Raw genomic sequence first — 72089 nt, 5'->3', positions numbered from 1 at the left:
GCTTCTTCTTTGAACTATAGAGTTTTAGCTGGCAACGGCGGATGGCACGGTGAATTGTGTTCACAGATAATGTTCTCTGGAAATATTCCTGAGCCCATTTTGTGATTTCCAATACAGAAGCATGCCTGTATGTGATGCAGTGCCGTCTAAGGGCCCGAAGATCACGGGCACCCAGTATGGTTTTCCGGCCTTGACCCTTACGCACAGAGATTCTTCCAGATTCTCTGAATCTTTTGATGATATTATGCACTGTAGATGATGATATGTTCAAACTCTTTGCAATTTTATACTGTCGAACTCCTTTCTGATATTGCTCCACTATTTGTTGGCGCAGAATTAGGGGGATTGGTGATCCTCTTCCCATCTTTACTTCTGAGAGCCGCTGCCACTCCAAGATGCTCTTTTTATACCCAGTCATGTTAATGGCCTATTGCCAATTGACCTAATGAGTTGCAATTTGGTCCTCCAGCTGTTTCTTTTTTATGCCTTTAACTTTTCCAGCCTCTTATTGCCCTGTCCCAACTTTTTTGAGATGTGTTGCTGTCATGAAATTTCAAATGAGCCAATATTTGGCATGAAATTTCAAAATGTCTCACTTTCGACATTTGATATATTGTCTATGTTCTATCGTGAATACAATATCAGTTTTTGAGATTTGTAAATTATTGCATTCCGTTTTTATTTACAATTTGTACTTTGTCCCAACTTTTTGGGAATCGGGGTTATATTATTGGCTTTCAAGTTATTGAGTGCCTTGTACTTGACAGCTTGCAAGACCAGACAAAACATGGGGACAAAAAGAAATTTGTGAAGGCAGTAAAAATGGCTTTTCCTCACCTCAGAAAAACAAAGCAAAAACCTTCATTAACACACTGAGGGTAGGGCAGATGTGTGACCATAATGTGAGGACAGTAAATGAGAGGATCAGAGTGCCCAAAAGTAGCTCCATTCAAGTTGAGTGTCAAGTACAGGCCCCACCTTTCAGAGGGGACAAGACCCTGATTTTCCAGCCTCATGAGAACCCACAATGGCTTGAAAGACTGGAGTTTTGTGATATTCTCGTGTCAGTGAAAGCAGGCATGACCCCAAAATTAAGTGTTAGTGTGCACAACCCTACAAGTCATGACATCACAATGGCAGGAAGGACATTTATTGAAACCGTCAGTCAGGTCTGTGTATCCTGCAAACATATTTAAGATAGATCACACACCAACTGCATCGATCCACCATATCCAGGCCCAGAGCTCCAGTGAAAGCACCCCTGCTCAAAAACAGTGAGATCTGGCTGTTGATTTGATTCACCTTGATGAACACCAGAGACAAATAGCCAGTCAGATGCTAAGAGAAGAGTCAGAATCATTCTCCAGGTTTGATGATGACATAGGCTATGTCAGAAATCTGCAGATGAACATTTCACTGAAAGATCCTGAGCCAGTGTCAAAAACATATCTTTCTGACCCAAAGCCTTTATACAAGGAGATGAAAGACTACTGGCACGATTTGATAGCACAAGGCTGGGTTGAAAAGTCTTCTTCTTCTTACTCCTCCCCAGTCATCTGTGTAAGAAAAAGAGGATGGGACTCTACACTTATGCATTGACTACAGGGAGTTAAACAAGAAAACTCACCCAGATCGCTACCCCATCCCAAGAGTACAGGACATTCTGGACAACCTGGGAGGAAACACCCTCTTTTCACTGCTGGACCAGGGCAAGGCATACCATCAGTATTTCAACACTGCATGGAACAGTGCTTAGAGGGCTTAAGGGATGAAATATATGTGCCATATCTTGACGACATGCTTGTGTTTAGCAGGACGTTTGAGGATCATGTTAATGATGTCAGAAGGGTGCTGCAATGGCTGAGGGAGCATGGGGTAAAACTAAAACCCAGGAAGCGTGACCTGTTTAAAACAGAAGTACGGTACCTTGGGAGGATCGTGTGTGCTGATGGAAGCAGGATGGACCCGGCCGATACTGCTGCAGTAAGGGCCCTGAAAAGCAAAAATCCAAGTATTGTTGGTGAGGTAAGATCAATCTTGGGACTATTGAGTTATCAGCAGTACATCAAGGATTTTTTTTGTGCAGTGCTAGCCCTTTATATGACCTACATAAAGCACCTGTAGAGACTGAGACCCTGCAAAACAAAAAGAGAAAGTGGCAAACAAAACGAAGCGGCAGAGGAATGACATCCAGCACATCCATTGAGTGGACTGCTGTGCATCAGTCAAACAGCTGATAGACTGTCTTGTTCAGCCTTCTGTTCTAGGCTTCCCAGAGTTTTCACAGCCATTTATCCTCCACACAGATGCTTCCAACCAGGGACTAGGTGCAGTATTATACCAAAGGCAAAATGGAAAGCTCTGCGTGATTGCTTATGGCTCCTGTACTTTAACTGCTGCAGAGAAGATTTATCATTTGCAGTCAGGCAAATTAGAGTTTCTGGCCCTCCAGTAGGTACAAAATATGAATATGAAGCGCAAAATACAACAAAGGAGACCCCAAACTGTTGAGCAACTGAAATTGTATATCAGGCAAGAATGGGACGACATTTCTCTTTCAAAACTACAGCAATTGGTCTCCTCAGTTCCCAAATGTTTACAGAGCGTTGTTAAAAGTAGAGGTGATGTGACACAGTGGTAAACACGCCCCTGTCCCAACTTCTTTTGAAACTTGTTGCTGACATCAAATTCAGAATGAGCATGTTTTTTTCAAAAAAATAAAATAAAATTTCTCAGTTTCAACATTTGATATGTTGTCTTTGTCCTAGTCTATTTTCAATGAAATATCGGGTTTCTAAGATTTGCAAATCATCGCATTGTTTTTACTTAGTTTACACAGCGTCCCAATTTTTTTGGAATTGCATAATAAGTACGTATGCAATTTACATGTCATTTGTAAATATTAATGTATTAAACAAATATTTATTACAGCTTATCAGAATGTTTATATTTATTGTTCTTGTATAATGTAGGTATGGATGTCTCATATAAAAACTGTATTTTTATCAGAATAACTTCAGTTTATTCCTTCTGTCTTCCACACTCAGTAGCTTGCCATGCCTTCTTCTTCTTCTTCTTTTATATAGTTTCATGGCAGTTGGCAAATAGCTTTTAGGTGCATTACCGCCACCTTCTGGACTGGAGAGTGAACCACACTGTTTACTTCCCTATTGTGCTAAATTCTCCTAATAATTACTGTATCATTTAAAACTTAAAAATAGCCCTATATCCCACATTATCTGATCTCAACTGCAACATCTTTCTGATACCTAGTGTCATATGATTCCTTTGAAGTGTCTCTTTAAGTGTCTGTCTCTCTTGTTGACATCGTGGACAATCCAACATCACATGCTCCACCACCGTTTCCTGAAGTCCACAATGTTCACATCTACCAGTAGCATGCTTATCCATTATGTTTAATGTACTGTTCAGACCAGTGTGACCAAACCTCATCCTTGATATAATGTCTTCCTCCTTTCTATTTCTTCCTCTCATTTCTCCTACTTTCTTTTGAATGCTGTAGTAATATCGACCCTTATTTCCTCTATCCCACTCTTCCTGCCATTTCTTTCTTATTTCTGTTTTGATTATACTTTTAACCTCAGCCTTGCTATATTTTACATCCGTACTTATTTCTCTTTTTCTTGTTGCTCCTTTTGTATATCTGTGTGCCAGCTCATTTCCCTCCACACCACTATGTGCAGGAATCCACATGAATTTTACTTCCACCCCTACTCTTTTAATTCTGAATATTGTTAGAGTTATATCTAGTACTATGTTTTGTCTTGTATTTGACTGCCTGTATTTAATACTTTAGTGCACTACTGGAATCAGAACCTATCAAAACTTTGACTGGTTTTACTTCCGCTACCCAGCTTAGAGCCAGAAGAATAGCGAACACTTCCCCTGTATATACTGCTAAATTATCACTAACCCTTTTATTCAACATGACATTAACTTCTGGAACGATAAACACTATTCCTACTCTATTCTCCAGTGTTTTAGATGCATCTGTAAATATTTTAACATATTCTGGATAACTTTCTTTGATGTATTTACCCACTTCATTTTTGCTTATATTTTCCCCTTTCTCCTTCTTTAGCAGATTTAAATCGACCCTTGTTTCTTCTAGAGTCCATGGTGGGACAACACAGAGTGGCACAGTGGGACTTACCATTTTATCAGCTATTCCAAACTCATTGATCTTATTCTCTATCGTCCAGCCAAAACTCTTTGTATGTTCTTTTTCCTTTCCCTGGCATGGTTTTAATACACTCTGAGCCGGATGACTTTCGTTATGACCCCTTAAATGTGCCCAGTACATTAGTGCTATCTGAGTTCTTTGCTTTTCCAAAGGCATTTCACCCATTTCTACCTGTAGAGCTGGTATCGGAGTCGTCTTTATGGCCCCACAGCACAGTCTCAAAACTTGACTCTGGATTGTGCCCAATTTAAGTAAAGTCTTTGGTGCCGTTTCATATATTATACATCCATAACCAAGAACTGACCTGATTAGACCTCTATAGATAGCCTTCAAGGCCAATCTATTTGCTCCCCACGCTCTACCCCTCAAACGTCTAATAACATTCACTCTTTACATTTTCCTACTATTCTTTCAATATGTGTTTTCCAAGTGAGCTTCTTGTCAAACCAAATACCTAAATATTTAAAACAATCTTTCTAGGTTTTCTCCATACAGTTTAAGACTAATTTGATTATCTACTTTCTTTTTAGTAAAAAAAAAAAAAAGTACCTTTGTCTTTACAACAAATCTAAACCCCCATTCTTGTGCCCATGCCTCTACTTTCTCTACTGCTTGTTGTAGTTTCTTCACTATAAACTATATTTCATCCCCTTTTCCACATTACCCCATCATCAGCATATATAGTGAGACCCCAGTAGACCCATCTACATTACTAAATACTTCATTTATCATAATTGAAAACAATATTAGACTGTTACAGGCTGGTCTAGGTCAGCCAGCAACAATGGTGGTGAACAACCCTGAAAATACACAAGGCGATTTAAAGTGAAAAAGTGATGGATTTATTATTTTACAAATGCTAACAAAATAAAAATGATAAAATAGTAATTTTTACAAAGTCCAAAGGTCCGAATATTAAGGTTGGCAGTCCCAGAAGTCAACCCTCACGAGAAGCACTGATGGCTGCAAGTGGCAAGGCAGCACCGGTGTACAGGCATGTAAAACCCCAAGCCCTCTCCTCTCTCTGGCAGGTAGAACTCCAGGTTTTATATAGGCACTCTTCAATTAGCAGCAGGTGGAGGAGGAGGAGCCAATTAGCCCAGGCTGCAATACTCCTGGGAAAGAGAGAGACACACGCAGGAGGAGAAAAACGCACACACATACAAACAGACGTAACACCCCCACCACCAAAAGTTCAACCTAGGTTGAACAAAAACACTACCATTATATGGTACTAGAAAAAAACTTCACTCCATATTAAGCAAAACACACTAGACACGGGACAGAGCACCGGCCATAACATTTTCTTTTCCTTTCTTATATTGGATGTCCAGATTAAAACCTTGCAGGTACAGGGACCAATGCATCAGATGCTGGTTTGCATTCCGCATCCTGGACAGAAAAACAAGAGGATTGTGGTCAGTATAAATAATCAAAGGAACTGTGGTTGAGCCAACATAAACCTCAAAATGCTGTAACGAAAGTAACAGCGCTAGAGCTTTTTTTTTTGATGGTACTCTAATTAAGTTGATGTTTAGAAAACCTCTTAGAAAAATAAGAAATGGGGCGATCAATTCCATTCACATCTTCCTGTAGAAGTACAGCTCCAGCACTGGTGGCACTGGTGTCAACCTCCAGTTTAAAAGGCAGCTGGAAATTTGGAGCAGCCAATACTGGTGCACTACACAACAAAGCCTTTGCATTTTTAAATGCCATCTCACAATCCTCAGACCAATAAAAGTCACAACCATGTTTCAACAGATTGGTTAAAGGCAGAGCGACATCAGAAAAATTCAGACAGAAGCCACGATAGTAGCCTGCCATACCCAAAAACCTGCGCAGCTCCCGTCTCATAGTTGGTGTGGGAAACTGCAAGATGGCTAACACTTTCGCCTCTAGAGGGCGAACTTGACCCTGGCCAACCTGTTTCCCCAAGTATATGACGGTAGCTTTGCCGAACTCTCACTTTGCGAGATTCAAGGTTAAAGACGCATCCCTCAACCACCCAAAGACGGTACGAACGTCTTCTAAATGTTCAGCCCACGAAGATGAGTGAATTATGACATCATCTAAATACGCTTCACAGTTAGAAACACCAGCAAGCACTTTATTCATCAGACGCTGGAAAGTAGAGGGAGCATTCTTTAACCCAAACGCCATTACAGAATATTGCATAAAACTGTCTGGTGTAACGAAGGCAGAAATTTCAGCAGCTCTGGGTGTCAACGGAACTTGCCAATATCCCTTCAAAAGGTCTAACTTTGTCACAAAAGAGGCCGAACCCACCCTATCGACACAGTCTTCCATACGTGGTAATGGAATGTGACTTAGTAACGGCATTGACCTTCCTATAGTCAGTGCAAAAACAAGATGTGTCATCCGACTTTGGGACTAAAAGACAGGGTGAACTCCAGGCACTAAAACTTGGCTGAGCTAGACCATGCTCAACTAAATAGGCAACCTCAGATTTCATGACATCACGTTTAGTGGGATTTACACGATAAGGGTGTTGCTTAATTGGCAGATCGCCTTGTGTATCAATGTCATGACAGTACATTTGTTAAGGAGGGCACATCAGAAAACAGCTCAGGAAACTGCAAAATAAGGTGTTGCATGTCAGTCGCATAAGACACAGGCAAATAAGACAAAAAGGAAGGCAAAATCAGTCAATATCTCTGAATTTTTAAACTGAGCACAACACACTGGCACATCGCCCAGGTTGAGGCCATCCTCTTCAGATGGAGGAAGAGAGGCCACTGCTGACACTGTTGCGACGGTTACAGGAGAATCACTGCTTTCACCTTCTTGTGTCACATAAGGTTTCAACATGTTGACATGACATACACGGGTTTTACGTCCCCTGTCAGGCATTTTCACGACATAGTTTCGCTGAGTTTTTTCTCAATCTTGTAAGGGCCAGAAAATTTTGCGGACAGTGACGAACCAAACATGGGCAATAAAACTAACACTTTATCCCCTTTAACAAAAGAGCGCTGCACAGTCTTGCGGTCAAAGCGTTTCTTCATCTTACTCTGCGCAGAGGACAAAGCCTCCCGAGCGCACTCAAGCTCTGTGCAATTGTTCTCGAAACAAACTCACATAATCAAGGATGTTACTCTTCTTTGTAGATACATCCGACTCCCAGTTTTCTTTAAGCAGCTTCAGAGGACTGCGAACTGTGTGACCGAACACAAGGTCTGCTGGACTAAAACCAAGAGACTCTTGCGTTGTTTCGCAAACAGCAAACAAAAGCAAGGGCACTCCCTCATCCCATTCTTTCTCAGAACCAAAACAATAGGTGCGCAACATTGACTTCAGAGTTTGGTGGAATCTTTCTAGTGCGCCCTGGGACTCTGGGTGATACGCACTAGATACTGCGTGCTGGATGGACAGCTCGGTCAGCACCTGTTTGAATAAACGAGATAGAAAGTTAGAACCTTGGTCAGTTTGAATTACTTTTGGGAGACCAAACGTAGAGAAAAAGTGCAGAAGTGCCTTCACAATGGGTTTTGCCTTCAACGAGCGCAAGGGGAAAGCCTCGGGATACCGAGTGGCAGCACACATTACGGTTAACAAAAAACGGTTCCCAGACTTTGTCTTAGGCAAGGGCCCGACACAATCTAAAATTACCCTTTCAAACAGCTCACCAATAATTGGAATTGGACAAAGTGGTGCCGGGGGAATACACTGATTGGGCTTTCCAACCACCTGACACTTGTGACAAGAGCGACAATGTTTTACAACATCAGCTTTCATACCAGGCCAAAAGAAATAACGCAAAACACGATGGTAGGTCTTCGTTACTCTTAAATGACCTGCAAAATCATGATCATGTCCCAGTGTCAACACATGTAAACGATATTTTGTAAGAACAACTAACTGATGGACAGCATTGAATTCTCCGTCTGCACGATGTGATGGACTCCATTTTCGTTTTAGCAGACCATCTTCCCAATGGAAGCCAACAGACATGCTATCCACCTCATCCTTACTAACAGCAGCATCATGGCACTTGGCCAAATTAGGGTCTTTCACCTGCTCCTGCTTAATCAACTCGTTGTCAACAGAGAGTGACAAATCACCCTCCACAGGCTTACCACAGTGAGTTGGGAGCGGCTCAGACACAACAGTCGCTAATTGGCTGCTGGGAGATGACTCAAGCAAACCATTTGACATGAAGGTATCAGATAAATCAACAGCCTCACTGTATTTCCGTGCTTGAGCTCGGGTAACCACACACGCTGGAAACACCTGAGCAAGGCTTTGATCGTTATCACAGTCAGACTGAAAGGATGGGCTAGCAGTCACTTCAGGAAGCAGTACTTTCCCACCAGCTAAATCATTCCCCAAAATAAAATCAACATCCTTCACGGGAACTTTAGAGCGAATGCCAACTTTAACAGGACCCGACACCAAGTCATTAACAATAACTCCATTGTGCAGTGGAACACGAGTGATCCACAACTAAATTCCCTGAACCAAAACATCAGAGCCACAATAAGTGAGGTCAGAAAAAGGGAGCACAGACTCACAAATAAATGACTGGGCGGCACCAGTATCTCAGAGTATTCTAATTGGGATATAATCCCCCTCCCGGCCAGTGAGTGAAACTATTCCCTTCGAAATAAACGAATCGTACAGATTGTCATCTGCACTCTTAACACGTACAAAGCCGCAGCCTTTTGGTTGTCTCTTTGGAGAACATTTTCTTTTCTGCAACACTGGACACACTGCAATAAGATGACCAGACTCATGGCAATAGAAACATTCACATGTTTCAGATTGAGATGGTATCTTGCTGGCAGTATTACTATTGCCATTAGTACCATTATTGTCAGACCTTCTAAAGACTCACTTCGGACTAAAAAGCTGAGAGCCACGGGAGGAGCTAAAGACCGACTTGTGAGTCAACGTATATTCCTCAGCACAGACAGCTGCCTGCGCCAAAGTTGTAACCTTCCGGTCATTGTACGTAGCAATTAAATCCAACACAATTCTTAAACTCCTCCAACAGAATCATTTCACGAAGCTGATTTTTAGTCTGAATTTGCAAGGAGGCACACCAACAATTGAAAGAATTCTCCTTTTCTCTTGCAAACTCCACAAATGTCAAATTATCTGACTTTTTTAAACCTTGAAATTTTTGCCTATATGCCTCTGGGACCAGCTCATAGGCACGCAAAATTGCAAATTTAACAGTGTCGTAATTAGAACTTTGATCAACAGTCAATGCAGAATAAACATCTTTGGCCTTTCCAGTCAATGCACATTGCAGCAACAGTGTCCACATAGCAGAGGGCCATCTTAACGTTGTTGCAACGCGTTCAAAATGTGCAAAATACTTTTCAACCTCAACTTCGCTAAATATTGGCACCATACGAATATTTTTCGTGACATCGAATGCAGTGTCATGCTGAGGAGTAGGGGGAGGAACAACGGCATCCTCAGAACCATCAGCAGGGAGAGTCACCTGCGCAGACCGAACAGGAGATGACAGAACAGAGCGTGGAGGAGAGGCAGGAGGAGGAGCCAGAGGAATGCCAGGCTGCCTTGCAGCCAACTCCAATCTAAGTTTTTCCAATTGGAACTCACGGTCTGCTTGTTCTCTCTGACGTTGGAACTCCCTTTGCCTTTCATTCTCCACGGCTTCTTGTTCCAACTTCTTAAGGCCAATCTCACGATCAACCTCTAACTGTCTAAGTTGGACTTCTTTATCAAGCTCCAGTTTAAGAGCACGCGCCTCACAGTCGGCACGAAACTTTTCCAAGCTACCCCCCTCCCCATGCAGTTTCGAACCAGGTGTACCAAACGAGCGAGATTGAGAGGTTGGAGCACTAAAAACCTTAACAAAAACATCCTGCTCAACTAATGCCTTTTCCACAGCTAAAAATAAAGTGTCTTTTAATCTTTTATCGTCACTAGTGAGATGCACTGAATAATGTTCCACAATCTCCAACAGCTGATCTTTTGTACACTTTAACAAAAAGATCCCTTGAAGGATTTTCACAAAATTCATCTACTAAAGCCATGGTCCCAACGAAACGCAATCAAAAAGGGAACCACAGAATTACAAAAACCTACGCTGCAGCTGACTAACACTTTGCAATTACCACAACTTAAACAAATTACAAAACAGGGCAGTCACCACCAAAAAAATATAAATAAATAAACAAGCGAAAAAAAAGTGAATGAACGAAATCCAAACACTAGGGAGAAATTAACCAACCACTCTTAAACAGTCAAGGCACGACTGCGGAAACTCTAGTCCTACTTGCCTACCCAAGAAAATACTAACTAACCTCATCTAGTCTTCAGAGGTGTACCAATTAAAGGCGACTTTAAACGCTTAACGCATAGAAGCTGAATCAACTTGATCCAACTCCTTGCAGCGTACCTCCCCCCGGAATAACCTCCAAAACAGAAAACAAAGAAAATAAAAATAGTACTCCGATGGAAGGATTTCAAAGCCCAGCTGGAGCACACTACCTTACCAGAGTTCCTGAAATACGAGCAGTTGGTTCCTCCACACAAAAAAAAAAAAAAATGGACAAACGCCCAATTGGTAAATTGGGTGTATAAAACGAATCCCCAATTGAAAAATTGGGTTTAGGACGAGCCCCCAATTGTTACAGGCTGGTCTAGGTCAACCAGCAACAATGGTGGTGAACAACCCTGAAAATACACAAGGTGATTTAAAGTGAAAAAGTGAGGGATTTATTATTTTACAAATGCTAACGAAATAAAAATGATAAAATAGTCATTTTTACAAAGTCCAAAGGTCCGAATATTAAGGTTGGCAGTCCCAGAAGTCAACCCTCATGAGAAGCACTGACAGCCGCAAGTGGCAAGGCAGCACCGGTGTACAAGCATGTAAAACCCCAAGCTCTCTCCTCTCTCTGGCAGGTAGAACTCCAGGTTTTATATAGGCACTCCTCAATTAGCAGCAAGTGGAGGAGGAGGAGCCAATTAGCCCAGACTGCAATACTCCTGGGAAAGGGAGAGACACACGACAGGAGGAGAAAAACGCACACGTACAAACACAGACATAACATGGACTTACTATACTACCTTGCGGGGTTCCATTTTCTACTAAATAATTCCCACGAAACTCTTTTCCTATTCTTACTGAGATCTTCCTATCAGTTAAAAAACTTTTAACCCATTTATGCATTCTCCCTCTTATCCCCAATTAATGTAGCCTAATTATTAATCCCTCTTTCCACATCATATCATATGCTTTTTCAACATCAAAAAATACAGCCACTACACTCTTTTTATTAACCTGAGTTCATGTTCTAGATACAGAGCGGGATCTATAGTGCTTCTTCCTTTCCTAAATCCACTTTGATAACATTTTATTACACCTTTGATTTCTAAATAATAAACTCACCTTTCTTTAATCATTTTTTCCATAATTTTTCCTACATGCGATGTTAGGGCTATTGGTCTATAACTCGATGCCAAGCTCGGATCTTTACCTGGTTTACAAACTGGAACAATTATAGATTCCTTCCATTTATTGGGCAATGTTCCTTCTTCCCATATCTCATTATACATTTTTTGTAGTATTACCTTACTTCTAATCACTAAGATTTTTTAACATTAAGTAGCTTATTTGGTCTCTCCTTGGAGTTGTCTTTCTGGATATCTTCAGTGCTTTATTCAATTCTGTCACTGAGAACATCATATTAAATGTATTTCCATATTCCTTCTCATCTTGAAGTGCTTCTACCGTATGTTTTTAGCTACTGTCCCTTTCTTCCCTCTTTTTTCCGCACCTCTCAAATTACCTGTCTGTTACAATGGACTGTTACCTTGCCATGGTGTAGCAGCTTGAGTGTCTCTAGGACCCTAAGGGTGCATGCCGGCGGGGGCCTCAACCCCTGGCAGGTTCAACCATGTCGGATTCGGTCTTAGGTGAGAGTCCAGACAAAAAACAGTCCACAGCATGCCAATACCTGGCATGCATGGAGGTACCATAATGCTTGAGGGGAAGAGCCACCATGCAGGAGGCCAACCGTCAGTTATGGAACAAGGTACTGGGCAACAATCTTAGGGGCGTAGAGACCACAGTCTATAACACCTGGATACCAGTCGAAATGGCCAAGGGCGTAGAGACTACGGCCCACTTGGGCAACAGTCGGAACAGCCAGTTTGCCTGGGTCAGCTCAAGCCGAGGTCAGCCCACTGACCCAACTACTTGACCGCTTCTCCAGCTATACACATGGTGATTTGCGTCTCTTACGAGTCCACTCTATGTGTCCACTGGCAGAAGGACGCAGGCACAGAATTGGGCAGCCTGCTTGCTAGCCGCAGCGAGGCCAGCACCCCCGCTGCAGCGAAACCACATACCCGCTACAGACCCTTCACTAAGAACCTTACACAACCAGCGTCGGTTCAACGGGCAGTGTTTTCGCAAGGATGACGGATCAAGGGTAAAGCCCTTGGGACCCCCTGACCCTGAACAGCCCAGACGCCGCCGCAGCAAATATATCTCCAAGATCAAGGTCGCATCGTGGAACGTTCAAACCATGTCAGATACAACATCACTGAAGCGCCAAGCACCTGAGCGCCGCTCTGCCCTAGTAGCCTCCGAGCTGGGGAGACTTAACATCGACATTGCCTGCCTCAGTGAGTGCCGGATCCCCGGTGAAGGAGAATTCTCTGATGGAAATTACATCTTCCTACACTCTGGGAGGGATAGTGATAAGCCAAGACAGGAAGGTGTTGGAATTGCCATGAAATCACACCTCCGGCCTCTCGTGGAAAAGTGGAAGGGCATAAATTCCCGCATCATGACCATGCGCTTACAGCTCAACAAGAATTGCCATGCCACCTTCATCAGCATCTATGCTCCCACGTTTAAAAGACCCATGGAAGAAAAGGTGTTCTTCTATAACCAACTCACAGCAGTCCTCGCAGAGGTTCCACCTAGTGACAGGCTCTTTCTCCTTGGTGACTTTAATGCCAGAGTTGGAACCAACACAGAAGCCTGGCCCAATATCATCGGACCAAATGGCTTGGGAGACGAAAACGCACAAGGGGTGACTCACCTAGAACTTTGCACAAGGTTCGGCCTCCTCATATCTAACACCGTATTCACACACCGTGATATACACAAGGGGACCTGGAAACACCCACGCTCCCAGAAATGGCACATGAATGATTACATCATTATCAAACAACACTACAGGAGTGACCTTGCAGATTCTAGAGTACGCCATTGCGCGGATTGCTGGACCGATCACAAGTTGGTCTGCGCAAGGCTTAACCTGCGTTTTCACATTTCCACCCAGCGCAGATGCAGAGCACAGGCGATTGCTGTAAGACAACGAGGGAGGCTCAGCCTCCTCTAAAAATGAAGAACATCGTGTAGGATGAATTGTGCTGGGCTTATGTTATAGCTGACCTTATAACATTGCTATTTCAGATCCAGAATCATAGAAATGTATGTGCTCAACCCAACTACAGTGCAAAATCATTCCCTTATAACTTTCCCCAGTTCGCCTAATGTGTGCGTGAGTTTTTCCCCTTCGTGACAGCGCGATGCAGCCCAGCCTCAGTGGATTGGGAGCTATGTGCTTGTCAATCTCAAAATGCAAGACGATTATTGGACAAATACTGCGAAAATGCCCACCCACGGAGTCTCACGGACTCCCAGCCTCAATGGACTTCAACGGCATTTGGGAGCTATGCGCTTTTCAATCTCAAAATGCAAGACGGTTATTGGACAAATACTGCGAAAATGCCCGCCAACGGACTCCGAGCCTCACATGGGAGGGACATGGCAGTTTCCGTGAGGAGACTGGTGATTGGTGAAAGCGGCCGGATATTTTCTTTGATTGACAGCTCGTTTCAACTATAGACAGGCAGCGGTACAGTGTTGCCAGATTGGGGGTTTCCCAAGCCAATTGGGCGGTTTTAAGTGCATTTTGGCGGGTTTTGAACATATTTTGGGCTGGATAATGTCAGCAGTATCTGGCAATATCAGTTCAGTCCCATGCGGATTCGCAAGTGCTGTGGTGTATTGTAAGAGATCAGCTTACATTTCGATTTCATTCATTACATACAGTTTCTACCAGCTTTTTTAGTTTGTATATATTTTCATTGTAAATAAAGTGTAAATATAGTGTTGTCAAGTTTGCTATCTTAGTTCCAGAAATTTCGTTTATTTGAGTGACTGAACTTGAACTTGAGGGGGCTAGTCAGCTAGCAAGAAAGCTGCACACGGATGCCAAGCATTGCTGATTTAATTTTGTCGAAGCCATTTGCCAGTCTTCCTTTCAAGGAAAAAAATTTAAATTAAAGAGCAGGGTAGACCAACGCCTCAAACTGACTTGGTGAAAAAGGTAGGGAATAATACTCGTTCCTTTCAGCCCTCCTGGTACGAGAAAGTGAATTGGCTAACAGCAAGTGACCCACATCAACAACGGTAAATAGGCTACTTTAGTAATATGTCATGGATGGACCAAAAATATAGACTCTATTTAAAATGTTTATGCTGAGTATATTATATTGGAATATATATTTTTCTGGATATGAATTAAACACAGCTACAATTTGGAAAACATTTTTAAACAAAAACACAGCCGAGAACATTTCACACTACAGACCTGGATTAAAAGTGAAGGGTTATCAAAATTGTCAATAAAACATTTCTCAGTCAAAATAAGTAAAAGATAGGGAAAGTGTCAGTGAATGAAATGTGTGGCCCCCAGCTCTACTGCTGAGGTTCCTGACAAAGAGCTGCTTTCAATAATGATCAATTTTTAAACAACATGCCACAATTTTAAAATATAAAATGTTAAAATATACCCCCCCAACACCACCATCATGTATATTGTACAGTAGGCTAATGGGCCAAAAGAACCTGTTATTTCACAGTTTGTGACCCTGCCAACAATCAGCCAGATCAGAGGCAAGAGTATGGGCAAAATTGATGTTTTTTCTTTTAAAATCTGGAAATATCGTAACCGACCAGCCTCCCCTGTTTGAAAGACTACCAGCTGCCACTGATGCAGAGATATACCTCCCCGCCTTAATACCACGCGCCTCGATGTACCTGAGATCAAACAACAACTGCAAGAAGCCATTGCCTCACGCCTCCCAAATATTAACTCAGTGGGCCTAGAACAACGCTGGCAAGATCTGAAATCCACTCTGTATGACACCTCGAAGGAGATTCTTGGATTGCAGAAACGTAACCACCGCGACTGGTTTAACGAAAATGATCCCACCATCAAGGATTTGCTTGAGAAGAAACAACACTGTTTTGAAGCCCTCCTTCAAAATGAAACACCTGAGAACCGCAGATGGTACCGCTCAGCCCGTAACCTCTGCCAGCGTGAGCTCCGAAGGATGAAGAATCAGTGGTGGCTTGATAGAGCCGCAGAGATCGAGTCACACGCACAACGCCACAACTCCAGAAGCTTCTTTGAAGCACTTCGACTTGTCTCCCAGCGAAAGCCAGGTGGCATCAACCCAGTCGACAGTTCCAAAGGAACACGCCTCACTGAGAGAGAGGACATCTTAGCAAGATGGAGAGAGCATTTCTGTACACTTCTCAACCAACCAGGCACACCAGACATGTCTGTCCTGGATGATATCCCCCAGGAAGCTGTTATACACGAGCTTGAACAAGACCCGACTATCGAGGAGGTAAACAAAGCTCTTAAACAACTTAAACAAGGCAAAGCACCCGGCCCTGATGGCATACCCGGAGAAGTCCTAAAGGCAGGTGGCCCTGCACTAGCTGCAGAACTCCACAAACTACTAATGAACATCTGGATAGAGGAAAGAGTACCTAAGGACTTCAAGAATGGCACAATCATCAAACTTTTCGAAAAGAACTGCCGTTACACCTGTGGAAACTACTGCGGCATTACTCTGTTGGCTATAGTTGGGAAACTATATGCCCGTGTCATCCTCAACAGAGTATGGCCTTCCATTGCACCATTCATCCCAGAAGCCAAGTGTAGTTTTCAGCCAGGCTGCTCCACTACAGACATGATGTTTGCCCTAAGACAACTATTGGAGAAGTGCCGCGAACAGCACCAAGAAGTCCACCTTGTCTTCGTGGACCTAGTCAAAGCCTTTGACACTGTAAACAGTGAGGTTTTGTGGGAGCTGTTGCTGCGCATTGGAATACCACCTAAAGTTGTAAACATAATTTGTAGCTTCCATCAGGACATGCAAGCCCAGGTCCTCGTGGACGGTGAGATGACTAAACCTTTCGAGGTCTCATCGGGCCTGAGGCAGGGCTGTATTCTGGCACCAATGCTCTTCATACTGTTCTTCTCTTTCATGTTGCGCCACGCACACAAATCCATGGGAAACTTTGGAATTGACATCAGGTACAAGTTGGATGGCAAACTTTTCAACCTTAGATGCCTGAAGACTAAGGCTGCCAAGGAATCAAGACTAGATGACTTCCTGTATGTGGATGACGCGGCACACTGCGCAGCAATGGCACAGTCACTGCAAAGCACAGTTAACACCCTCAACGGAGCGTGCAACGACTGGGGACTTACAATCAGCAAGCCCAAGACTGAAGTCATGCACTTCGGATGCGAAGATCCTCCACCAATTACTATTGAGAACCACCAACTCATCAATTCCAACCACTTCATCTATTTGGGCGGTGAACTATCCGTTGACGCCTCACTTGACGCTGAGATTAAGAGGAGAATTGCTAGAGGAGCAGCCGCATTCCACTCACTCTCGAGCAGGTGCTGGGACCGTAAAGGCCTCACCATAACCACCAAGGTTACAGTCTACAAAGCCATCGTCCTCCCATGCCTGCTATACGGCAGCGAGACCTGGAGCACTCTTGCTTCCCACATCCACCTTCTCGAGATGTTTCATCAAAGATCATTGAGACAGATTTTGAACGTAAAATGGTGGCACCATGTAACTAACACTGAGGTCCTCAGGCGAGCTAAATCAACAACAATAGAGACCATGATTCGGAGCAACCGCCTCCGTTGGCTAGGCCATGTGTGCCGGATGCCAGATCATAGGATACCAAAACAACTGCTCTTTAGTGAGCTCACCAAAGGCAAAAGATCCCGCAGCCGCCCAAAGAAAAGGTGGAAAGATTGTATCAAAGAGGACCTATCCATATTTGGTTTTGATGATAAATGGTATGAAGCCACAGCGGAACATCCTAAATGGAGAAACCTCATTTCCGATGGCAAAATACTGTCGGAGTTGAGACTGCAAAAACGAGCTGAAGAGCGTAGAGAACGACGACATAGAAGGGTCCCCCATTCTCACATGTGTGAGGGACCATAAGTAAGTAAGACTACAAATTACCTGTACTATGTACTTTAACAAAGGTCTTTGCTAATAATTCTGCTTTGTTCTTATTGCCTATTATTATATCTCTACCATCTTTCATTATCGGATACCCATGCTCTTTCCTATTCCCAGACATTCTTTTAATCATACCCCATACTCTATCTAATGGTGTATTTATACCAAGTGAGTCACAATATTTCCTCCAATGCTTTCTTTTAGTCCGCTTTATTATACTCCTCACGGCTGCCTGCTTTCTCTTGTAATCAATCACATTTTGAAAACTCAGTGTTTTGTTTCAAAACTTTGAAAGCCTTATTTCGACTTTGTATTGCTTTAGTGCATTCTTGTGTCCACCATGGAACTAACTTTTCCTTTCTATTACCACTTCTTTTTGGGATAGACTCTTTTGCTGCTCCTATTATAAATCCACTGTTTTCAGAATTCAAGTCATTAACTGGTTGAGTTTATATTTACAGCTTTCAATTTCTCCCCACATAACACTTTACTTACTCCAATCTGCTTCCTCGAATTTCCATCTTCCTTCTCTTTCATCCTGTTTTATATCATATTCTATTCCTATACTAACTAATATTTAGTAGTGATCACTTCCTAGAGTACTTCCTTTCAGTGCCTTCCATCTACTTTTTCCAGCCAGTGATTGTGAAACCAGTGTGATATCGATTGCTGATTCTGTTCCTTTCACCACATTCACCCTTGTGCCCGAACCATCATTTAAACACACCAATTCCTTTTCATCCATTATTTCTTCTATAACGTCTCCATTTGGGTCTTCCTGGTTCCCCCATACTGTGCTGTGTGCATCGAAATCTCCACACCAGACTACTTTCCCTCTCCAATGCTCCAAAATTGATTCTAATGTTCCTTTCTCTAACTGCTTACATGGGTTATAGAAGTTTATAATTTTCATACTTCCTTCTCTTGTCCATACTTCAATCACGACTACAGTAAATCCTCTAATACTGGCCTGTATTCCATTACTGGCCGGGACTCTAATATTGGCCGGTCTCGCTGTCGGAGGAGGTAAATAATGGCCGGACTCTAATACAGGCCAGGGCTATAACCAACGATGTTTCTGAGATCATAGTGGCCTTACACAATCGTTCCGATCTGAAAGACAATTGTGATCAGTGGCGCCGCCAGGCGTATGGCCGTACGCACTAGGCATACCTTGGGGAGAGAGATATTTTTTTTAAATTATAATTGTTACCTGAATGCTTTGGCAATGCAACATAATTTGAGAAAGAGAGAGAGAGAGAGAGAGACGTGTGTGTGCCGGCGCATTTGTGTGCTTCAGGAGTGGGCGGGGTGTGTGTGACCAAGAAAGCTCATTGGTCAATGCAGATATACTTTTCTTGCACCACTGAAATTCTCTCCAGTTTTGAGAAACGGAGACAGACAATCGTCAGTAGTCAGAGCTTGTGCGAGAATTTATTGAGAAGCGAGTCAAAAATGAGTAAACGAACCCTGAAACAAACGAGCTTGTTTCAGACTTTTACAAAAAAGTCCAAAAGCAGTGATCCAAGGGTGTCATCTGCTTGCCAGTCCTCTCCAGTATCAGCTAGTAACACGGCACTGGCAGCTTCCACTCCTCCGCAACCTAGCAGCAGTACGCTGCAGCTGGATGCTAGCTCAGTTCCTTTGAGGGAATTGCCTTCATCTACCTCTGAGTTTGAAAGTAGCCATACATCCAGTGAATTTCATATAAGAACACCTACATCTCCCCCATGTCCCTTACGATCAGAAGTAGATGGTTGCTCCACCTTGCTGACAAATGAGCCATCAGATAGCTTTACTAATGAGCCACGAGTCAGCCCGCTATCACTGACATCAGATTTATCAGACATAGGTAAACTTCAACCAGATGCCTTAAAATGTGCACCGGACTCTGTAAAGCTCAATGTCCTACAGAACCGCTTCAAACCAGACAGAGGGTGGGTGGCTCCTTCTACTCTGATTTTCGGTAAACTCAGAAAAATACCCGAGGAGTTTTTCAACGAGTCTATGTACCCCACGTTGCGCTACAGTGTGTGTCAGAGTCGTGCTTGCGGTAGTGCTGAGCAAGTTCACTAGATTCTAATCGAGGCTATAAAGAGTTTATTGTTTATTGTCGTGTGTAGTTCACATATGTTGTTCAAATATCAGCCTGTGTTCATGGAAGGCTATTGTTCAATTTCAAGTTAAAGTTCTATCGTTGTTTTGTGTATAAGCCTATAGATCGACTCTTCATAGAAACTGCAGCACGCAAGCGTTTTTTTTTTTTTGGGGGGGGGGGGATTACACCGCTAGTGCGTACCTTACAGTTCAACCCTGCAGGCGCCCCTGATTGTGATTACCGGTAGGTCTGGTGGTAACCAGGCAACCAAGCATCAACCTATTTTATAGGTTCAAATAGACACAAAATCTCGTTTTTATTCATTCCACTGGTAGTCTGTTTTGCTCAAATAGAAATAGAGGCCTGCCTCTAATTCTGGCCTCCTTCCAATAATGGCCTGGACCAAGATGCACTTGAGTGAAATAAAGGCCCCGGCCTATATTAGAGGATTTACGGTATTTCTAACTCTTGTAATGTCATTAGTTGCCTGGATTTCATTCCTTGTCTGATAAATGTTGCACATCTTCCACCATTTCCATTGACCCTATCTTTGTGTATGCTATAAGATCCTTTAATATTAAAGTTGAGACCTGGTTTGAGCCATGTTTCCTGTATGTATACAACATCTGGTTTTGTTTTTAATGAACTGATGTAACCTTTACACTTTTGCCCATTTGTTATCAGACTTCTAATGTTCCATTGACGAATAAGCATTATAGTATGATTTGATGACTTCCCTCTGCTGTCCCTTCTCCTTGATGAAGATCTGCACGTATCTTTTCCCATGATAAGTCCTTGGTGTTCAGGAACTTTGCTGCTGCTTTCACAATAATTTTGATTTTTCCAATTTTAGTCTTTGCTTGTTCTGAGCAGTTGATAACATAGGCTAGAAACAGAACCAATCTGTCTGTTGTGATTCCTGTTTGGTCGTTATCTGACAACCCTCCGTCTTTGCTCGCCTGTTTATTCTGGATTATACTTTCAGTTTTTCCCCCTTCATTCACAATCTTCACTGCCTCTGCATAAGTTACTCTCTGTTCTGTTCTTACTTGTTGAACCTCAACTGCCTGTTTCCTCACTATGCATCCTCCATATGCCACTGTGTGATTTCCTCCGTAGTTACAGTTTGCTTCACTATTCCTCCCACATCCTCCATATGCATGCTGCCCTCCACATCATCCACAGCTCTGCTTTCCCTTACACACACTAGCAATGTGGCCATACCTCTGACACTGATAGCATCGAAGGGGAGGAGGAACATGTGCTCTTACACTGAAGCTCATACTGTATATCCAACCATCACCTTTCCTGGAAGAACTTTGTCTTTGAACTCCAGTAACACAGATGGACCATCTACTCTTTCCCCAGTCCTAACTGCTTGTAGCTGCCTAATTCCTGTTATTGTTCCTCCTTTAAGCATCTCCTTCAGTTCATCCAGATTTACTCCTCGGGGGATTCCTGATATTACTCCCCTAACTCTGTTTTTCTCACCAATCACTCACTCTTCTTTCTGGTATTTCTCAGACCTTCCAGGATTTTGCGATGTTGTGATTTGCAACTTCAACGCAAATTCAACCAATCCCCACGAATTCAGGGCGGTGTTGCAATTATATCCAATCACTGCAACTTTCCCGCAAATTTGACCAATCGTTGGCATCGTCTTGAGGTGACGTCGACAAACTACCTTCCGCCTTACTTCCATGTATACGTTCAAGAGAAGCAGCATATGCGAGTCAGTGTTTATATAGGCTTAAATTCTGTTACTGAAAGTGTGTTATGTTTACAGTGAAGGACTGTGTGCACTTTACATTATTTTTTTTTTACTTAATACAAGAAATTAATGGATGCCAACATTTTTACCAAAATCAGCATCATACTGTGAGATTCTGTTCAAACTGTTTTTTTTCTTCTATGAAGCCTGAGCCATTTATTTTATTAGTTTATAATTATTGTTTAATTTAGTCTTCAGGAGAGACTGCCTGCACACAGTACTAGTATTAATAGTGTTTTTCTTACATGAAAGCTGAGGCATTTATATTATATTTTAAGGTAACTTCATGTTGTGCTGTGAGGTTCTCTGCACTTTAACTTTTGAACCAACAGGTGCATTTGGATAAGTAAAGCCTATTTTTCTGCATTTTTGTAGTCCTGGTAATCTTTTATATTGGTAAAGTTGTTTATAGGACCATTTCTCAGTGTCTGTTTTTTTTAATCAATAGTTTTTCAGTAATAACTTAATATTTAACATATCACTCAATTTTAATCACAAAAAGAGAAAATCGCAACAATTTCTCGCAACTTTCACTTCCTCCCGCAATGTAATCGCAACAAAAACCTAAAAAACACCGCAACTTTCATCGCAATTTTTTGGAAAAAAACCCCGCAACATCAGACATTTTAGCCCACAACAATCACAAAAAAGGCCTGCGGAATCCTGGGGAGACTGGTTTCTTTCTTACATACTGTTTGTAGTTTAAGCACTTTATTTCTCTGTTCAGCACTTCACCAGTAAACTGCATCTCTATGTCCCCAATGGCTTTTCTCAGTCCAGGAGTCAAGGCGATCGGACTTACAGACGATGCCTCATCTCCTGCTTTAAACTTAAGAATAATCTTAAACTCTTCCTTCATGATTTGTTCCCATGCTTCACTTCTTTCCTCATCCTCTTCAAGTGCTCGTTTGCCTGCTGTTGTCACTGTGTCATTTTTCCTTTCCTTCCTCCTCCTTTCCTGTTTTTAACTACTCTTGTCCATCCCAGGTCCATGCCTTCCCCCTCACACCAGCAGCGCGGGAAGACGTTGTTGGCAGGGGGTGCTGTGATGTGACTTGGGACATTTTTTTGAAGGGGGGTCTGGGGGTCCTCCCCCAGAAAATTTTGTATTTCTTAGATGCAATTTCCTGCATTTTAACCAATCAGGCGTCCGAAATCCTTTTAAGCTTGCAATTGCAATATTTCATTAAACTGCCTACTACTTATAGGCCTAATCCGTAAAAACGACGTTTTTTTTTTTTTTGAGTGATGACGGAAGAATCTGAAGCCTGTCTGTCAATGACAATTCTCAGTTAACACGATTACGAAGGACAGGTTATTTTAGAAGCAGAAGCGCACAGCTGTGGTTTAACAGTCGCAGGTTTTACATCTGCTCTAGATAAACTGAAGGAGACGCGGATTCCACCCGATTACAGCCTTACATACCCACATCCAGTCAAGCGAGTGTGCATTTCAAATACAGTAGTTAGTCGCACGCACACACACACACACACACACACACACATGAAACAGAACAACACTCTTGCTGGAACAACACAAACACCATGGTTCTCTCAATCAACAGACCGAAATCCATGAACCCACTCATCCTACTACTATGGGTTAGTGACACTAACTTAGTGTTCTATTGCAAAAATCACTCATAAAAGTGATGCAGCGGTATTTCACACTCTCCATTAAGAAAAGTAAAAGTAAAACATGATGAGCATGGACACACCGTTTTAAACGAACATTTTTTAAGACTGTAGTTACATCTGAGTCAACTTCAAAGCACGATGCTAGCAACACCTGCACTTGTTCAAGGCATACCAAATAGGCTCAAGTGAACACGACACAGCGGGGAAAATTAATAACCAAATGGCCTTACCTTAAAACGCTGTCTTGATCATATGACTTCTCGCAATTATTCCACTTAAATCCACACGGTTCTCTCCTGAGACATAGTAACTATTAAGTATCAACTAACTAACTAACTAACTAACTCTTACTCTTCTCTACAGACGGTCAACTCGTACTCGCTTCCTGTTGTAATTTCGCGCGCTGAAAAGCTGAACGTCAACGTCGCGACAAAAAAAATTCTGATGGTCCACTAGGCTACATATTAAGTTTTAATTAAATCCTTTTTTAAATAACTAAAATGTAGCCCTCATCATCCTACATCTAAAACATGACATATAAAATCAGCAGAGCCAAATGAAAACAAATAAATAAACAAATATACTTTCACGTAAGTTTTGTTTTATGTTCATGTCAGTTTTGAGGGTCCACCACCAGGGGGTGCTGCCGCACCCCCGGTTCCCGCGCCGGTGCCTCACACAGTCCTCCACTGCTCCTAGCAATCCGGATTCTGCTAAAGTCACCTCCTCCACCCTCCAACACTTCTTTCGGGTTACCGCCGCTCGCCACGCCTCTTTCATTTGCATATTCATCAGAGACGCGTCGCCATCACTTCCGCATTCTGTTCCCGGTCACGCGCCGCGAGTCATGTGACGGTGTATTGTTGCGCAGCATGGCGGCGCGCGCTGCTGGCGGTGTGTGTGTTCCTGTCTGCAGCGGAGAGGGAGTGGGGGAGGGGCGGCCCGGGCAGAGTCGGAGTGGGGGCGGGGCGGGCAGAGTCGGAGTGGGGGCGGGGCGGGAGTGGGGGAGGGGCGGCCCGGCCGGAGCAGCGCAGCGCGGGGACAAGGTGGGGTAACTCCGGGGGGGTCTCTCACACTCTCACTCACACACACAGAGCGGCAACTCCGGGGGGATTATTACACACACACACCATCTCTCTCACACACTCTCCTCTCTGTCTCTTTCTTTCTTTCTTTCTCTCTCTCGGTCTTTCTGTCTCTCTCTCTCTCTGAGTGACTGTTTTTATTTCCATTTTTATTTGTTAAGGGATTTATATCTTTCTTCAGTCTGCATTGTCACTGTGGGTGTGAGAATGTGAAACTATTTGTGAGTGTAACTAAACCATGATTTGTGAGCTGTAATGATTATAAATAGTGATTATTCTGACCATCAGAGATTGTAGTTAATGCATCATTTTAAAATCAATAACCTGAGTGTGTTCTGGCTGCTGTTCCTCCAGAGTCGGGACACGTACAGGTCCAGTCAGGGCTGGGCGATAAGCTGTTGTGCGACCTTAAAGCTTCTTTTTATTTTATAATCTCTTAAAATTACACATTATGAATAAAAAGGTCTTGTGGTTGTGGCAGTTATGTCCGAGTTTCTCACCATGAAGAGGGTGATGATCTTGTTTATCGCTGATATCCGGTGAGAACAGGAACTGACTTCTTTCAAAACAATAAACATCACTGTAAACGCATAAAAACAGAAGTATGATGTGTTCTTTAATAAATTAAAAAATGGAATGATTCTCAACTTACTGTGGTAGAAGAGGACTAAAACACTGGGGGGAGTGTTGTTATCGAAAGAATAACTTCAGGTTACACACACACACACGTTTGTCTCACTAGCCTTGTGAGGACCTTCCATTATTAACGCTGTGCTGAACCTCAACCCAAACCTCAATAATGAAAATAACTTTTTGGCTCTTTATTTATATTTTTTAAACACTATCGCAGCAATTTCCTTGTGGAGACCATCCAGATGTTCCCACAAGGTCGAAATTGTCAGATTTTACAATCCTTGTGGGGACATTTGATCCTCAGTAGTATATAAACACACACACACACACACACACATGCAATCTACACATGTAAACTCTGTGTGTGTGTGTGTGTGTATAGTCATGTCCAGCAACGAAGCCATCCATGCTGAATGTCCACTTGGTTCCTCACACACATGATGATGTGGGCTGGCTAAAGACTGTGGATCAGTACTATTATGGAGGTCAGACACACACAGCATAAAAACTCTTGTGATATTGAGTTTGGTTTAAGATTAAGAACTGTTTTAGTTGAACATATATTAATGCATACAATATAAATGTATACAAATTACATAAACTGCTAAATTATTATTATTGTTAGTAATATCATGCTGTAGGTCTCATGATTAGCTAATCAGAATGCAGTGTTTTGGTCTCATGACATGCTGTAGTGGACTTTTGGACTCAACTGTTTGTACACACACACAAGTAATATACACACTGTGCTGTGTCAGTAATGTTCTGTTATTCTCCATTTTATCTCCTCATAAACATCATATGACATCGTGTGGGTGCTCACTGTTAGGAAACTTTCTCAACAAAAATAAAGATAAACATGGCTGCAGTCATGTGATTGCAGCGTAGTGAGAACGGTGTGTGTGTGTGTAGGCCGTAATGATATCCAGCATGCTGGGGTTCAGTACATCCTGGACTCAGTGGTGTTGGAGCTGCAGAAGGATCCAGCACGCAGGTTCATCTATGTGGAGACGGCGTTCTTCTACCGCTGGTGGAAAGAACAGGACCAGGAGACACGGAACATCGTCACCCAGCCGGTGGAGCAAGGTCAAAGTTCACCTGTTCACTCACCTATTCACTTCCACACTCACATACAGCAGCAAGCAAACAGCCACACACAGGACTACACTGAGGCAGTGAGGGGAAAACTGTCAGGATACATGAGAGAGAAATAAGGATGAAAACATGCAAGGAAGAAATAAAGGGGTGAAAAAAAGAACAAGAGGATAAAGGGAAGGAAATAAGGAAGCAGATAAGGTTGGAAAATGATAAAGGAATAAATTAGGGAAAAGGTGAGAAGAAGGAAAGAAAAGGAATGAAAAGAGACAGAAAAAGAAAGATTACAGTGAGTTTTCCACTAAATGTTTCTCTCTCTCTGCAGGTCAGTTGGAGTTTGTTAACGGAGGTTGGTGTATGAGTGATGAAGCCAGCACACACTACAGTGCAGTAATAGATCAGATGACCCTCGGTTTGCATTTTCTAAACGACACGTTTGGAGAGTGCGTTCGACCTCAAGTGGCTTGGCACATTGACCCGTTTGGCCACGCTCGAGAACATGCCTCCATGTTTGCCCAGGTAACACACGTGCCCATTCTTTGTGAATATGTCTGACACACTTGGGTGACACACCACTTTACAATAGAAGCTCACCTGGAATGGCCGCTGGATTTACTAACTGGCATTCACGGCACGCCGTACACCACCTACGGACATCGCCGTGAATCCCTGGCCAATAGAACCAGGACATTATTCGGGCTAGTGTTTTATCCTGCCCCAAGTGTCCAGCCATGGAATTAAAGTGAGCCGCCTGGAATACCAATTCCTGACGGCTTTTTGGAATCAAGAGCTGCGTGATTTGTTCTTTAGTCTGAGTGTCCTGCGTCACTCGGTATAATCTATCCTTCATAATAGAAAAATAGGGGAAGGACGGGGTGGCGTTTGGTTGGAGCGTTTGACCATCGATTACTCTCACTTGGTCAAACGCATGTCGCAGAGTCTCGTCTTGCGACTGCTCTAACGGAAAATCCGTGAGGGATTCCCCTAGAGAGGGAGGAGGAGCCTGCAGCTCCTCACTCTGACGCGGAGATGACGTAGACGGCTCTGTGACAGCTGCTCCCGCCAAAGCGACACCGGGACCTCCTGCTGAACTACGGCAGAACCCACTCTTCACTAAATGACTCATTAACTCCCCGAATCCCGGCCAATCAGTCTCCAAAATTATTGAGTGGGTGAGGTGAGGATTAACCGCCGCCTTTACTCTAAATTTTTCCCCTCTGAAAAAAATGTGGACCGACACCAAAGGGTAGCTGTGAACATCACCGTGCACACACAACACCTTCACCCCCTGTGCTCCCCCCAATGCCTCGTCTTGCACCAGGCTTTGGTGAATTGAGGTCTGATTACAGCCAGAGTCCACCAACGCCTGATATGTATCCCGTTGGATAACTATGCGTGGTAAAAGAGAGCAACTGGACTTGCTTGAAGATTCTTGAAGACGTTTCACCTCTCATCCAAAAGGCTTCTTCAGTTCTGTCTGACTGGTAGGGAGTATCAGGTATTTATCCTCTCATGGATGAAAAGCTCATCTAAGGTGTCGTTGAGTCATCCTGTTGGTGTGGGTCACTGGGGGCTGAATGTGAATGGCCTCGAGAGTCGTTAGGGTGATCAATGGATTGCCCGTTAAGGTGATCAATGGAATGCTGATTCTCTCTGTCCTCCTGTGAGCCACTGAAAACAGCTGGGTTTTGGTGTGCATTCAGTTGTCTGGGAAGTGTGCCAAGGACTGCATTGTAGGTGGCTGATAAATTATGTCTTAGACCCCCACCTCTGTTCAGTGATGGCCGTTCCAGGTTGACAAAAATGGCTTCTTTAACTCCTCGCTCATACCAACGATCCTCTCTGGCTAAAATGCGTACTTTGGAATCCTGAAATGAGTGTCCTTTGTTGTTAAGATGAAGGTAGACAGCAGAGTCCTGGCCTGAGGAACTGGCTCTCCTGTGTTGAGCCATACGCCTGTGAAGCGGTTGCTTGGTTTCACCAATATATGAGTCCGTGCATTGCTCACTGCACTGAATTGCATACACCACATTGTCCTGTTTGTGTCTGGGTATTCTGTCCTTAGGGTGGACCAATTTCTGCTTCAGGGTGTTACTGGGTCTGAAACGTACCGGAATGTTGTGTTTGTAGAAGTTCCTCCTGAGTTTCTCAGATAGACCAGAAATGTAGGGAATGACAATGTTCTTGCGTTTGTTCCTGTTATCCTCCTTGTCCGTTATGTTCCTTTTCCTGCTCTTGAAGAAAGAGGCTTCACAGGCGTATGGCTCAACACAAGAGAGCCAGTTCCTCAGGCCAGGACTCTGCTGTCTACCTTCATCTTAACAACAAAGGACACTCATTTCAGGATTCCAAAGTATGCATTTTAGCCAGAGAGGATCGTTGGTATGAGCGAGGAGTTAAAGAAGCCATTTTTGTCAACCTGGAATGGCCATCACTGAACAGAGGTGGGGGTCTAAGATATAATTTATCAGCCACCTACAATGCAGTCCTTGGCACACTTCCCAGACAACTGAATGCACACCAAAACCCAGCTGTTTTCAGTGGCTCACAGGAGGACAGAGAGAATCAGCATTCCATTGATCACCTTAATGGGCAATCCATTGACCACCCTAACGACTCTCGAGGCCATTCACATTCAGCCCCCAGTGACCCACACCAACAGGATGACTCAACGACACCTTAGATGAGCTTTTCATCCATGAGAGGATAAATACCTGATACTCCCTACCAGTCAGACAGAACTGAAGAAGCCTTTCGGATGAGAGGTGAAACATCTTCAAGAATCTTCAAGCAAGTCCAGTTGCTCTCTTTTACCACCCATAGTTACTATGACCTGGATGACTGAGAATATTCACAGACATATCCCCTTGGATACTCACCGTTATGCGATATGTTCCGGCCCGATCGAGGGCGGCTCCTGGCGCGTCGGGGATCTGGACCACCGCATCCACCTCCTTTGCCGAGCATTGATGCTGGAGGTGCCCCGGCTCCCCGCAGCGCCAGCAAACCAGCCCGGGCTTTCTCTCTGCACCGGTACTGTGGGGCTCACTCACCTGGGGGGGGGGGAGACAGACATGGAAGCGGGAAAAGGGAGGACACCACGGGCGCGGCGGACCAGCTGTGAGGGAGCTGGCCCCTGCCTCCGCGGTGGGGGAACGGGGCGAGGACAAGACACAGAAGGGGAGGGGGAGAGAGAGAGAGAAGCGAAGAGGGGATCTGTGATCCTGCCACGGGAACAGCCACCAAATGAGCCTCCACCAACTCGATGGCCTGATCCAGTGACGCCGGGCGATGGCACTGGACCCACTCCGCCGTTTCTTTGGGAAGTTGCGCGATGAACTGCTCCAGTGCCACCAGGTTGACGACTCCCTCAGCGTCGCGGTTGTCAGCCCTCAGCCACTGCCTGCAGGCGTCCCAGAGTTGTTGGCCAAACGCGAACGGGCGGCCGACCTCCTTTAGGCACAGAGCGCGGAAGCGCTGACGATGTTGTTCGGGGGTGCACCCCACACGCTGGTGGACAGCCCGGCGCAGGTCCGCGTAGACCAGCCGACTGTCGGCGGGGAGCTGTAGCGCGGCCAGCTGCACCTCGCCCGTTAGCAGGGGGAGGAGGCGTGCTGCGCGCTGTTCCACCGGCCACCCTGAGGCCTCTGCTGCTTGTTCAAATAGCGTGAGGAAGGCCTCGGGGTTGTCGTGCGGGCCCATCTTCGTTAGGGTGAGGTGGAATGGGCCCGCAGCGGGGGAGATAGTGGACCCCACCGACGTGAGGAGGTGCCGGAACACCTGTCGATCTTCCTGTTGCGCCAGCACCAGGGCCTCGAACCGTTGTTCTTGCTCCTTTCGGAGGGCGAGCAGCGCCTGGTGCTGGCTCTGTTGGGCCGTGGTGAGAGTGTGGATCAGGTCTACGAAGGGGGAGCACTCCATGGGGCTGTTCTCCTCTGTGCTCGGCCCCTGAGTTTCGGCACCACTGTAGAGGTCAGAGCGGGTGGGTGGAGCACAGAAGTACGGCAGGCCAGAACTGAGTTCCAAAAACTCTTTTTATTTGCACTTTACAGTCACAAACATACACTCTCCCAGCCACACACATATACACACACAGCAGTCATCTGGAGTCAAATGCAGTGGAGTCACGTGGTGTCTGTGGCCTGTGCTAATTGTACTGGGAGGGAACGGAAGGAAAAACAAGATGGCGCAGGTGAATGCGTCGCAGGTGGCAAAGACAGAAACTGGTAAGCGTGGTTTGTTGGGCTCCACGCTGGAAGTTCTGTTTCTACTTGCCAATATTCTACATATCAACTTTCTACGTTTATGTAAGAAAAACAACTCGCCGCCTCGACCCAGAGTGAGTAGCTTTAAAAGGTATGGACTGATTTCTGGCAAACGCCGTCACTATCTGAAGCTACTAAGTAACATACCAATACTACTCACCTGTGCATACCTGACGCTGGTGCCTCTGTTTAAAAGACAATGTTTTCCTACTCATGATTCAAGTGCGGACTTATGGCTTCCAATAAACCCTAGCCTACAGTCGTTTGGTTTTGGTAGTCATGTCATCTTCACCTGCATATTTAAAAATGGCCAGACACGAACTTGCAAGCTAGGTCACAAGAATGCCAAATACACTCAGAACAATAAACGTGCTTGGATAAAGACTGTTTTAACTCACGCTTTGCTGCTCTTGCTGGCGGGCGATATCCAACTGAATCCGGGACCCAGCGACGTTCTATACTCGAGCCTCAGCTGCGGACCCACATCCCCCAAGCTGCATGCCGTGGGGGAGCACTCCATGAGCAAGAATTTGATCGCGGGCAGAGTTGCCGAATGTTCTATCGTGGTTCCCGACCTTGCGACGGGATCCTTGGGCCTCAAGGCAGACGCGAACTGTCTCGAACAGCAGGGTGTTGGGATGGTAGCCGGAGACGAATTGCGACCTGAGGACTCGGTCTGCTCGTTGCCAACGGAGACGTGTGGATGTAACCGCATGATCCATAAAGACACTGGACCCAAATGGAAAACGCATAAAAACTGCATAAAGCATATACTTAACAAATTAATGATTAAACGAACAAATATCTTCCATACAGTAAATTATGCCAAAGTTATATGGGACCCTTCTGCCAAACCAAGGGGTATATTTGGGGGGCATCTCAACATTAGAAGCCTCCTCCCCAAATGCGATGAAATTAAAACATTACTGTTGGACTCAAACTTGGACTTTTTATGTCTCACTGAAAGCTGGCTTCATAGCAAGATTTTAACTTCTATTATTGATGTGCCAGGATATAAATGTTTTAGAAAAGACAGGGAAGTTGGTAGAGGGGGTGGTGTGGTTGTTTATATTAGGGATTCCTTCAGATGTGCTGAAATTGAATTTGACCTTGACGAGCTTGAATGCCTTGGATTAAATGTTTATCTATCCCCGGAGATGCATTTTCGCATCTTGGTTGTATATAACCCGCCAATATATGATGGAACTTTTTATGAAAAATTAGAGAAAATACTTAAAGCCATTACTCATAAAACAGAGGTGATAATATTCGGGGATTTTAATATTAATTGGGCTGATAAGAAAGCCAGAGGTAAACTGAAAAGCACCATGTCTAAGCTCGATTTCAGTCAAGTAATTAAAGGGCCGACACGAATTACTAGATCGACTCAATCACAGATAGACTTAATATTTACTAATAGGACTGAGCGAATAATAAAAACTTTTAATCTTATAACGGGCTTGTCAGATCATAATATGATCTTGGCAGCTAGGAAGTTGACCAAAAAACGTTTTGCCAATTACAGTCTAAATATAGGATTACCAAACGCTGACAAACTTATAATATCCAAGCAAGATCTACCAATTTTGCAACGTCAATTAAGTGAAGCAACTTGGGACGATGTGATGCAGAACACAGACACGAACACATGTTGCAATGAATTTATGAATGGCATCAATAAAATAATGTCTAAATTTCTCAAGCCGGCCAAAAAATCTAAAAGGAAAAATTCCCTTCCGTGGGTGGACTTATCAATTAGACAGCTCATGAAACAACGTGATCTTGCACTTAAAGTGTGTTTAAAGAGGCGGACAAACACTGCCCTCGCACAATATAAAGGACTCCGTAATAGAGTCACTAAAGAATTGCGCACAGCTAAAGCAACGTATTATATTACACTTTTAACGGAGGCTAAGGGCAATAGTTCACTTATTTGGAAACAAATGAAAACCTTAATACAATCACAGAAAGCACAAAGTATCATACAGGAACTAAAAATAGGGAATGAAACTATAGCAGATAATGGAGAAATTGCGCAAGTACTAAACAACTATTTTGTTGGGTCAGTTGAGGATATAGCCAGAACTTTTGAGACAAGTGTCTGGGGGCTCATTTATCAACAGTGCGTAGAAAACATCCTAAATTCTGTCGTACGAGTGGAATTTAGAATGTTCGTAAGTACAAAAATATCGGCATTTATCAAACGTTCCTAGGCTGGTTTTACGCACACCCGTAAGTAATCTGCAGTGATAAATCCCACACCTGCCAAATCACCTTGCGCGGGCACGATGACTCTAATTTGCATTGTGAAACGCCCCCAATTAACCATATATGGCATTAACATCCCCTTTAAAAGCCATGCAAATGAGTAATTGAGTCCTTGGTGGAATAATGGAGAAGCGCGCAAAAAAGAGGAATTTCTCTGAGACGGAGATCGACGTTTTAGTCGCGGAGGTTGAGGCCAGTCAGAAGATATTGTTTTGTGGTTTAGAAGCCGGCGTTACTAGTAAAAAAAAAAAAGAATACTGTGTGGGAGAAGGTGGCACACTCTGTAAATGCCATCGGATCTGAGCCACGGACTGTGGCAGAAATTAAAAAAAGGTGGTTTGATATTAAATTAAATGCAAAAAAAACGCATGGCCACTTACAGGCGCGCTACAATGGTGACAGGGGGAGGGCAAAACCTTGAAAAATTGTCTGCCTTGGATGAACGGGTTGCTGGCATTATTGGGGACGCTGCGTGTTCCGGAGTGGTGAGTGGTGTGACTGACAGTGACCTCGTGGTGGAACCCCCAGAAACAGAACCAAACGTCCAAGATGAAAGTAAGTGGTCACACATTTAATGCAGAATTTAAATCTAAACATTTTTTACTGAATTGATAAAAAAAAACTTTGTTTCAAACAGAAATTTTTGGTTTAAACAGAAGTAGCTTATTAATGCATCTGCTCTTTCAATTATACAGACACGTCCGCTCCTGCCGCGATGGTGCAGGAGGAGGCAAGGTCGTCCTCTGTGCGTGAGGCTCGGGCACCAAGGGTATTAACTGATGAGGTCCTGCAGAACCAAGAGCACATTGCCCAGGCAGTTAGTGACATCAAGGGGCAGCTAAGCAACCTCACTAATGTGCTCACTGAAATCAGTGAGTCACTGAAAACACTTGCTGCTTGTGCAACTCAAATCGCAAATAAAAGCTATTGAATCATGAAAAGTCTGCCTTCTGTCATTATGCAACACACACACACACACACACACACACACAGTGAGTAAATAATATGCATAATATGGGTAAACTTGCCTAAAATCTCTGTATGATCCCCGCTCTGATCCGCATCGCAAAAGCATTAGCAGGTGCAAGGCCCTCTTCGCAACGCTCTTCGTCATGCATGGGGTCATCAGGTCTAGGGGGATCCTGCAGGGGGACTCCTCTTCTGATGGCCAAATTGTGGAGCACACAGCAAGCCATAACCATGCTGCACACCTTTTCAGGTCGGTACTGCAGCGTTCCCCCCGCCCTTGACAAACACAGCCATCGGCCCTTCAGCAAACCAATTGCGCGCTCTATTGTAACTCTGGTGCGCGCGTGGGCCTGGTTGTAGGCTTGTTCCTGCTGTGTCTGGGGGTTGGTTAGTGGGGTCATGAGCCATGGTTTGAGTGGATATCCTTGATCACCTATGCGAACAAGTTGCATTCATGACATTGCCATATTGCGGTTTACCATTGTGGAACACTGCTCAATGGACATACCCATGTTATACTATGACAAGTTGCGCGACACTCACCAATAAGCCATCCGTCTTCAACAGCTCTTTCTTGTAAACGAATGCCCACTGAGCTGTTCTGCACAATAAACGAGTCGTGCGTTCCCCCAGGCCATCGAGCAACAACGTTTAAAAGCATCAAATCGGCATCACATATGAGCTGCACATTGATGGAGTGAAACCCCTTCCTATTCACGAAATTGTATTCGTGCTGTGATGGTGCTTTTAGTGCTATGTGTGTGCAATCTATTGCCCCAATAACATTGGGGAACCCCGCGATTGCATGAAATCCTCGCTTAACTTCAGCTTTATGCGGAAGTAAATAAGGGAACTGAATATAATTTGGCACCAAAGAAACTATTGCATCCAAAACTGTTGGCAAAATTCTGCTCAGTGACGGCTGAGAAATACCCACTCTATCCCCAAGTTCACGTTGAAACGTGCCTGTAGCCAAAAATCCTAGGGTAGACAGAACTTGGATATGGACAGGTATGGCTTTCATGCGCTTTGTTTCGCGCTCTAGCATAGGACCCAATTCATGACATAAATCAAGTAATATATGCTTTGGAAAACGATACCTGCTCAAAAGCCACTCTGAACTTTCCACAAATAAATCGGCTCTCTCTCTGAATACACACTCCCTGCGGAACGCACGGTTTGCCAACTCTTCTAGCAATGCAAGATGGGCCATGTTGCGTTCTGATAGGCATATCATGTGTGTGCTTTTTATACGTATATCAATTCAAATAATTATTTACACATGAGTAAATTAGTCAATAGTCAATTATTAGTTACACCGTGAGTAATCTGAAATCGGCCCACAAGATCACATTGTTGGTGTGTTTGAATTTGATTCAGCACGTTCGAAACCAAAATACTTCGAATACACTCAAACAAACAAACACACAAAAATAGTTGTATTGTAACCTACGCATCGGGCACAGTTCGACTCTAGAATCAACACTACTTGTTGTTTCGTTATTCTACCACTAGGTATTGTACGTAAGCATGGTCCGAGGTGTGCGTATATTTAGGCACAATTCTACGTTCAAGTACACATTCATGAATTCCACACTTTGCGCAAAAATGTTCGTACGAACCTTTTACGCACAGAACTGTGCGTAAGAACAGTTGATAAATGAGCCCCCTGGTCTGGCCCAGCTATAGCTGCAAAGACAGGTCAACTGCTAGAACTCAAACTAATATCAAAAAGTCAAGTAGTAAAAATAATTACTAAGTTAAAAACTACCTATTCCAAAGACCTTTTTAATTTAGATATAGTTTTAATAAAAACACACGTTAATGCACTAGCTGAGCTGCTAACCCACTTGGTAAACACCTCCATAACAAGTGGGATGTTTCCTGAAGCCTGGAAACAAGCAAAGGTTATTCCTATATTTAAATCTGGTGCGGCAGACCAAGTGACCAATTATCGGCCCATCAGCATCCTGCTTGCTCTATCTAACTGCCTGGAAAAGGCAGTTGCCATACAACTAATGGAACACCTAGAAGGCAATAAATATTTACATCCATTACAATTTGGTTTTAGAGCAAAATTCTCCACAGAGAGTGCTAACTGCTTCCTCCTGGAGCAAATTAAATCATCTATAGATAAAGGTAACCTGGTGGGGGCTGTATTTTTAGATCTTAAAAAAGCATTTGACACGGTAAATCATAACATTTTAATATCTAAACTTGTTAGTTATAATTTAACAGAAAAGACAGTGGCCTGGTTTAAATCATATCTCACAAACCATGAACAATGTGTTGCTATCAGCAATGCAAAGTCTTCATTTCAAATAATCAAAACTGGCATTCCGCAGGGTTCGGTATTAGGACTGATACTTCTTAGTATGTTTATAAATGACCTCCCTGACTCCTGTCCAGAGGCAGGTTTTCAAATGTATGCAGATGATGCGGTTCTATATGTTCATGGGAAAACAGCTGCTGCAGTATCACACAAATTAAATGAACAACTGGAGGCTGTAGCTTACTGGCTAAACAAGTCATGTCTAGCGCTAAATGTAAGTAAAACAGTGTCAATGTGCTTTTCCTCTGGAAGGCGCCCCACACCAACTACCTTAAATATCAATATCTATGACAAACCAATTAGTCAGGTTACAGAGGTCAAATACTTAGGACTGATATTGGATGAACATCTCAAATTTGACAAACATATTAAGAAGATCAGTAAAACAGTTAGACTGAACTTATACACTTTCAGACTAATTAGAGATTGTTTATCATTTGAAGCAGCCAACATATATTTTTATTCAATGATTCTCTCATACCTTGGCTATTGCATAACTGCATGGTCACAGGTAGGTCTTTCAGCAGTAAGACCTCTGGAGAGACTCTATAACTGCGCATTGAAAACCCTAGGTAAAAGGCCAATAAGAGCTCATCACTGTGATGTCCAGCGGGACCTGAACATGCTAAGTTTTGATAATTATATTGCTTTGTCAAATATTAACTTGATCTATAAATGCCTGCATGGCCAAGCCCCTCAAGTGCTCTGTGACCTTATCCAACCAATGCAGGTTGTTGGGCGGTCCACCAGGGGTGCTGTAGCAGGGAACTGTAGGATACCCCACCGTAAAACATCCTTTGGTCAGTCTTCATTCCTAATTAAAGGACTACATTTATGGAATAGCTTGCCCCCTGAAATCAAGGCCATTCATAGTCATGGGTGGTTCAGGAGTCAGATGAAGGAGTTCCTAAAAAGTAACCAGGTATGTAGCCATGTGTGAATATGCATGTGTGTGTAGGTAGGTAATGTCTGACCATTTTTATTAATATTACTAATTCTATATTTAGTGGATGAATGGATATGTGGATGGACATTAACATATGGTTAGTTATGTATATTGGCTGTATTTTAGATTGAATGAATGGCCTGGATGAATGGATAGGCTGCTCTTTAAAATAAAAATAGTTTTTTATATATTATTTCAAAAGCCCTTCTAGGGACGGGCATTGGAAATTAGCCTACGGCTATAAATGCTATGATGCTTACTGTTAGGCTGTTGCACAGCCTGCAAGATATGTATCTGTCCCTATCAAATAAACCATAACTAACTAACTGGTTCAGGAGAGCTCCCTTCCTCTGCTCTCTCTCTCCTTATATAGGGCGTGGTTGCTGGGAAGACACACAAACAGGTTAATTCACCTCAGGTGTAGTGATTCTGCCACTTACCTTCCCTGACTCCGCCCTCCGGTCACAGACCGACGCTTGACCACGCCCCCACTGCCACACATGGATTAAGCCAAATGAATATATAGCATTAAATGAAGCGAGTCCTCCTGGATACAGTTATATACACCAGCCTCGTCTAACTGGCAGAGGTGGAGGTGTCGCGGTTATTTATAATCATTATCTAGGTGTAACACACAAACCTGGTTATAAATTCAGTACGTTTGAAGTTCTTCAGACTAACAGAACATATGTAGCCTCGAAAAATAAGTCTTATTTTTATAAGACTTATAAGTATTGCACAGCGCGCCTTATCCTCTTTTAAATGCTCTACACATTAGGAAGCACACACCATTTGTCCACCTTCAATAAGAACAACATGATAGACTAGGGCAGGGGAGGAGTGCATGTGGGAAACCTCTGCAGGTGCTTTGCTGCACTCCTCGCTTCTTTTAATGCAAATACATCTTAGAGTAGGCTTATATCTTTGATTACATAGTGTGCGGGGGGCGTGTAGGTGGAGATCTGGGCAGGTTTTCACCCTGCACGCCCTCTTCTTTTAATGCAGTACACTTTAGAGAAGTCACACATTCTTGTCATATACAGTCATATATAGGATAGGTAGGGCGTGTTGTGCGGAGGTTATGGGGGGCTGGTGTCGGTGTGTGGGGCGTCCGGGCCCGGAGCCCTGCCTCATGCAGTACCTCCCCCTCCCCTCTGTCGTCCCATCATGATTTAGCTTGGGCAGGGGCGGCTGGCACCATAGCCATGAACAGGTGCTCAGGTAGTCATCGTAATTAACTATTAAAGAACTATTATTTTTAGAATTACTATCTATAAAAAATTTACTAACACAAATGATTAGCAAATAGAATAATACTCCCCCCCCCCCCCAACCACTCTCCTTCATTATGATCCAGCTTCCTTCTCCCTGGCCCGACACTAGACCAGCGCTGCTTATATACACTTACACACACACACACACACATGTGCTCACTATCACAAACTCCGCTCCCCCCAACATACACACACTGTCCCTCCACCCATAACTCAAGGCCCAAAACCCCTCCAAATCCCCCCCACCTACCCTCCTCCATCTCACATGCACATTCATTACCCCTAACCAACCCCACCCAGCCTCCCCTATACAGCAATATAGCTCTTGTTTATCTTTGTTGAATTTGTCTCCATGTGTTCTGTTACATCTCTTTGTTAACATATTAGTAGTATTGTCCAGCCTTTGAAATTGTTGTTAATGTTACGTCAGTGCTTTTGTTGTATGTCATGTGTATGTATTGATTTGTTTCATTCTGTCCTTCTTACTTTGTATTTGTTTGTATTTGTTAGCAAATAAATTTAAAAAAATGTCTAAATGAATTTCCTGGTTACGCAGTTGTACTCTGTGACTCTATAGAACACACTTATAGAAGTGAGTTATTTATAATCACGCTGTCTGTTATCACCCAGATGGGGATGGGTTCCCTTTAGAATCTGGTTCCTCTCAGGGTTTCTCCCTCGTGTCATCTGAGGGAGTTTTTCCTCACCACCGTCACCTCAGGCTTCATCATCAGGGATAAATTTATAAATTCTCATGTTTAAAATCTATATTTTCTGTAAAGCTGCTTTCTGTAAAGTGTCTATTGTTAAAAGCACTACACAAATAAACTGACAGCTTAAAAGTAAAGTAAAATGTGTCATGTTTTCCATCTGACCTCTGCCTCCTGTGTCGGTGTCCAAGGCCCATCTCAAAGAGCTTACTGTGTGTGTGTACCAGTGAAAAGGTCAGCAGTCGGGGACTCTAGACTCTCACTTGCTCTCCACACCATCTCCATCTCTTTCATCTTCATCCTGCGAGCTTTATCCTGATGATCCAGGCGGCCAAAGAAGAATCCATCATAGCCCATCTGAAACACACACACCATCTGAAGATATGCACCCACATAACTTCCACATAAAAACAGGTGGGTGTGGCTAAACGAATGAGAAACACTAAGATACAAGCTCCAGAATGATGGGGTAGGCCCTCTGTGACCGGAGGGCGGAGTCAGGGAAGGTAAGTGGCAGAATCACTACACCTGAGGTGAATTAACCTGTTTGTGTGTCTTCCCAGCAACCGCGCCCTATATAAGGAGAGAGAGAGCAGAGGTAGGGAGCTCTCCTGAACCAGATGACTGATGTGTGTGTATATGCGTGTGGCTGGGAGAGTGTATGTTTGTAACTGTAAAGTGCAAATAAAAAGAGTTTTTGGAACTCAGTTCTGGCCTGCCGTACTTCTGTGCTCCGCTCTGACCTCTACATCATGTTTCAGTTAAACACAGTATATTAAGCTCCTGATTAGTAATGAGTTCATTAACCATTAGCGCTTCAGACGTGAGGGATCTAATTTTTAATAGTTCTACCTTTAGATCAAAGGTGCTGGCAGCAGCTGTACAGTCAGTATGATCTAATTTTATATTAATTAACATCAATTCTGTGTGTGTGTGTGTGTGTGTGTGTGTGTGTGTGTAGGTGTTCTCCCAAATGGTTATAACCCTCCTGAAGGATTCTGTTGGGATCAGTTATGCTCTGATGCACCAATTCAGGACGACCCAAACCTCGAGGACTACAACGTGGACCAACTGGTGGACAAGTTCATCAACATTTCATACACACAGGTGAGGACAGGTGAGGTTCGTACAATTTACAATGTGGATCACAAAGCTGCTGTCTGAAACACTCCTCTGCGGTGTGTGTGTGTGACTCCCCCAGGCTGAGATGTACAAGACGAATCACATCATCATGACGATGGGTTCTGATTTCCAGTATGAGAACGCTGTCCCCTGGTATAAGAACATGGACAAGCTGATTCACTACGTTAACGCCAAGCAGGCGGGAGGAAGCAAAGTCCACCTCCTTTATTCCACCCCTTCATGTTATCTACAGGAACTCAACCTCGCTAACATCACTTGGTCAGTCCACACACACACACACTCTCTTATGGAACAGTGCATCACTTATTACAGTTCATATGATGGAATAACGTCTTTATTATTCTGTCCATCACTCAGGCCGTTAAAGACGGATGATTTTTTCCCATATGCTGACGGTCCTCATGATTTCTGGACAGGATACTTCACCAGCCGTCCGGCACTCAAACGCTATGAGAGACTCAGTAATAGCTTCCTGCAGGTACACACACACACACACACACACTCTTGTGAAGGGCTGACAATCAGGAACAATAAACATGGTAAATACTGTATAGCCATCCTATTCTGCATACTACGATGTGAAATGGTACATTTTGGGAACCTTTTTGTGCAGTCACGGGTAACTTGATACAGGACTCTTGTCTGTATTTGTATACTTTGGGATGAAACTGCTGATTAGTTGTCATGGTAACCAAGAAGGCTCTAGGACCAGTGTGTTTTCATTACCCTTTAACACATCATTTTTTTTTTTACGTTTGTATCTCAGACGTGTAATCAGTTGGAGGTGTTTGGTGGCCCAAAGTCCACACACGGCCCGTTTGGAGAGGGAAACAGCGACACACTGAGTAAGTTCATTAATTGAAGTCACAGAAATGATCTGGATTCCTATTGGCTGGCTGCTGTGTAATTGCTGTCTGTCCAATCAGAGCGTGCGATGGCTGTAGCGCAGCACCATGATGCAGTTCCTGGCACTGAAAAGCAGCATGTTGCCAACGACTATGCCAAGAGGCTCACCATTGGCTCAGCACACTGCCAGGTAATACCACTACTACTATTAATAATAATAATAATAATAATAATAATGGCCTGATGATGTACGCCTCTCCGTGGTGGGCCTAGATAGGGAGGATCTATTCCCCTGAACTAAACATACATCACCCAGTTAGGGCTAACCCCCCGAAGCTGGTGTATACTGGGTTACGAAACAAATAAACAAAAATCATTTCCAACTTCCGCAGCCCAGTCAGTCTCCCCCCGGTGAGGAAACCAACCAAACTGGAGATGGGACTTGCCCCAGGGGGAGACGCAATGTCCGGCCAAGAATATCTTGGACAAAAGAAATTAAGTCCACACTACTTGAGTGTGCAAAGGCAACTGGATGGCCTGACAATCCACGCATCAATGGCAAGATGTTGAAGCAACATTGGGACAATGCCATGCCCATGTATGCTTACCTGACGGACCAAAATCTGCGTGATCAACTCCGGCGACTAAAAATTGACATGCGCTGTGAGTCAAGTGAGCCAAAATCACCAGTCCATCAGGTACCTTTGCCAGAAGAACCCACTGCTCCAGCAGCAGCAGACCCGAAACTCCAAATGGATGTCCGCATTCTTCTTTCCCCAGTCACCAATGAAATTTACTCACATGAGCCAAGTGGCCTCGGAAAAACTTCTGAAAAAACTTTTTCATCTGATTCTGCCCTATCTTCTGTTACTGACCTTTCTGATGATCCAATGTATATTTTGTTTCATTCCATTTATAATGACATTCTTGATTTGCCTATTGATAAACGGAGGCCACTTCAACTTTCCAAGCAATCATTCCCTGAAAATGAAATTGATAAATTAAATGAAATTATTTCTGCAACTTTATCTGCGGACAGTTCATTGGAGGAAATCAACTGTTGTGTGTATATGCTGCTGCTCGAACATTGGAGGAACTACATACGGTTTCCAAAATTGAAGATATTAATGTAAAATAAAACAAAGCTCCAAAGAAAAATCGGTTTCAAATGAAAATAAATCAAACAAGAAAAGATATCTCCTGGATTGAACTATGCTTCAAATTACGATTATCAGGGAATTCAATGACAAAACATCAAAAGTCAATCTGGAGAAAACTGAAGACAAAATTTAATACAGCAAAAGAAAAAGTTCTTCTCCAAATTCTTGATTCCCTCAAGGCAAAAATAAAGGTTTGGACTGAAGGGAAAAGAAAATGGGAAAAGAAAAAATTTCATTAAACAAAATAGACTTTTCCAAAAAGATGAAAAACAATTTTATAGGCAACTTAAATCAAAAGAAAGTGGTGATGAGACACGACCCCCCCATGGACTCCAATGAAAGGTTCTGGAAACAGTTGTGGTCTGTACCCGGCAACTGCAACCTTGAGGAACCATGGGTCCAAGATTATGATCATGCTATGCATGAGAAAATTAAAAGGCCATATATATCATATATTATACCAGTTTGCCTTAAAACTATTATAAAAAAGTCCAAATCTAATATGGCACCAGGGCCTGATGGCATAAGAAACCGGTACTGGAAACTGTTTCCCTGCGTCCAGCCACACTTGGTGACCAATTTTAATTTGCTTCTGGATTCAGGGAATGTTCCTCCATGGTTCTGCAAAGGATGCACAATACTTCTTCCTAAAAAAGGTGACTTGACTGATCCCAAAAATTTCCGGCCAATCACTTGTTTAAACACTCAGTATAAGTTTTTTACAGGGTGTTTGACAAGTTTAGTGTCAGCGTACTGCTCAAACAATGATATAATTTATAGGGAGCAGAAGGGAGCAAGAAAGGGATGTTGGGGATGCAAGGATCAACTCCTTGCTCAAAAAATTATACTTGAAGAGGCCAAAACTTATCACCGTAACCTCTCAATGTGCTGGATAGACTACAAGAAAGCATATGACTCAGTACCTCATGAGTGGATTTTGAAGTCTCTGCAATGTGTTGACCTGCCTGAGCGACTGCTTGTTTTACTCAAGTCTTTAATGAGTTGCTGGTCAACTCAGCTTGAGATGTACTCGCAAGGGCAGGTGCAGACTTCAGAATCTATTCCAATTAAACGAGGAATATTTCAGGGTGACTCTTTTAGCCCGTTGCTTTTTTGTCTGTCACTAAACCCTTTGAGTTCTTTGCTCAATAGGGAGGAGGGATATCACCCTGGACCTCCTCGGCACAGGTCCCCAACACCCCTTACTCATCTCCTTTACATGGATGACATTGAACTGCTTGCCAAAGGAGAATCAAACTTAAAAGAACAGGTTCTCCTTGTCGAGTCCTTTTCTAATGATACAGGTATGAGCTTCGGACTCGACAAATGCAATACTCTTCATTTGAAACGTGGCAAGGCAGTACAAGGTGGATCAGTTCAGTTGCAAGGGGGAGGAGTTATTGAGCATCTAGTGGAAAATCAGGCCTACACTTACTTGGGAATGCAAGTTCGAGACAAACTCCAGAATGTCCACATCAAAGACAAACTTAGGGCAGAATATAAATCTCGTCTAAAAAAGATCTGGAGTTCAGAGCTTAATGCTCGAAACAAGGTCAAAGCCACCAACACTTTTGCTGTGCCTGTCCTTTCTTACTCCTTCGGAATAGTGGACTGGACTAAACAAGACATTCAGGGTCTTGACCGCCTCACTAGAAGGATCATGTCCGATGATAGAGCTCACCACCCTCGTTCCTCTCTCAATCGTTTATATATGCCAATTAATTCTGGAGGTCGAGGTTTGATTAATGTGGAAGCTCTCCATGATAGAATTTTAGTGTACACTTTTGCTCACATTTATTTGTCGGATGATCCTCTGGTGAAGCATGTCAAGACTCATGATGAAAGCAAGGAATTCCACAGCTATTTTAAGCGTGCTAAGGTTGTTGGACAAAATCTCAATTTTGATGTTGATTTTATTGATGGTGATGTACTGATGGATGGTACTGAGATGGGTGTCAACCAGGTGAAGTCATACATCAAATCAGCGCAGAGTCGGTATTTCAAGGAGAGGCTTTCTGAGAAACCACTGCATCGTGTCTACATGCAGTGTGTGGAACAGAACAGTCATCTTACCGATTCCTTTGCCTGGATGAAGTCGGCTGGTCTGAAAAGTGAGACTGAGGGCTTTCTTTTTGCAGCCCAGGACCAGTCACTGCCCACTCGTAATTGCCAAAATGTGATTTTAAAGCAAAATGTAAATTTTAAATGTAGATTATGCAATGAATTTAATGAGACTGTCCAACACCTTGTCAGTGGATGCCCTGCTTTGACACAAACGCAATATCTAAAACGACATGATGGCATGGCTCGTTCTTTTTACTACCGTCTTCGCCATGCCTGTGGTTTTGACTCCGAGGTCCATCCATGGTATGACCCTGCAGGTCACATTGCACGTTGCATTTGGTGAACAGAGTTATGTTGGATTTAATTAACAATGTCACGTTGCATTTGGTGAACAGAGTTGTGTTGGATTTATTTAATAAACTTGTGTTTAATTTACATTTCTGCGTTCTGTACTGTCTGCATTTGTTCCAACAATATCTACTTAAAGTACCGTACACAACACAAAATAACTATTTAACTCAGTTTTATTTGTTTGCCCAAGTGCATCTTTCAATTTGAAAAACTAAACATTTGGCAGATTACAATGTCAAAAAAATAGAAAGGTGATTCAAGTTACTTTAAAGGAAAAAAAAAAGCCTTCGCCTTTGTTGTAAAGTGCACGGGCATCTTTAAGTGCATAAAAAACCTTAGGCTATCTATAAACAGAAAACATTTGGCAGCATTACCAATGCAAACAAAAAGTCTAACAGCATAAAAAAACAAGCTGAAGACTTCAGTAGGGGAAAGTTATGTAACCCTCCACAACTTTGTTCTTAACAAATTGACCACTGTGCCAAGTAAAAAACTCAAAATAAAATGACAACATAATGAATATCATATATTGGGTGCTTTTGTAAAATCGTTATATTTCAGACAACAGTAAAAAGATAAACTAAGCTCCTTGCTCAAAAATATTGTCTGATCCAGCATGTCAAGTGAGGACTGACAAGAACAATGTGGTCTTTTTTATACAATCTAACAAAAATATAATCAAGCCAACAATCACAAACCAGTACCACCTACTGGGACTCCCAAGATTTCAGTGCAATACCCAACAAGTCCCTTAATTCAACCAATGTTTAGGCTGTAAAGCCAAGGACATTCTTTAAATCTAACAATGCAAGCAGTCCGCCACTCTGACTCATTCCCATGCCTTGCAGCAAAGTCCTGTGTTGACTAAGGGCCAATTTATGCTGACAACCCAGTCCTCGCAGATGGCGTCTGCGAAGCCCCCCCCCCCCCCCCTTCGCAGACGCTCTGCGCGCACCTCCCAAAATTTGTGACCACCGCAGACAACCTCGCAGACAAGAGGGCTCCGATTGGTCCACTCTACATCCGCTGTACACGCACTTCCGCTTCCCTACTTCCCCGGTTTGTTTTGTTTTCACGACCGCCATTTTTAAAAACACGAGCGAAGATGGAGCAGCACGAAGAGCGGTTGATCGAGGAAGTGAGGAAGTACGTACATCTATATGACTCCAGTTCTAGTCATTATAAGGACAGCGGTGTTGAATGACCTGTTCCTCAGTAACCGGAAGATAAACACTCCACTAACCACACTCACCAACTACTCCTAGCGATTTTGCGACTTCGCACCCCCTTGCGTTGTGGCGGTGAATAACATCGTGCACGCCTATACTCCCCGCTCAATGATAAATTACAACTGTCTGCGAAAAGCTATCTGTGAAAGCCTTGTCTCAAGAGCATGCAGAGGCCTTAAAGGAGTTATAGGCTATTTTTTTACAGGTCTCTTTTCCAGGTATGAGCCATCCTCTTCTGAGCAATGAACCACGGCTTGAGTCACAGAGTGTCATTCATTGGTTAACGTTCCTTGATGGCATTCCATTCAATTTCACCCCATTAGACATAGTCACCACCATCTCCAATTCAAATGATCAGCAATGCTGTATATGAGAGACAATACGTATGCGCGCGTGTGTGTGTGTGTGTGTGTGTGTTATCCAACTAGCACTGTATGTTGAGAGGACACAAGTTGAAAAGATCACTGGAGGAGCCGGTTTTTAAGGACTTGCACCTTTGTGGAGAGTCGGCTGCCATCCAACTCCATAATTACTTTCTGCAGAAATTCAAATGTGCTCTTCAACTCTTTCGGGTAACTTAAATTCAGGCAGTAAATGAGGCCGAGCAGCAGCGCACATGCATTTTCAGTGTTCCTCAGACCGTGCAGAACTTCCACCCCTTCTATGACGATTCCAACATCTTCAGGATCCTCGTCGGGCTATGCTCCCTCATGTATTATGACATAGATCCCCATGATGGCCTCCATCCCACGGGTTGCCTCAGGATCAACATCCTGACAATGACTACGTTTACATGCACATCCAAATCGAGCTGAAGGTCCCAGCAGGGTGCCAGAGAAATCCAATCCTACATGCACACGATGAAATCGAGCTACTGTGTGAGGTGCATTGTGCACCCGAGCCACAGGTGGCGCTACATGCCCCATCGTGTTGGTACACTTCCGGTTGTCGTCATGAAGAAGAGCTATTCAAGAGTATAAACAAAGTTATCAGCAGTGTTGCCAGATACTGCTGACGTTTTCCAGCCTAAAACGTTTAAATCCGCCAAAATGCACTTAAAACCGCCCAATCTGGCAACACTGGCAGTTCCGTGTTCACAAGTTCCGTGCTCAAGCTGTTAGGCTTGCTCTAACAGACTGTATGGCTACAAACTGTCCTGCGCAGACCACTGTTTTGTAAGACAACTTATTTTGCACAATTGTATATTTTTCTAAAGTCCATTTTTTGCTTACAAAAATTTTTTTTTGCTTACAAAAAATATTTTTCTAAAGTCCATTTTTTGCTTACAATTTAACTTATGTCTTAATTAATAAACACACAAAAAGTTCAATTGTTTTGTTTTTATTGACATTCTTCAGATGTTGGACATCTATACACACACACACACACACACACACACACACACACACACACACAAATACAATGACTTGTTTATGTACACAATTCACAGCTATGCAACAGCTGTACAGATGTATTTGGTGATACAGTAAGTGAGCTAAATTTTAACAGTGCAAACAATGCCATAAAAAGAAAAGATTCATGCCGTTGTCATGCCGACCGAGGCTGTTGTGTTTCCCGCTTGTGGTCTCGTCATTCGTCACTTCCGGAAGGGGCAGTGCTGAAGTAAGTAGCTCGAATACGTAGCTCAATAGGGTTTACATGCACTAAGTAGCTCGGCAGAAATCGCATAATCTAGGTCGTGTAGCTCGATTCCGAGAAATCAAGTTCGGTTCAATTTCAGCCGAATTAAGGTGTATACATGGCATTTTGAACTTCGATTTCAGTCGAGCAACGTTAGAAATTCGATTCTCTCTATGTGCATGTAAACGCACTGAATGACATGAAACATACAATTGGTTTTCTCTCACACTGTTAAAATAAACAAACCATTACAATTACAGAGTTCACTTGTTAGTCAGTATACAGGTGCTGGTATTATAATTAGAATATCATGAAAAAGTTGATTTTTTTTTGTCCCTCATTTCAAGTCCAGCTATTGTATAGATGTGTTACACACTGAATGAAATATTCTTTGCAATTATTTCTTGATATTTGGCTCATAGATGTTGAAAAACCAAAAATTAGTGTCCCAGAAAATAACACTGCAGAGGATCAATAATAAAGGGTGTTTTAAACAGAAAATGTTTAAAGGCTTCTGAAAAAGTATGTTAATTTCACTGGCCAGCAAACTCTCCTGATCAGAACCCTATAGAGAATGTGTGGGGTATTATTAAGAGGAAAATGAGAGACATCAGAGCCAAAAATGCAGATGACCACAAGCATGCAATTAAAGCATCCAGGACATCCACTACACCTGAACAGTGCCCACAGGCTGATCATCGATGCAGTTATAACATATAAAAGGAGGTTCGACCAAGTGCTGACCACATAGAAATGAGAATACTTTTCAGAAGCTCAACATTTTCGGTTTAAATTAATTATTGATTGTGGCAGCGGGGGCGTGGTCAAGCGCCGGTCTGTGACAGGAGGGCGGAGTCAGGAAAGGTAAGTGGCAGAATCACTACACCTGACGGCAATTAACCTGTGTTTGTGTGTGTCTTCCCAGTGACCGCGCCCTATTTAAGGAGGGAGAGCGAAAGCAGAGGAGCTGATCCCGAAACCAGATGCTGGTTGTGTGTGTGCATCTGTGTGAAGCATATTGTTAGACTGAAAAGTGTGGCAATAAAAGCCTTAAATTACAAACCTGATCTCTGTCCTGCCGTCCTCTGTGCTCCACCCCAGTCGAAACGGTTACAGTGGTGCTGAAACCTGGAAAAAGTGGAGCACCAGCCGATCAGCCCCATGGAGTCCTCCCCGTTCGCCAACCTGGTCCACGCCCTCGCCACGGCCCAGCAAAGCCAGCACCAGGCGCTTGTCACCCTCCAGAAGGAACAAGAGCGATGCTTCGAGGCCCTGGTGTTGGCCCAACAAGAAGACCGAGAGGCGTTCCGGCACCTCCTCGCGTCGGCGGGGTCCAGCAGCGCTCCGACCGCGGGCCCGTCTCCCCTCGCCGTCACCAAGATGGGCCCGCAGGACGACCCCGAGGCGTTCATCATGCTCTTCGAACAAGTCGCAGAAGCCTCTGGGTGGCCGATGGAGCAGCGCGGCACACCTCCTCCCCCTGCTAACGGGAGAGGTGCAGCTGGCCGCGCTACAGCTCCCCATCGACCGCTGGCTGGCCTCCGCGGACCTCCACCAGGCCGTCCTCCAGCGCGTGGGGCACACCCCAGAACAGCAGCGCCAGCGCTTCCGCGTGCTGCACTTGGAGGAAGTCGGCCGGCCGTTCGCATTTGGCCAGCAGCTCCGGGACGCCTGCTGGTGGTGGTTGAGGGCCGACAACCGCGACGCCGAGGGAATCATCGACCAGGTGGTGCTGGAACAGTTCATCACTCGCTTGCCAGCAGGAACCGCGGAGTGGGTCCAGTGCCACTGCCCGGCGTCGCTGGATCAGGCAGTCGAGCAGGCGGAGGACCATTTGGCGGCTGTCCCGGTGGCAGGACAGCAGATGGCATCTTCTCTTCTCTCCTCTTCTCTCTCTCTCTCCCCCCCCTCCTCCTGTGTCCCGTCCTCGCCCCATTCCCCCACCGCGGAGGCGGGGGCCGGCATTCCCCCACCGCGGAGGCGGGGGCCGGCACCACCCCAGCCGGCCTGCCACACCCGCGGTGCCCTCCCGTTTCTCCCTTCTGTGTCTGTCTCTCCCCCCCTTCAGGTGAGTGAGCCCCAGAACACCGGTGCAGAGGGAAAGCCTGGGCCGGTTTGCTGGCGCTGCGGGGAGCCGGGCCACTTTCAACAGCAGTGCACGGCGATGGAATTGGGCGCGGTGGTTCAGATCCCCGATGTGCCAGAGGCTGCCCTCGATCGGGCCGGAACGTATCGCATACCGGTGAGTATCCAAGGGGATACATATCAGGCGTTGGTGGATTCTGGCTGTAATCAGACCTCAATTCACCAAAACCTGGTGCAAAATGAGGCATTGGGGGGAGCACAGGGGGTGAAGGTGTTGTGTGTGCATGGGGGCGTTCACAGCTACCCTTTGGTGTCGGTCCACATTTTTTTCAGAGGGGAAAAAGTTATAGTGAAGGCGGCGGTTAATCCTCGCCTTACCCACTCTTTAATTTTGGGGACTGATTGGCCGGGATTTCGGGATTTAATGACGCACGAAGTCAAGAGCGGGTCCTGCCATTTAACGGGGGGAGGTCCCGGTGTCGCTTTGGCGGGAGCAGCTGTCACAGAGCTGTCTACATCATCTCCGCATCAGAGTGAGGAGCCGCCGTCCCCTCCTCTCTCTCGGGGAATCCCTCGCAGATTTCCCATTAGCGCAATCGTGGGACGAGACTCTGCGACATGCGTTTGACCAAGTGAGAGTAATCGATGGTCAAACGCTCCAGCTGAACACCACCCTGTCCTTCCCCTACTTCGCGATTATGAAGGATAGGTTATACCAAGTGATGCAGGACACTCAAACTAAAGAGCGAGTCATGCAGCTTTTGATTCCGAAGAGCCACCGGGAATTGGTATTCCAGGCGGCTCACTTTAATCCCATGGCTGGACACTTAGGGCATGATAAGACACTAGCCCGAATAATTGCCCGACTCTATTGGCCGGGGATTCGCGGCGATGTTCGTAGGTGGTGTACGGCATGCCGCGAATGCCAGTTAGTAAATCCAGCGGCCATTCCAAAAGCGCCTTTGCGCCCTCTTCCATTGATCGAGACCCCGTTTGAGAGAATTGGGATGGATCTCGTCGGGCCATTAGATCGGTCAGCACGGGGGTACCGCTTTATATTAGTTCTGGTGGACTATGCAACGCGATACCCGGAAGCAGTGCCTCTGCGCAATATCTCAGCACGCAATATTGCAGAGGCACTCTTCCACGTCATCTCCCGAGTCGGAATCCCAAAAGAGATTCTGACTGATCAAGGCACTACATTTATGTCATGGGCACTGCACGAACTGTATGGGTTATTGGGGATTAAGCCGATCCGCACCAGTGTGTATCACCCACAAACGGACGGTTTAGTGGAACGGTTCAATCGCACCCTCAAAAATATCATTAAAAAATTCGTAAGTGAGGATGCACGTAATTGGGATAAGTGGCTTGAGCCCTTGTTGTTCTCAGTGCGAGAGGTTCCCCAAGCCTCCACGGGGTTCTCCCCGTTCGAATTATTATATGGGCGTAAGCCGTGTGGCATCCTCGATGTGCTGTGGGAAAATTGGGAGGAGGGACCTTCACAAAGCAAGAACGAAATTCAATATGTTATGGACCTGCGCGCAAAACTCCACACGCTCACCCACCTAACCCAGGAGAATTTGCAGCAGGCCCAGGAACGGCAAGCCCGCCTGTACAACAAGGGTTAGGGAGTTCACCCAGGGAGATAAAGTACTCGTACTGTTGCCCACTTCGAGCTCCAAATTGATCGCCAAGTGGCAAGGACCCTTTGAGGTCACACGGCGAGTCGGGGACGTCGACTACGAGGTAAGGCGAATGGACAGGGGTGGGGCGCTACAAATTTACCACCTCAATCTGCTTAAACTCTGGAATGAGGAGGTCCCTGTGGCGTTGGTGTCGGTAGTTCCGGAGAAGGCAGAGCTGGGGCCGGAGGTTCAAAAAGGGGCATTGACATCACGTACCTCTCCGGTCCCCTGTGGAGACCACCTCTCCCCGACCCAGCTCACGGAGGTCGCCCAGTTGCAGACCGAGTTTTCGGATGTGTTCTCGCCCCTGCCCGGTCGCACTAACCTCATAGAGCACCACATAGAGACGCCCCCAGGGGTAGTAGTGCATAGCCGCCCTTACAGGCTACCAGAACACAAAAAAAAGGTGGTTCAGGAAGAACTTGAGACCATGCTCGAAATGGGCATCGTCGAGGAGTCCCACAGCGACTGGAGCAGCCCGGTGGTCTTGGTACCAAAGGCCAACGGGTCGGTCCAGTTCTGTGTGGACTACAGGAAAGTCAACGCGGTGTCTAAATTCGATGTGTACCCAATGCCTCGTATTGATGAGTTGCTCGATCGACTCGGCACTGCTCGCTTTTATCCGACACTGGATTTGACGAAGGGATATTGGCAGATCCCCTGGACTCCCCTATCCCGAGAAAAAACGGCCTTTTCCACACCGTTTGGTTTACACCAATTCGTCACCCTTCCGTTTGGGCTGTTTGGGGCGCCCGCTACGTTTCAGTGGCTGATGGATAGAGTCCTCCGCCCCCACGCCACTTATGCTTCCGCGTATCTAGATGATATCATCAGCTATAGTAATGACTGCCCGAGGCAACTTGAACATCTGAGGGCCGTCCTTAGGTCGCTGAGGCGAGTGGGACTCACAGCCAACCCAAAGAAGTGTGCAATTGGGCGGGTGGAAGTATGGTATCTGGGCTTCCAATTGGGCAATGGGCAGGTGCGTCCCCAAATTAATAAGATGGCAGCGATTGCGGCCTGCCCGAGGCCCAAGACCAAAAAGGGGGTGAGACAGTTCCTGGGGCTGGCTGGCTATTACCGCAGGTTTATACCTAATTATTCAGACGTCACCAGCCCGCGACTGATCTCACTAAAAAGGGGGCCCCAGATCCGGTCCAGTGGATGGAGCAATGCCAGTGGGCTTTTTCAGAGGTAAAGGCTGCACTGTGTGGGGGGCCACTTTTACACTCCCCTGACTTTTCTCTCCCCTTTGTGTTGCAGACCGATGCGTCGGACAGAGGGCTGAGGGCGGTTTTGTCCTAGGAGGTGGAGGGGGAGGACCGCCCCGTCCTCTACATCAGTAGGAAGCTGTCAGTGCATGAGGGGCGCTACAGCACCATTGAAAAGGAGTGTCTGGCGATCAAGTGGGCGGTCCTAGCCCTCCATTACTACCTGCTGGGGCGCCCTTTCACCCTCTGTTCAAACCACGCACCCCTCCAGTGGCTCCACCGCATGAAAGATGCCAACGCGCGGATCACCCATTGGTATCTGGCACACCAACCCTTCAATTTTAAGGTGGTCCACAGGCCGGGGGCACAGATGGTCGTGGCGGACTTCCTCTCCCGTCAAGGGGGGGGGGGGGGGGGGGGGGAGTCAGGTGGCTGTCCGGCCCGAGTCGGGTGGTGGGGGTATGTGGCAGCGGGGGCGTGGTCAAGCGCCAGTCTGGAGGGCGGAGTCAGGGAAGGTAAGTGGCAGAATCACTACACCTGATGGCAATTAACCTGTGTTTGTGTGTGTCTTCCCAGTGACCGCGCCCTATTTAAGGAGGGAGAGCGAGAGCAGAGGAGCTGATCCCGAAACCAGATGCTGGTTGTGTGTGCGCGCATCTGTGTGAAGCATATTGTTAGACTGAAAAGTGTGGCAATAAAAGCCTTAAATTACAAACCTGATCTCTGTCCTGCCGTCCTCTGTGCTCCACCCCTAGTCGAAACGGTTACATTGATCCTCTGTAATTCTCTTATTTTCTGAGATGCTAAATTTTGCATTTTCATCATCTGTGAGCCAGTATCATAAAACATCAAGAAATTAAGGCTTGCAATGTTTGACTCCATGTGTAACAAATCTATACAATAGATGGGTTTTACTTTCTGAAATCAGTGACAAAGAATATTCAACTTTTTCATGATATTCTATGACCTGCACCTGTACAAACTAACAAAATCAGCAGGGGATCAAATAGTCATTTCCTCCACCGTAGCCTCAATTTCAATCTGGCAAAAAGTAGTATGTTAACATCAGTGACTATTACTAAGGTAAGGTCCATACTCTTAATTACAGCTTACCAGGTAGGTCCTTACTAGGCTTTCAGGCTGTTCATTTAGGTAGATGCATAGCCCTTTGAGGACACATTCTCTGCGCATCTGAACACTGGGATTCTGAGAAGGGGGGGTAGAGAATTTCAAAAATGATTCAATATAAAGCAGGGGTCTCCAACTTTTCTGGGACCAATGGTTACCTGAAGGATTGGAATACTTAAATGAGAGTCAATGTCCGGTTCAAATAACAGTTAAGTATGATCGTTACCTTTAAAATAATGAAACAAAAAAACATTAGAACACCACATGCAAGAGAGAAAGAAAGAAAGGAAGAAAGAAGCCCTTACAGCACTTCAGGCTTATGGCAGTCACTACATTGGGGACCCCTCAATGTTTCTATTACTCACATAGAATTTGAGGCAAGATAAATAAACAGGATTGGCAAGGTACAGATTAAAAACAAGTGTAATCAGAGATGGCAATCTGCCTCCCCTTGCCAACACTGTAGGTATATCATGTATATCATGCGACACATAGATGCATGTGCGTGTGTTTGTCTAAGACAAGTGTGTGTATGACCGCGCATGTTCGGCTCTCCTTGCAGGCGACACAACAGGCAGACAGTCGCACAGACAGACAGACAGACAGACGTTACTGCCATATGTATCATATCTAGATGGTGTGTGTGGCACTGTTGACTGAGTGAAAAAGGCAAGTTGAGCCGGTTGACCGTGTCTGACCAACAGACATCAGGCCAATCATCTACAGTCAGAGGATGCCAAAACTCTGTGCATTATGACTGCAAAATGCAGCGAGCTGGAGAGGCAGGAAATGTTAGCTCACGATTAAGTTTAAAAATTCAACTTTCTGGAAGACTGTCACTGAGGCTTTCAGTTTCATCATAGCCACAGCAACAGGTGTCAAACTCAAGGACCAGGGACCAAATACGGCCCGCCGTGTCATTGTACTTGGCCCGCAAGATCATTTTAAATGTGTATTGCTGTTGGCCCACATACACCATTAATATTTAGTAATATGACTTGAAAACAACATGTGCATCACACAAGATTTATGAATAAGCCCAGGCCTAGTAATAGTGATATCTCCCATTCACAGCACAGAACAGAACAGGATTACATATGTATACTGTATGTGTGTAGGCACATTTGAACTACCATGATGGGAGTGCTTGTGAGATTTTTCTAGTTTTAAGTGCATGCATGCACAATTTCGGTCAATTTTTGAGTAAATACTGACTTAGTCATGACTTAGTCCCTGATTTTGATTTTGGCCCACTGTGAATTTCAGTTTGTATGCACCTTGTCAACATCACCAACTATTTAAGAGTTAGTGTCAATATAATTAATAACAAAAACTGTTGTTTTTTTATCTCTCTCTTCCGGCTGGTACTGCATCTAGAGTCTGCCTAGGGGGCGATCACAGGCAAGTGCAGAATGAATGGAAGTCAACGGAGCAACGACCCTTCATGACCCGACCCATATGGCGGTGCCGTAGCCAAATTGCCCCAATAGTAAGGAATAGGCAATACACTATGTGATATCTATGGTCACTGCAACACATGGCCCTCAGGTAGTAAAGGGGAAAGCAAGGTCAGATTTCTTAATGTGAAAAGGTCACATAATTCAACTATACCTTGTCCATGGCTGCCGTCATCAGTCTGATTTTGTATCCTGCTTCACCCCCCTTATTTCTGAACACTTTCAGTAGGCGATCAGAGTAGCCATCTAGCTGGGACATGAATTTTGGCAGAAGTGGTACAGTCGTGATGCAGGTAAATTCGGCATTTACCTAAAACAGAACAAGACAGACAAAAATCATTCAAAAGGAAATGAAACCATTGTTGATATTCCCCCTTTGACAGAATGTTTGACTTTTTGAAATCAGATGTGGACAACCTGGGACAAAAGCCTTAACAATATAGTGTTAATTGAGTTAGTCTGTGTTGTGAAAAGTTCTCAGGCATACCATTATCCCTGCAGGGAAGACAGGACCTTGACCCATTGTTAAGAAAAAAAAGCTTCAGCTGAAGTTAACCACTACATCAACATCTCCATAGAGTTATTCAGCAGAATGAAGCATGAAGTTCATTGATAGGCTACAAATGTCACATTCCTCATATTACTCTGTAAAATTCTAATTTTCTGAGACACTGAATTTTGCGTTTTCATCATCTGTGAGTGGCGGCACGGTGGTGTAGTGGTTAGTGCTGTCGCCTCACAGCAAGAAGGTCCGGGTTCGAGCCCCGTGGCCGGTGAGGGCCTTTCTGTGCGGAGTTTGCATGTTCTCCCCGTGTCCACGTGGGTTTCCTCCGGGTGCTCCGGTTTCCCCCACAGTCCAAAGACATGCAGGTTAGGTTAACTGGTGACTCTAAATTGACCGTAGGTGTGAATGGTTGTCTGTGTCTATGTGTCAGCCCTGTGATAACCTGGCGACTTGTCCAGGGTGTACCCCGCCTTTCGCCCGTAGTCAGCTGGGATAGGCTCCAGCTTGCCTGCGACCCTGTAGGACAGGATAAAGTGGCTAGAGATAATGAGATGAGATGAGATCATCTGTGAGCCACTACCATAAAACATCAAGAAATTAAAGCTTGCAATGTTTCACTCCATGTGTAACAAATCTATACAATAAATGGGTTTCACCTTCTGAAATCAGTGACAAAGAATATTCAACTTTTTCATGATATTCTAATTATATGACCTGCACCTGTATATGCAGAACAAAGATGCACAACAAGGACACAATCTACATTACCTCACTCTCAGGAAAAAAAAGCTGGCCATCTGCTTTTGAGCTCGGTGATGAAGGGCATGTCCTGGACGATTTCCTGCCTTCTGTAGGCAAATGTTTTTTCCATTTTAATTTTTACTTGTTGCTGGTTTTTCTTCTGCACCTCCAAAAGAAGCGTTTTCCGTTCCTCTTCAAGACTCTCTTTCATTTCACCCACAGGATAGGCAGGAAAGTAATTAACTTCTGCTTTGCGTGGCTTTTTCACCTGGTTGGGGCTTTCTTGGTTTGTGTTACGTTTTCCCTTCATCAAATTTATGCTAAGTTCTGGGCAACCAATGCTCCTCAGTTTGGTTCTGTAGTTGGCCATTTTAAACTAATTTTCCACCCATAGTAGCCACATGCAGACCCTTGCTCCTTCAAGCATGGGTGTTTGGTTACTAGAGCCTCAGCCACTGTATCAAACTCTGCGCTTGTAGGGTACACCTTGTACTTCATAATTTCAGACACTAAAGCTTCCAGGATGTCGGACTTGAGTTTGGACCCTGGAGTAAGAAGAGTGCCACTGCTGCAGTATGCACTGTTGGCCCTTTCCAGCTGAACCTCAACCTCATAAGAAAATTGTGGAATTTGGAAGGTTTGGGGCCACGGCTTGGAGCGAAGAGATGAACTTGAACTTGAAGTAGATGCGGGGGAAGAAAGTATCTCTGTGTCTGCCCATGACGGCGATGGTGAAACGCAGGCCACATCATCCAGTCCTTGAGAAAGAGGAGCTGCATCAGGGTGAGGGCTAATGTCAGACTCATTTGTTAGGTATATCACTTTTACTGTGCTCTTGTCTTGGAGATCTGAAGTAGATGACAAGTTCACAAACTCATTGTCAAAGTCAATGTCTTTGTACTGTAGTCTAAACTTAACGGTTCCTGACAAACTGCACTGTCTTGCAATTTCTGTTTTCAGGTCCTCGACTGAATCCAGTATTTCGGATGGAAGAATCAATTTGCTGGCGTTGTCTGTGCCAAGGACGACCCTTAGGGTTGCAGTCATCTTGAATTCAATCTGAAAATTAAAGCACATTTCCGTAACAAGAGTAATTAGGATCAGGTGATACATTTGATTACAGCAATGATTCAAAGTATTGTGCTTTTCACATTTTATTTCTTTCATATTTTTTGTATTCTGAATGATGATTTGAAGTGATTCTGAATTGAGTATTGAAACTTTAACCCATTTATGCCTAAAACACCTGCAGAAAACGCCTGTTAAAAGTAGAGTATGTAGGATGGTGGCCAGAGTAGGCATTGCAACTATGCTGCCCATTCCAAAATTTGATCTTTTCATGAATATTTACCAAGTAATAAACTAATATTTACTGGTCTGACCAAAGTACTGTAAGTTTCGCAGCTAAAGATGTCTATTATTGGTCTTTCAGCTCTAACATATCAACATTTTTAAATTTAATAAAATCTCAGATGGGTAATGAAAAATACATGTTACATGATTATTTCATATGACTAATAACATTTTAATAAATCATGCCAACACACAGACCAAGTGATCTAACACATAGAATAAGACACCTTGATATGACAGAGGTGGGAAACTTGGTATGAGAGAGGGGTGGAAATTTTTAACCTTTGGTTGGCTTGTAAAGGTGATTAACTTGAAAAAAATTACAAAGTGTACTTTTAATAAGTGAGAAATTAAAATGTTACATTACCGGCCACATGCACAAATCTCTTCAGTGTGACCATTTGTACGGATCCTGTTTTGTAGTCTGCCAAGGGGAACCAGTCAGCAAGTTCCTTGACATCCAGAAATTCAAGCTGACTTGTCGGAATCAACTCAAAGGCTTGGTAGTGTTCTCTATACCATGAGCACAGTTTTCTTACAATGAGGCTCAGGCAATCACAGAAAACACACAACTGAATTATCTCTGAGAATTCTGGAAGTCCCCCACATGATCCATGCACTACTATCATGCCCTTTCTGTAATTAATGCCATTAATGGTTACACTATGAGCAAGGTTTACAGCAGTGATCCCCGGGTACTTCTGAGTTACTCAAATCTTTGAGTAACCAAATTCTTTCACATAAACACTTTTGCACAGCAATGCTAAGTAAATGGAGGACAAGGCTGAACAACTACCAGGAGGTAAATTACCCAAGACCCAGTACACTGCACAGAGTGTATGTTTCTTTCGTGATGTTCCCAATGGATTACAGAGTTCAAAGTCATCTATATACAACCATATGCAGATTCTTAAATCCTCCGATGAAAAAAAGGAATTGTTCTTGTAATGTGTTCCATCTCTGAATGACAGAAATTTCTGTGGATCTACTGGATGTACTGCATGAGCATCAACAACCTTTTCAACTATATCATTGCGACTGAGAAGTTGTTGTAGAGACCTGAGAAAGGGAATATACTGAAAGGTTTTCTTTGACCTTGCATCAAGTACATACTCAATAGGTTCCACAACCTTAAAGTGCTCCTTGTAGTATTGGCTTCGTTTATAAGATGTAGCTAATTGACCATCTGTAGCTATTGCTTTTATCAAAGGATTCTGAGAAGAAATTGCAGTGCTCAGTTCATCAATTATTGACTGATCAATGTGAAGGTCATGCTTTTTGAAAATATCAATCGTAATACTGTTTGATACAGGCAATACAGCAGAATTGAAAAGAAAGTGCAATTCTGCAAGGAGCTCATCAATTGCTGAACTTGGTACATGTGAGTAAATCTCCAATTTCAGAAGAACAGATGCCAATTTCTGAATAATTGTGTCTTGTAGATTCTCATTTACTATGTCTGACTCAATTAAACCTTGACTAGGACCTGGTTCTGCTATATCAATTACAATTTCGTCAAATTGCTGGTCAAGTTCTTCAGATAACTGTTCACTTGTTTGAGTAACTTTCACCACTCCATCCTTAAAGTCTTTTACTGTGCAAGTGGCATGTTTCCTATTCTTGTGAGATTTGAAGGTAGCATAAATGTTACTTTGAAATGAACAATTTCGAAACATACAACTGACAGTTTCATAGATTTTCAAATGATTGTTGATATGGGTAAAGTACTGTGCACTAGATGATAGGACACTTCCTGGACACAAAACACATGTAAATGTTACAACCTCTGTACTTGCTTCAGATGAAACATTGACATGATACCTACTCAAATGAGTTTTAAGGGCACTCCATGTTTTAAATGAACACGGGCAATCATAGTACGTGCATGGATATGAGTGGCCCCGACCAAAATGACAGTGATTTAATTTGTAATGTTTTAGTAATTGGTACCTTGTAGATACAGTTTCAGTGCACTGCTTGCATCTCCACATTTAGAACCTAAAAGACAGAAAATATACATAGGCAAGGCAAGGGAAGTTTATTTCTATAGCACATTTCATACACGGTGGCAGTGCAATGTGCTTTACAGAAGTAAAAGCAAAACAGTAAACAATAGAAAATAAAATTACATAAAATAAATGGGGAAGAAAAATAATAAGAATTAAACAATAGTAGAAATAAAATAATAAAATGAAGTAAAAGTTCAGTAAAAAAAACCAGCAGAATAAAATAGAATAAAAGTTAAAAAGGCTTAAGTTTAAAACATGCAGAAACTGTAAAAGTTAAGAAAGTTTAAAACATGTAAAGATGATATTAATCAGTTAGCAGAAAGCATCTGAAAACAACTTGGTCTTTAGTCTAGATTTGAAGCTGCCAACAGCAGGAGCATTTTTAATGTCCTCTGGCAGTTGGTTCCATAGCTGTACTGCATAGTAGCTAAAAGCTGCTTCACCACACTTTATTTTAACAACAGGTTTTAACAGTAAATTTTGCTGCTGCGATCTGGTAGATCTGATTGGGTTAGGCCGCTGCAACATATCAGAGAGGTAATTGGGCCCTGAACCATTTAGAGATTTGTACACCAGCAGCAATGCTTTAAAGTCAATTCTGTAGCTTACTGGAAGCCAGTGAAGGGACCTTAGAATTGGAGTAATGTGCTCTGTTCTTTTTGTTCGTGTGAGAACCCTCGCCGCTGCATTTTGAACCAGCTGAAGTCGTTTGATGGTCTTTTTTGGCAGGCCTGTGAAAAGGCCATTGCAGTAATCAACCCTACTAGAGATGAAGGCATGTATCAGTTTTTCCAGATCATTTTTTGACATAAGTCCTCTTAGTTTGGAAATGTTTTTTAGGTGATAAAATGCCGTTTTAGTGATTGCTTTCATGTGACTGTCAAAGTTTAGCTTGCTGTCAATGAAAACACCAAGATTTTTAACCATATCTTTTGTTTTAATCCCCTTTGTGTCAAGAATAGTGGTAATCCTGAGTCTTTCATCTTTTTTCCAAATAGAATTTCTTCTGTTTTATCTGTGTTCAGCTGAAGAAAACTTTGTGACATCCAGTTGTTGATTTGATCGATACACTGGTAGAGACATTCAAGGGGGGCATAATCATTAGGTGATAGAGCAAAATAAATTTGGGTGTCATCTGCATAGCAGTGATACAAAATTGAGTTGTTCTTGATAATTTGTCCAAGTGGGAGCATAAAAAGGTTGAAAAGTAATGGTCCAAGAATCGACCCCTGGGGGACACCACAGGTCAAGGACATTGATGTTGAGGTACAATTTCCCATGGTAACAAAGAAGCTTCTATCTTTTAAGTATGATTTTAACCAGTTGATAACTTTACCAGTCAACCCAACCCAGTGTTCAAGTCGATATAGCAGTATGTTGTGATCGACAGTATCAAAAGCTGCACTGAGGTCCAGTAACACCAGGACCGATGTTTTGCCTGCATCAGTATTAAGACGTATGTCATTTATAACTTTAATCAGCGCTGTTTCAGTGCTATGATTGGCATGAAATCCTGACTGAAAGTTATCAAAACAGCTGTTTGATATCAAGAAGGCAGTTAATTGATTGAAGACAATTTTTTCAAGGATTTTCCCGATGAATGGTAGATTTGATATTGGACTGTAGTTGTTTAATACTGAAGCATCCAGATTATTGTTTTTAAGTAGGGGCTTTACAACGGCTTTTTTCAGGGACACAGGAACAACGCCAGTCTCTAGGAATGTATTTATGATTTGAAGCACATCTGTAATTAAAAGGTGAAGAACAAACTTAAAAAAGTTGGTGGGCAGAATGTCCAATTCAGATGTTGAGGAACTGAGATTTTGTACAGTTTTTTCAAGAGTCTCATAATCAATTAAACAAAATTCTGACATTGTGTTGAAATGGTCTGTCTGTGTCACTGGTGATTGCAGCTTTTCAATTATTTGCAACTGAGATATATTATGAGCAATATTCTGCCATATATTATCAATTTTACCTTTGAAGAAGGATGCAAACTCATTGCATTTATTAACTGAGAGAAGTTCAGGTGCTAAATGTGGTGGGGGATTAGTTAGCTTCTCTACTGTTGAAAATAGCACACGGGCATTGTTCATATTCCTGTTGATGATGTTGAAGGAAAAAGACTGTCTTGCTTTACGAATTTCATAATTATATTTACAAAGCATCTCTTTATGGATTTGATAATGGATGTGAAGTTTAGATTTGCGCCATTTTCTTTCAGTCTTTCTACATTCTCTCTCTAGCAATTTAACAGCTGGGTATTGCTTCCATGGTGCTTTCTGCTTGTCATTGACTCTTTTGATTGGAGCAATATCATCCATAATTTGGGTCATATTAAATTAAAAATTTCCAGTAAATCATCTACAGAGTCTGACATTTTGGTTGAGATCCGAGAGAAAGCTTGCTCAAAGAGAATACATGTTGCCGTTTATGACCCTCCTACCCATAGTCATTGAGCTGTTATGAATGTGAGGAGACATAGAAACGTCAGAGAAAACACAGAAACGATCAGATAAGGCCAGGTCAACAACAGTAGTAGAAACAGTAAGACCCTTTGCGATAACGAGGTCAAGGGTATGACCACGAGAGTGGGTCGGCCCCTGTACATGTTGTACTAGGTTGAAGTTGTCAATAAGTGCAAGTAGTTCTCTGGCATAAGTGTTTTCAGGATTATCTACATGCAAGTTAAAATCCCCAGATATAATAAGACAATCAAACTCTAAGCAAATGACTGACAGCAGTTCACCAAACTCTTCCAGAAAGACTTTGGCTGAATGTCTCGGAGGCCTGTAAATAGTTAATAACAATATGTTAGGAAAGCATGTAACAAGTGCACATAAGTGTTCAAAGGATGTAAAATCACCAAGTGAGGATTGTTTACATTGAAAAGAGGCTTTGAATATATTTGCGATCCCTCCACCTTTCCCCTGTCAGGTAGCACTCATGAAATTAAAATTTGGGAGAGTTGCTTCAATAAGGGTGGTAGCACTCTTTGCTTGATCCAGCCATGTTTCAGTTAGAAGCAAAAAATCAAGATTGTGTTTGCAAATAAGATCATTAATTAAAAATGACTTGTTTGAAAGTGATCTAACGTTCAGAAGAGCTAGCTTTACAGAAAGTCTAGAAGTAATATCCGCTTGGGCACTCTGATGTTGTTTTGAAACAGGAAGGAGACTAGACTGGTTTACCCCCTGGGTTAAATATGCTCCATGTTTTCTATTTCTTATCAACACAGGAATAGAGAATGGCATAGGCATACTGGGTCCCAGCTTGTTTTCAAAACTACACCCAATGCAGGGACCCACAGCACATCATACAAGACTCTCTGTATATTCCATGAGGTTGGGGGGGGGGGAGGATTGGAGATATCATGGTTTTTTTTAGATGGTGAAAAAGATTGGTAGCCAGCTGAAAGTCCTGGGCAAACACAGTTCAGTCTGTTGGTTGATTTTTGATGAACTGGGTACACTGCTTGTCGCGAATGATTTGGGCTGGAAAAAGTGTGCAGCCATTGGCAGCAGTCTCTGCATACTTTTAGAGAAATCCATGCAGGGGGGAGACGGAGATGGTACAATAAAGTCAGAAGAGCGAGACTTTGGTGAGGTCTTTGTGAGTGTCTCCATGACTGTCTCTGTGATACTTGCATGGGGTCGAGATGTGGATGATGCAGCCTTGGCAGGATTGTCTTTGGTCAGGTCCTCAATCTGGATGGAATCGCATGCTCACATTCTCCATGTGATTGTTGATGTCCTTGGCAGTCTGCCCCAGATGGCTGTGTGTCCTTGGTGAAGACTTGCATGGATGATTCTTTTGGCTTTGCAGAGGTATTGTTGATATTTGTAACTAGGTCAGTCTGCGATATCTTATCAACTGTTTTCCTCAATGTTGGCTGAGAGAAAATTGCATGTTGTAGAGCGAGGCTATAATGATCAAGGCAAGGCAAGTTTATTTATATAGCACCTTTCATACACAGTGGCAGTTCAATGTGCTTTACAAAAATAAAAGCAAAACAGTAAACAATAGAGAATAAAATTACATGAAAATAAATTGGAAAAATATTTTAAGAATTAAACAATAGTAGAAATTAAAAAAATAAAATGAAGTAGAAGTTCAAATAGGGGGAGAAAAAACAGCAGAATAAAACAGAATAAAAGTTAAGTAAAATTTGAAACATGCAGAAACTGTAAAAGTACAGATTATGAAAACATGTAAAGAAGACAATATTAATTATTTAACAGAAAGCATCTGAACACAGCTTGGTCTTTAACCTAGATTTCAAGCTGCCAACAGCAGGAGCATTTTTGATGTCCTCTGGCAGTTGGTTCCATAGCTGCACTGCATAGTAGCTAAAAGCTGCTTCACCACACTTTGTTTTAACAACAGGTTTTAACAGTAAATTTTGCTGCTGCGATCTGGTAGATCTGATTGGGTTAGGCCGCTGCAACATATCAGAGAGGTAATTGGGCCCTGTACCATTTAGAGATTTGTACACCAGCAGCAATGCTTTAAAGTCAATTCTGTAGCTTACTGGAAGCCAGTGAAGGGACCTTAGAATTGGAGTAATGTGCTCTGTTCTTTTTGTTCGTGTCAGAACCCTCGCCGCTGCATTTTGCACCAGCTGAAGTCGTTTGATGGTCTTTTTTGGCAGGCCTGTGAAAAGGCCATTGCAGTAATCAACCCTACTAGAGATGAAGGCATGTATCAGTTTTTCCAGATCATTTTTTGACATAAGTCCTCTTAGTTTGGAAATGTTTTTTAGGTGATAAAATGCCATTTTAGTGATTGCTTTCATGTGTCTGTCAAAGTTTAGCTCACTGTCAATGAAAACACCAAGATTTTTAACCATATCTTTTGTTTTAATCCCCTTTGTGTCAAGAATAGTGGTAATCCGGAGTCTTTCATCTTTTTTTCCAAATAGAATTACTTCTGTTTTATCTGTGTTCAGCTGAAGAAAACTTTGTGACATCCAGTTGTTGATTTGATCGATACACTGGTAAAGACATTCAAGGGGGGCATAATCATTAGGTGATAGAGCAAAATAAATTTGGGTGTCATCTGCATAGCAGTGATACAAAATTGAATTGTTATTGATAATTTGCCCAAGTGGGAGCATAAAAAGGTTGAAAAGTAATGGTCCAAGAATCGACCCCTGGGGGACACCACAGGTCAAGGACATTGACGTTGAGGAACAATTTCCCATGGTAACAAAGAAGCTTCTATCTTTTAAGTATGAATTTAACCAATTGATAACTTTACCAGTCAACCCAACCCAGTGTTCAAGTCGATATAGCAGTATGTTGCGATCAACAGTATCAAAAGCTGCACTGAGGTCCAGTAATACCAGGACCGATGTTTTGCCTGCATCAGTATTAAGACGTATGTCATTTATAACTTGAATCAGCGCTGTTTCAGTACTATGATTGGCACGAAATCCTGACTGAAAATTATCAAAACGGCTGTTTGATGTCAAGAAGGCAGTTAATTGATTGAAGACAATTTTTTCAAGGATTTTCCCGATGAATGGTAGATTTGATATTGGCCTGTAGTTATTTAATACTGAAGGATCCAGATTATTATTTTTTTTAAGTAGGGGCTTTACAACGGCTTTTTTCAGGGACACAGGAACAACGCCAGTCTCTAGGGATGTATTTATAATTTGAAGCACATCTGTAATTATAAGATGAACAGACTTAAAAAAGTTGGTGGGCAGAATGTCCAATTCAGATGTTGAGGAACTGAGATTTTGTACAGTTTTTTCAAGAGTCTCATAATCAATTAAACAAAATTCTGACATTGTGTTGAAGTTATCTATTTGTGTCATTGGTGATTGCAGTTTTTCAATTATTTGCAGCTGAGATATATTATGAGCAATATTCTGCCGTATTTTATCAATTTTACCTTTGAAGAAGGATGCAAACTCATTGCATTTATTAACTGAGAGAAGTTCAGGTGCTAAATGTGGTGGGGGATTAGTTAGCTTCTCTACTGTTGAAAATAGCACACGGGCATTGTTCATATTCCTGTTTATGATATTGGAGAAGAAAGACTGTCTTGCTTTACGAATTTCATAATTATAATTACAAAGCATCTCTTTATGGATTTGATAATGGATGTGAAGTTTAGATTTGTGCCATTTTCTTTCAGTCTTTCTACATTCTCTCTTTAGCAGTTTAACAGCCGGGTACTGCTTCCATGGTGCTTTCTGCTTATCATTGACTTTTTTGATTTTGAATGGAGCAATATCATCCATTTTGATATTGAATTTTTTTAATGACAAAATTGAGAATATCTGACAAAAAATTCAAACTACTAATTTAAGGTCAGACAATGTAAGTGACCCTGTAGTCAACAATATAACTGTATCAGATCAGCAATTAGAATGTTTTACTCCCCTTAGAGAATCTGAATTACTTTCATTAATCTCTGCATCAAAAGCCTCAACTTGTGTACTAGATCCCTTACCTACACAACTCTTCAAACAGATAATCTCATCTCATCATCTGTAGCTGCTTTATCCTGTTCTACAGGGTCGCAGGCAAACTGGAGCCTATCCCAGCTGACTACGGGCGAAAGGCGGGGTACACCCTGGACAAGTCGCCAGGTCATCACAGGGCTGACACATAGACACAGACAACCATTCACACTCACATTCACACCTACGGTCAATTTAGAGTCACCAGTTAACCTAACCTGCATGTCTTTGGACTGTGGGGGAAACCGGAGCACCCAGAGGAAACCCACGCGGACATGGGGAGAACATGCAAACTCCACACAGAAAGGCCCTCGCCGGCCACGGGGCTCGAACCCGGACCTTCTTGCTGTGAGGTGACAGCGCTAACCACTACACCACCGTGCTGCCCAAACAGATAATACCTGAAGTAATTGAACTGCTTCTAAAAATAATAAATTCTTCTCTTACGATTGGCTATGTACCCAAATCCTTTAAACTAGCAGTTATCAAACCCCTGATTAAAAAACCTGACCTTGATCCCTGTCAGATGTCCAATTATCAACCAATATCAAATCTCCCCTCTATCTCCAAGATCGTTGAAAAAGCTGTGGCACAGCAGTTATGCTCATATTTACATAGGAATAACATCCATGAAATGTATCAGTCAGGATTTAGACCTCATCATAGCACAGAGACAGCTCTGGTTAAAGTAGTAAACGACCTACTGTTGGCGTCTGATCAGGGCTGTGTCTCGCTGCTTGTGTTGCTTGACCTTCGTGCAGCATTTGATACCATTGATCATTCCATTCTTCTGGATAGACTAGAAAATGTTGTGGGAGTTAAGGGAACGGCCCTCTCCTGGCTCAGCTCTTATTTAACTGATTGCTATCAGTATGTTGATGTAAATGGTGATATTTCTAGACGTACTGAGGTAAAGTTTGGTGTTCCACAAGGTTCTGTCTTGGGTCCACTGCTTTTTTTCTTTATATATATATATATATATATATATATATATATATATATATATATATATATATATATATATATATATATATATATATATATATATATATATTACCTCTGGGTGATATTATTCATAAACATTGTATTAGTTTCCACTGTTATGCTGATGACACACAGTTGTATGTTTCTGCAAAACCTGATGAGAGACACCAGCTTAATAGAATTGAGGAATTAGAAGGACATTAGACACTGGATGCTTATTAATTTCCTTCTGCTTAACTCTGACAAGACTGAAGAACTTGTGCTAGGACCACATACAGCTAGAAGTAAGTTTTCTGATTCCACAGTAACTCTGGATGGCCTTTCTGTTTCTTCACGTGCAGCAGTAAAAGACCTCGGAGTGATTATTGACCCCAGTCTTTCATTCGAAACTCACATTGATAACATTACACGGATAGCTTTCTTACATCTCAGAAATATTGCAAAGATAAGAAATTTAATGTCACTACATGACGCAGAAAAACTAGTTCATGCTTTCGTTCCCTCCAGGTTGGATTATTGTAATGCCTTACTGTCTGGATGTTCCAATAAGTGCATAAACAAGCTCCAGTTAGTTCAAAATGCAGCAGCAAGAGTCCTTACTAGAACTAGAAAATATGACCACATCACCTCTGTCTTATCCACACTGCATTGGCTCCCAATCAAATTTTGTATTGATTATAAAATACTACTATTGACCTTTAAAGCACTGAATGTTCTCGCACCACAGTACCTGAGTGAACTTCTGCTCCTCTATGACCCACCACGCCTACTTAGATCAAAAGTTGCAGGCTATCTGCTGGTACGTCGTATAGTGAAGGCTACATCAGGGGGCAGAGCCTTTTCTTACGAAGCCCCACAGTTATGGAACAGCCTTCCAAGTAGTGTTTGGGAATCAGACACAGTCTCACTGTTTAAGTCTCGGCTGAAAACAGATCTGTTTAGTCAAGCCTTGTGTTAATGGTGTTTATGAGGTAAAGGTGTAGATCTGGAGGGTCCTCAGACAGAGTGTTTTGGTAAACTGGGATGTATGGGTGCTGTCAGTCCCCACTCGCTTGCTCACTCGAGTTTGTTGATGGTGTAGTGGCTGCTGCTTTATGTCCGGGGCTCCCTCATGCCTGTGTTACCTTCTGACTCTCCCCTTTTAGTTATGCTGTCATAGTTAGTTGCCGGAGTCCCTGCTTGCACTCAGTGCAATATGTATACTGCTCCTACTTATTCAGGTGACATTGGGCATACCTAACAACCTGTTGTGGCAGCGGGGGCGTGGTCAAGCGTTAGTCTGTGACCGGAGGGCGGAGTCAGGGAAGGTAAGTGGCAGAATCACTGCACCTGATGTTAATTAACGTGTGTTTGTGTGTCTTCCCCAGTGACCATGCCCTATTTAAGGAGAGAGCGAGAGCAGAGGAGAGCTCTCTCCCGAACCAGACACCAGATGTGTGTGCGCAAGTGTCTGTCTGTGTGTTGCTGAGAGACCACTGAAAAGTGTGTAAATTAAAAAGGATTTCGAAACTTAGTTCTGTCCTGCCATCTTCTGTGCTCCTCCCACTCATACGAACTGCCACACCTGTATTTTCTCTCTCTCCCCCCCCCCCCCCCCCCAAATCTGTCCCTCTGAGTTACATGTCGGTCTTGGGATCGAGATGCTGACCTCTTCTGCTCCTTGGACCTGCCTGATCCATCCTGGTGCCCTGTGTCTTGTGGGGACATAAACCCAATGCCAACCCCCAGTGGCACCAACCTCTGGTCAACATTAGAGGGTCACAATATTTTGCTCTGTTGTGTTCCACCAAAAGAGTCTCCATCATCTCCTCAAAGGCCAGATTTTTAAAATTTGAAGTTCAGAACTGTAGTAATTCATGAATAATAATAATATGCAATTCGTTTGATTTAACTGCAAATCTTGCATATGATGATTAACTCATTCTAGCAATTTGCAAATGTGTTTTACAAGCGAATAATGCATTGACTGTCGGGAGGGTGTATGTTCCTTTCCCTCATAAATGGAAGTAAAACACATATGAAGCCTTAAACGCTGCGTTCCATGAGGCTGGCAGGGGGAGTCGGCACTGGCGGAACTAGACTTTTTTCCTTGGGGGGGCAAGGGGGTGGCCAGGACTATTTCAGGGGGGTCAATGGTTCCTACTACTACACACACAAATATGCACGAGCACTCACGATTAATGTTAGCGATTGTGTGCTGTATATCTGTTTTTTATCTTATGTGTTTAAATTATGCATTATTGTTATTATTATTATTTATTCTTACATGGTGTTGCACCTGTTCTTGTCTTGTGTTCTTGGCCATGTCATGACTTCTAATTATTTTTGTCTTTTTGTTATATATACATACACACCTTTCTTTCTTTCAGCATTAAAATTCCAGGGACTACAGATGAAAGAAAGAAAACTAGTCAGTATTTCTAGTGCATTTACATGTTAATTAATACACATTGATCCTTCTTAAATAAATAAACTTATAAACAATACTTTCAATTTACAATCATGTTTAAGTAGCTACGTATTAAGCACACAGATGTCATTTTGAGTGTAATTTGTAGTTTATTAATGTACAAAATGAATACGGTGCATTTACCAACACCATGACACCACTGACTGGAACTAAAATGCACATAGTAACTCAAGTCACACAGTTACTGACACACTGAGTCAGTTACACAGTCACACAGTTACATATAGTCAGTTGTTCACACAGCCAGTAGTCCATCAAACCATCAACTTTCCACAAAAAATAAATAAATAAATAAATAAATTGCCAATTAGACATGACATATGAAGACCACCAAGATTTAACTAAGTAGAACATACTACACAGGTAAGCAGGACACAGTGCAGAGCTTGGTCATAACCAAAGACTAACAATACCCATCTTAGCTTCAAAAAAGCATAATTCTTCTATTGTGATGAGAAGTGGCAAAATAACTGACAAAGTCATCCATGTTAAGGGCACGTGCCCTCCTGGACTCAACACTTAGAATACCCAGATGATTTAACCGGTCATCGACCATTGTTGTCCTGAGATGTGTTTTTATTAGCTTTAAGGCAGAGAAGCTGTAATCCGCGGCTAGCGGCTAGCCTCTACAAATGACGCAAAAGATGCCACTGTTTACAGGGATGTGATTTTTCCGCGAATTCGCGGAATTCCGCTTTTTTAACCTCAAAATTTGAAAAAAAAAAATTTTCCGATTTTTTGCTCAAAAATCCGCATTCATATCCTATTCGTTCCCACTTTCAGTAATTCCGTCATTGAGATGAAACGAGGTACGTGATTGGCCCATCGCTCTGTAACAACCAATGAACGCGCTTGTTAGATAGCTGTACGTAAGCTCGCTTCAAACAAAGAGTTGAAAGATGGCAGCCTCCGTGATCGAGCGTAAAGATGCACCTGATCATCAGTTTGGTGTGTGTGTGTGTGTGTGTTTTTAAAGTAAATAAACATGGGGAAGAAGAAAAGAACAACCCAGCTCATTTCTTTCCCCATAATAAACCTGTGAGTGGTGATGGTGTCACTGCACGTGTGACAGTTGGGTATGTTTTCGCGGGGTGACGAAGGTTGCCATGGCAACAGGGCCTCGCTTCATCTGTTGCTTCCTGGATGTGCATGCTATGAAAGCTGTGGTGAAAAGGTTAGCATCGGAGGCTAAACCTTCTGGGGGAAAAGAAGGGGCGGTTTTTATTTCAGTTTGTTTTAGTTATGTCCGAAGAAACAGCAGTTTAAATCACGGCTCTAGTTTACAAATCAAAATGGTTACTCAGTGAAAACAAAACAAAAGCTAGAGCGAGGGGGAGCGGTGTAGAGCGAGGGGGAGCGGTGTAGAGCGAGGGGGAGTGGTGGGAGTTTAACCCGGGAAAGTGAGTCTGTGAGGCGGCAGTGATGCTTGACCCCTCCCCCCTCCCGCCTCCTCTCACTTTACCTCAGAGTCTCTGCCAACTTCATCACAGATTATTTCACCTTTTTCACTCGAAGTTAGTTTTAATTTTCGCTCAAAACTTTTCCCACAGCGTGGATGTAAGGTAATTTTACACAATTTTGATTTGTTTATTCAATATTAAAATGTTAGTACAAATAATACATACTGACCAACTTTTCAAAATTCTCATGAGGGAGAAAAGTGCATGAAAGACATTTTCAGTTGGCCGAGGGTCTGATGCGCGGTTGAAATGATAAAAACAGTGGATCCCAATTAATTGCAAACACGGTTTTTGTGAATGTTGTTTACTGAAAAAGTGATTTTTATTCTTGCATATGAAAATCCTCAAGTGAGTGAACACTGTACAGTTCTGTATATGAGTCAATTTCACAGAAAACGTGTTTTTTTTTTTTTTCCGGACGTGTTTTGTTTACATTTTGAGATTTCTAAAACCTTTTTATGGTCTCATATGATAAAACATTATCAGTTCTACCGTGCATTTCAAAATTTGACTACTTTGGTTCATAAATGTGCATTTTGTAGCAAATTTTAGGGTCGAAAATGAGCAAAAATGGCTGTCCCACTGAAAAGAGACTTTTTTTCAGACATCATTCTTAATGTTAGACAAAGGTGGAATTGAAACTTTTTCATGTTCAACGACAAGACTGTGGAAACCACAATGGACATGATGTCACAAATTGAAAATGCCATTAAGAAAAGATATTTTCGATGTTTTGTTAATTTTTGTACCTGTCCCAGAGGTTTGTGTCAGTTCTGTTACCGTGATTAATCACATAACAAAAATAAATGCTCCCAAAAGCTATTATTGAAATCATTTGTTGCCAAGGATCTACATATTCTCACCTTTTATATGGATGGCAGAATGAACTGAATCTGAGAATATTTACTTAAAAATTTCAGTTTTGGTAAGTAGTCTATGCATGACTAATTTTTTGTGTCAATCCTGTTACCCTGTCTAAACGGGGTGTGCAGTAACTTAATCAAATATTAGAAGTTGCCATACATAAGAAGCAAACCGGGAGACTACCAGGAGCAATAGAGTTTAATAAATAATGGTGAATTAATTCTTATGTTGCATCATGTTTGTTTGAAAAGGCACATTTAGGTATGTTCAACTTCTACAGTAATTGAAAGTATAAATTTTGTTTTTCCTTATACAATTTTCTATTTATTTTAATGCAGATGATTTAATTTAGAATGACATTTTTAGGTTTCATGTTTTGGGTTTTTGTCAGTTAAGAATCATTGAATTTACTATAGGGGCTCAGAGTTGCATGTTGACCATTAAATTGGCTTGAATTTGTTAATCATGACAAGTTTTTTTCTTGTGTGTTTGCTTTCCATTTTAGTACAATTTTTAAGTCAGAAAACCCCAGAACCCAGGAGCTTCGGGGGGCTCCTCCCCCCTTGTCCCCCCACCAGGGCGCTGCCCTGGACCAGCTGGGGGCCTGCGGCTCCCAGACCCCCG

General features: G+C 43.2%; 1 protein-coding gene across 1 annotated transcript; it reads left to right on the top strand.

Moving 5' to 3' along the window:
- Positions 1 to 24246: 24246 nt before the first annotated feature.
- Positions 24247 to 44251, top strand: LOC132874770 (lysosomal alpha-mannosidase-like; the record flags this gene model as incomplete). Its single annotated transcript, XM_060911166.1, has 13 exons — positions 24247 to 24330; positions 25125 to 25227; positions 25655 to 25828; positions 26163 to 26356; positions 33066 to 33139; positions 36515 to 36593; positions 39166 to 39199; positions 39563 to 39708; positions 39803 to 40002; positions 40102 to 40222; positions 40511 to 40589; positions 40671 to 40780; positions 40983 to 44251. Coding segments are annotated over 13 exons (2139 nt in total), but the record flags the coding sequence as incomplete, so codon positions are not given.
- Positions 44252 to 72089: the final 27838 nt, after the last annotated feature.

The sequence above is a fragment of the Neoarius graeffei genome, chromosome 27, assembly GCF_027579695.1.
Source record: "Neoarius graeffei isolate fNeoGra1 chromosome 27, fNeoGra1.pri, whole genome shotgun sequence".
Taxonomy (NCBI): domain Eukaryota; kingdom Metazoa; phylum Chordata; class Actinopteri; order Siluriformes; family Ariidae; genus Neoarius; species Neoarius graeffei.
The sequence above is the reverse complement of the archived record's forward strand: the minus strand, read 5'-3'. Positions and strand labels throughout refer to the sequence as shown.